This window comes from Alligator mississippiensis, chromosome 13 (genome assembly GCF_030867095.1).
Source record: "Alligator mississippiensis isolate rAllMis1 chromosome 13, rAllMis1, whole genome shotgun sequence".
NCBI classification, from domain to species: Eukaryota; Metazoa; Chordata; order Crocodylia; family Alligatoridae; genus Alligator; species Alligator mississippiensis.
Window position 1 is genome coordinate 7682652 of NC_081836.1, and position 53419 is coordinate 7736070.

General features: G+C 50.9%; 1 protein-coding gene across 1 annotated transcript; it reads right to left on the minus strand.

Moving 5' to 3' along the window:
* Nucleotides 1-20104: 20104 nt before the first annotated feature.
* TMEM88B (transmembrane protein 88B) lies at nt 20105-53124 on the minus strand. The gene is made up of 2 exons (XM_014610104.3): nt 52076-53124; nt 20105-21933 (listed from the first exon to the last, which is right to left on the minus strand). The coding sequence occupies exons 1-2, from the start codon at nt 52343-52345 to the stop codon at nt 21664-21666; spliced, it is 540 nt and encodes a 179-aa protein (XP_014465590.1). The 5' UTR covers nt 52346-53124; the 3' UTR covers nt 20105-21663.
* Between the last annotated feature and the right edge of the window lie 295 nt (nt 53125-53419).

Below are 53419 nucleotides of genomic sequence, written 5' to 3' on the forward strand. Positions count from 1 at the left end.
TTCTGCACAAAATGGCCAACAGCTGGACAGTCGGAGATGCTCAGGGAGTCTATTGCTACTGAGCCTAAACTCGAGCTCTGGCTTGGGATCAAATCTCAGACCCCCTGCTGCCCCCAGTATGGGTCTGACTGCTGCTTTGTTACTCAAGTGGCCTTTGCAAGGCATTGGCATTGCCTGTCTGTGCGTGGGATGGAAGCACGAGCTGGGGGAAATAATGGACTCAGAGAATGACGTGAGCTTTGCAAGCGGAGGGCCTGAAGCAAACCCAGGGAAGGCAGTGGAACGGTCCCCATTGACTCCAGAGCAAATTTGCAAGATGGTGGAGCCCAGGAGCCTCTCTTAGGATCACACAGGGCACCAAGCACGCTGCTGCCCTTGGCCTCCCCCTCTGCTGTTTGCTGACAGCCTCTCCCACCGCTTCTGGGCACAGTGAAAGGGGAACCAAGCAGCTTCCCACCGGCTTGGACAGCAGGTTGTGGGGTGTGCTGCTGGATTGACAGAAGGGACAATATGAGACCACTCATCGACTGGTTTTTCAGCACTGCAGAAAGGTGATAAGAAGCTGGACACACTGGGCGGTTAGCACCGGTCAGCACTGTGCCAGAAGCAGCACTGGGGATGCAGCGGGGATCCACGCATCTTTGCCTTCTGGATTCACAGGTTTCACAGGGACATTTCTCCTGTGTCCCATCAGCTCCTCCCCTCCTTTTCTTTCCCACAGCTGCTCTTTGCTGCCTGCCTTGATCCTCTCGAGGAAGTTGTACCTCTCTATTTTCCTGGGATCTTCATTTCCAGCCGTATCAACGCTGCCCAGGTAGGGAAGGGCATTAATGCAAGGCGGCCAGGCTGCCTTCTCACTGCTCTCATGCACAGAAGCCTGTGAGAGGTCTCACTGCAGGCGGTCAGTATGGAGAGAGCAGCTCACCCTGAACCTCAGCCTGGCTTTGCAGCTACAATTAGCCGTGTTTACAAAGGAGCTGTGTCTGCAGGACCTAGTGAAGTGCTTCACAGAGCACCAGCCTTGTCCACGAGGCACTTCCCTGTGCTTGCTGCGGGAGATTCCCATGCAGGGCTCTTCACAGAGGGCAGTCAGCCCAGGGCTGCATCAGTACCATCCTCTCATCTCCCAACAGAGCAAGGGCTGCCCTTCCAGCATGATCTGGCATTGGGTTTGCCCAGCTTGCTGGCTGCTGGAGCTGGTTTAACACCAAGGCACAGAGCCTGGAGCCAGCAGCTGATGAGGTCTGTGTTGTGGGCACCAGTGGGGCTCATTCCTCAGCAACAGCAGCATTAACTATGCACCAGCTGGGGTTCAGGCCTGTGATTTCTTAGAGACCAACCGAGTTGTTTCCTTCAACCTGGGTAAGGGCTGAACCCCCTGGGGTTGTTCAGGAGTGAGCAGTACCTGCTGGGCCACCTCTGGGATGCAGTCCTCTATAGACCTGGCAGCCACTGGCAGGGGGGAGAGGGACGCCGGTGGCTTCAAATACACTGGAAACTTCCAGTCATACCAATTAAGGGGATGAGCTGTGTGACAGGCTCCAGATACCATGCGGGTTCCCATTCATCTTCCAAACTGGCCTCTTCCCAGCCACCCCAGTTTAAATCCAGCCTCAACTGCATGCGGCAGGGCTTGCAGACAGCTGCTTTTCCTGCACTAACTGGCAGCACAGTCACACCGATCGCTCCCTGATTGCTCTGCTCCAGGCGATTACAAAGAGCAAAGGGGTCTGGGGCCCAGCTTGCATCCAGATGGCAATGGAAGAGATGCTGCGAGCTGGAGAAAACACTTTTGGAGCAGTGGAGCAATCACCTGTCTGATTCACACCCTCCTTTTTGTGCACTTGGGCCAGTAGACACTAAGCAGCATTGGTCTCCATCTGTTCTGGGGTGGGTGACCTCCAGGGGAAGCTCAGGGCTCTGTGGGTGTGATGACTCCCCTGAGCCAGAACCATTGGTCCAGCGCACATATCCCTGCCTACCAAAGCATGTACATGGCATTTCCCCAGAACCCACCCAGTGCTAGGGCACCCGCACCATCCTGAAGATGGGAATTAGTCTGAGGCCGTGGCAGGGCTTTTCACTTGGGACATGAACTCTGCTGTCCTGGCCATATCCAGATGTTGGTCACTAAATTTACCCCCTGTTCCACCCAAAACAGTGTCTGAACTGGGCCAAGAGCCTGGCGTATGTTGTTTGAATGCAGAGGGGACGATCTTCCCACATCTGCCCGTCTTGAGGCTCTTACACCTCCCTCTCAGCCCCTGGCCTCTGCCAGAGACAGGATCCAGGGCTAGATGGGCTTGGGGCTGGCACAGCAGGGCAGTTCCTAGGTACCTGTAGACCCCTTAGCTTAGTGGTTCTCAACCTTTTAGTACCAGGACCCATTTGTCAACATCAATGGCCAATCCTGACCCAGTAAATAGTTTAAGTAGGAAACAGCCCCCTGGCCCTGCCGGTGCCCCTCACTCCCGACCCCGATCCCTGGGAGGCGTGGGGCATGGGGGGCTCCAAGCAGCCCCTTGCAGACTGCAGCTCTGCCAGCCTGCAAGGGGCAACCCATGTTTTTCTCTTTTAAAGGAAAATCTGTTTTTAAAGGTGTTTGATCCATTTTTTAAATTTGTTTACGACCCTTTCGTATATTCTTGTGGCCCACTTTTGGGTTGCGACCCACAGGTTGAGAAACGCTGTGGCTTAACTCCTAAGCAAATTGCTTCTCCAAACAGTTCAGCAAACAGCACCAGCTACCACATGCACGGGGGGGACCCCCACGTTGCATCTTGCACGAGCGGCTGGAATGGGCTGAGTGTTCAAACCCCAGCCATGGCCCCAGAGACTCCAAAAAAAGGAGAGTGTTGCAATGGTTGTAGAGGGGAAAACACCTGCCAGTGCCCACCGGGAAAGGGTTGGACCCATCCCTGAGGCCAAACTAATTTTTCTGTGAGTTTTACAACAGCCAGTGAGCTAGAGGGATCCCAACCCTGTCCAGACCAATGGGTTCCTTCTCTCCTGTCCCTCCCATGCCTGGTGGCATCCTGGCCCAGCCACGGGAGCCTGCTCAGGCTGGTACCTTCATCGCTGCTCTCTGCCCGATGGCTCCATCTCACCAGTCAGCACCGTGCCGACTCTCCTGACAAGCTGCCCAGGGCCTGGGCTTTGCTCTATGAGGTTGGTAGCAACAGTACAACGTGGCACGCGCAGCTACATAATTTAAAGGTGGCAGCTGCTGTAGCATCTGTTATGTGAGCAGACAGGCCATTTGGCAGTGGAAAGAGCAAGCGGCTTCACAACGCCAGCCTGGGAAAGGGGTCAGCTCTGAGCAGCCTCTCGGCTCTTGCAAGGTGCTGGGAAACACGGGGCTGAGCCAAAAACCAGGGGTGGGTTAACCCTTTCTGTGCAGGTCTGCATGTGTCAGCAACATCCACTTCAGTGCCAGCCTTTCCCGGGCAGGCTGGAGCTGCACTGGGGGGAGCAGGTAGGGGAGGGCAGGATGGCACTGGAGGGGAGTGTTGCACCCCTCTAGCTAGCTCTGCAGGCATTTGTTCCTCTTATGTACATAACAGATACATCTCAAAGCCTTCAGCAGCATCCTCTAGCACTCAATGCCGGATAAGCATGGGCATTGCAAGAGGCAGCCCGTGCCCCAAAGTGTACGTGGACTGGACAGAGGCAGGGAACAACTTTCCAGCTCCTTATAGGTGTGCGTCGGGGCCAAGTGACCACCTGCTCCAGAACCCGTGCCTCTGGGTTTAAAGGCAGAAGCTGATTTCCCATCCTGTGTGGGCCTCATCTCAGGCAGAGCAGCCTTCAGACCTGGCTCTCTCCCACTACCTAATGCATATCTGAAGTAGGGTTGGAGATCTCAGTCTGTCTGGGCTGCTTGGCTCTCGGGGGAAGGCATTGCGTATTTAAAGAGGCCAAGAAGCATTGAAAATTTAGCTCTGAAGAAGGACCACTGCATGCTCAGGCTTTCCAATTGCTGACAGAAGGAGGGTCTGTCTACACGGGTGTTACAGACAGCAAGCAAGGGTGGGAATCACTAGTGCACTGGATACCTATGCTAGCTTGCTGAGGGGACACGAGTGACTTACTCAGCTTTGAAAGAGGGCAGGTAGCTGCCCATGTGTGTGCAATAGCCCCATGGCAGGCCAGCGTCAGCTTGCTCCATTGAGGAGCAAGCTGCCCTGGTTCGCCTTTCCCTAGCCATGGGGGAAGACAGCGTCACAGAGACTGCATACGGGCAGTGGATCACTGCAGATCCTCTTATCTGTGTTTTTGTCCATACCCTAAGTATCCTCTGTTGCCTGGCAGCGGGTGTAATTGCTACGCCTGTGATAAGCAGCTGCTAAGAGGTGTATTACATGGAGTTGACAATGTTTTGCACTTATTTGCTGCAGCTGGAAAGGAGAGAAGGCAGGCGGTGTTGCATCTAGCCCATAACGTCTAGCACATGGAGAGGGAACAAATCATCTCATTAACACTCAGTTGCTGAAAGTACACTCAGATGGGGTGGACCGAAAGCTTTGTTCCCATCCCCAGGTGAACTTCATGCATTAATACGGTGGTCACGCAGTGTCTTTTCATCTCACTGTTGTACCAGCACTGCACAGACTGCCGCCCAGACACTCTGCAACCCTGGGTGGGTCTTTAAATCAAGCAGACCCCCCCAGGAAGGGGAGACGGGTCCAACACAGAACCACTGTGAGCCGGGGTTGTTGGCTTACAGTAGGCCAGGCAGGGGTGCCCGACCCCAGGGGCAGTGGGTCTGGGCAGGGCAGTTGAGGGGTGCCAGCCCTGCTTTTCAGTGGCCTGCACAGGCTGAGGGAGAGACAAGGAAATGGAGAGATATGTCATGTGCCAGGGAAATGAGCACCTGCATCAGTTTGCACTGGGCATTCGATACAGGCATGAGGCTGGGAACACGAAACCCCCGGGGTGGTGGAGTGGCAGTATTACTTTGGTGGCAAGTCCCTGGGACTGGGCCGGGCAAGTCTCCCCATGCCTTGAAAAGGCAGCAGCAATGTTTGAGCAGTGCTTACCTTAGCCAGCCAGGCTCGCTCCTCCCAGACCTGGGGCAAGGGGAGAATTACACCTCACTCGCACACTAAGAAAAAAGAAAAATCCCATTCTGTGCCCCCGACAGCACGATGCTAAAACCTTGGCTTCTCCTAGGGATAGAAACAAGGGTCTCTCTCCGTAGCCTCTGACCATTGCACTCTTAGAGGGAACTTCCATATTTTTGTGCCTTATGATTATTTCTAGTTGCAGGTTTCCACCAAATGGGCCCCGACAGCCATGTCGGGAGGGCTCGTCTCTCTCAGCATGCAGAGCTGGCACTGGCGCGGGTACGTTGGTCCACAGCTGTTTATTAACGACAGCTACCATCATGATAGTCATAATGACAGCTATTATTTGTTGCTATGATTGTTTATTAATGACAGCCTGAGCCCAGATGGGGTAGAGAAATGCATTTGCTGGGACCGCTTATTTTACTGGGGGAACAGCATCAGACAGATTGGCAAAATCACTCTTTGCTAGCATAAGTCACATCTGGAGCAGAAGTGTGTCCATACAGACACCAGCATCCTATACTGGCTTTCATAGGCATTTTTTTTTTTTCATAGGCATTAGGGCTGGAAGGGACCTCGGAAGATCATCGAGCCCAGCCAGCTTTCCTACGCAGGCAACCCTTTTCCAGTCTGGAGGAGACTTGACTAGCAGTGAGGCTGTGCTACAGGCCAGGAGGTGACTTCAGGAACAGAGGAACAAGCGGGTGTGGGGTTTTGTGCTTTAAACCTGACTCCGCTTGTTCCACACACCATGCACAGACACACACATATTATAGAGCTGTATATATACACAGCAATTACAGCCAGGGTGCTAAGTCTGTGCGTGTGGCTTGTCCCAGTGGTGGGTGAGTTATAATCACAGGACAGCAGACCTATTTTTCTCTCCAGCTTGGGGCTGATTCTTCCCTGCAATTGATGTGAGCCATGGCTCCAGGAGCTGGCTCCTGTGATTAAGCTTTGTGCCCCTGTCTTATTGCTTGGACAGCTATGCCACACTGTGATGAATGCAAACAATAACCCCCAGCATTTATCACCCTGATCCTGAAGAAGCACCTTTCAGGAGGCATCCTCACTACATCTGTAGCAAGCTGCTCCTGGCAGTAATAGAGGATGTATGGCATGAGTTGTCCACTTAGGGGATGAGAGCCTGATACAAAGTCCAAGAAGAAGACAGCAGAGCTTGGCAAGGGCACGGGACTTCACCTCGGTGGGGTAGATCGCAGCACTGGCGCCTGGCACAATGGGACCCCAACCCTGGTCAGCTCCCTTGGTTCCCACTCGAGTCCACCTGCCAGGTCACACCCTGCCTGAATCATCACACGGCAGCTTACTTCCTCCACTATTCTCTGTGCATTTTATCAGATAGAAACTGTTGTCTGTGAATGGATCCTGTAAGGAGACAGATTTCATCATTATGATTCTAAAGAAGCCTCTTCTCTCCACTTGGGACCAAACACCCAATATATCATGAGAGAGAATCTTCCCTCGGAGCTGTGGCAGCCTACTGAATATGTATTTACATTTAAATATCCTGCTAGAAACCATTTACAGCCATGACACTGAGAGTTGACGTGGTCCCTGTACTAGAAGCAGAAAGCTTAGCTCAGCAGAACAGGCTGAGCTAGAAGTAGCCCAGGCTGCAGAACGCAGCCTTTCACGCGTTTCTTTTTTCCCATTTTTGCTGGCATTGACTTATTCAACCTTGTTTCCACCTCTTGTTTTGCTGCTCTTTTGATCACATCTGTGGAAGTTGTTGTACAAAAGGATCCTATTAATCACATTGTTTGCAAGGGCTGAGACAAGGAGTTTGGGTTGCAGCATGGATTTTCCCACCATGAGCACATGTGCGTGGAATCTCACCCCAGGCGGGGGCTCAGACACCGTGGCTGTGCCTATGTGCAAGGACAAACCGAAGGCGGTAAGCTAGAATGAGCTATATCCATGGTCAGGCTTGGAGAAAGGACTGCTGGTTGCTGGGACTGGCATACCACTACCTACAGGAGTGGAAAGCTGTCCCACCTTCCCTGTTGTCCTCTCTTACTTGCCAAGCTCCAGGTTGCAGTGCTATGCAGGTGCATCAGCAGCGGGGCAGATGTTCCACACAGCTGGGCATTGGCCTGGCTGGAGCTCCAGTGAAGTCAGCGGGACCATGGACTTCTCTGCCAGCCCTGCCAGGCAGTGCTGTGCCTTGCAAGCCATCCTGCACAATGGGTTCCCATGCTGTGGTGGGAGCACACTCCCCTCCCTCCGGCGTTCCTCATAGAAACATGCAGCATCTGCCTCCTGCTGCAAGGCACATTCAAACAATGCACGGCAACCCTAAGAGCTTCTAAAATGAATGGGCCAGTTGCCGGAGCCTAGTATCCTAACCAGCTGTTTTACGGTCCATACACTGGGTTAGTTCCAGGCTGTTTGCTTTCATACAGTGGTTTCATTGTGTGTGAAGTAAGGAGCAGCATCTTCCCTCGCTGGGCCCCTCAGCCAGCTCGCTCTCTGATCCTTTTTCCCTTGTCCCCTCCCTCCGTCTCCCCGGGGTACACCGGATTACCCTGCAATGCCAGAGAGCCTCTCGCAGTGACATGCACTAAGCGTGTCTGTTCTGCACAGACCAAATGCAAGGTCCCACCAGTGCTGGCTCTTCTTTCAGGCCCTAAGTTTGCACTGTCAGCAGGGGGTGCAGACAGGCTCAGCTGCCAGCACCTTCATAGGAGAGGCCAAGCCTTGAAAATAGGAGGCTGGAGCATCTGGACTAGAGCAGAGACAGCATCCTCCACTGAATGAGCGGGGCCTGTCTCGGCTGAGGGTGCAGTGGCAGCTCAAGGGCTCCAGCCTGGAATAGCGGCAGGTGCTGGGGTTAGGAGTGAGGTGTTCACAGCCCAGGGCTGAGCCCACTGGCATGTCTCTCCTTGCGCCCTGTCTGGAGTGCCACAAGCCCTGCTAAGCTGCAGCCCTGGGCATGCACTGGCCCATCTGCTCCCTTCCCCAGGGTAACAGGGGACCTGCAGGCAAGCAAAAGGCAAGGAAATGCCTGGCAACAAATGACAAAGCCTCTCTGCCCTGATCAGGACTCGTGGCTAGAGCCGACCAGCCTGGCCCGCAGTGACGCTTTGTGCCGGGTTAGCTGGACTCACAAGAAGAGCTCACTCAGTTCCTTGGTTCATTCTGCTCAGGCTGGCACCCAGAGGGGCAATGCGAATGCGTGCGCGTGCTGGAGGAGAGGAGGCGGCAGGAAGATTGTGTGTGGGTGTGATGCATCTGCCACCTGTCCCCAGGGGAGCTCTCACATGCACGCGTGCTCACACTCAGCAGCCATTAGCTGGTAAACAGCAGATGGTAGATAAAGCTCCTTTACTGCCTCTCTTTTGGGTAACCTAGGGGCAGGGATAATGGGCAGGCTGCACCTGACCCCAATGCCCTCACCTTGGCCACAGACGCATTCGTAGACATCTCAGACGAAGTTTTCCAAGCCTGGAGCCTAACACGTGGCTTTTGAAATCATCATGGGCCTGAGGGCTCTGAGGAAACTGCTGGCTGAGCATGCCACCCTTGTCCAGGAGCCAAGAGATGGAGCCAAGTCCTGACTTCAGGCTCCTGCTTTTAATGATTTGGACCCTTCCATCTACACAGGGATCAAGGCAGGCTCTGCCTGGCCTGTGGGAGCTAAAGCAATGGAGGGCTAAGGCAGCAGGGCATCCCCCAGAAGCCAGGAGTCTGGACGCACAGTGCACAATGGGTTGGACTTCACTCTGAGTTGTGACGGAGCATGCGGCTGATCAGGTAGCAGCTGCAAGAGATGCCACCGCGGGAAGGGGCAGTCTGCAATTGCCCATTTGCACTCAGCAAGTGGCTCGGTAACCTCCGCACCAATGCAGCCTGCCCCAGTATAGCTGGATGCCTCGCTGGACTCCAGTGAGGTACCCCAGGGCGAGATGATGCATAATGTGCCTGCTCTGTTTGTTGAGGAGGAAGGGCCGGTTGCCCCAGTCGAGGCCCTAAGCCATTACACTCAACTTGGACACAATAAACCTCGTCAACAGGAGAGACCATCATTCTCCCGGCCCTGGCCCTGAAGCAGCGCGCAGTGTTATTTGTGCCCCACGAGGGCTCCTTTCCAGCTGCTGCTTCCCTCCACCGGACAGCTCTGCTTTGTAAACATGTCCCTGCTATTTCTTTTTACATAACCAGCTCCCTCCTCTCCCTTGTAAACACGGACATGCTGCCAGCAAGCCAGCATCTGCCCTCTGCAGAGCCCATTACAATAAGCGTGCAGGAGCTATCTCTATGGTGAAAGGCATGCAGAAAATCTTGGCTCCTGCTGTCAAGCTCGAGGGTGGCGCCTCTGAAATATTTCTGCCCTGCCACAGCCTGCACCATCTATCGTCTCTCCATTTTTTCCCCCCTGCGCACTGTCCCCCCGATCTGCTCCGTGTGCAGGAGGCTGGGGAGATAAATGGCGTTGCACAAAATCTTCCCCTATAAATCTTGTGCAAAGGAGGTGGCTGGAGTGATTCATAGGGAGAATAGATAGCCCTGCTCTAGCTAACAAGGAGCTGGCTGCCAGGCTGCTCCCTCCAAACAGGCACAACTCCTGTCGCCTGTTGGGAAAGGGATTTGGGGGTTAATCTTCCAAATTAACGCAGCAAAATTGCTTTGTAAAGGGTCAGGTCCTTTCTCCAAACAGAAACCAGTTGCTGAACCTGATGTTTTCCAGGAGCTTGAGCCTGATCAGCCTGCTGGCCTGAGGCAGATGGGGTATGTAAGAGATAGGGGTGTGAGCACAGAAGGAAGAACTGGGGCGAGGAATAGTTGTCTTGCTGTACGCAGTCTGGCAGCGGCTGTTCCTCTTCGCTTGAAACCTCCCCTTTGATCCTCTGTGTTTATATGGACGGCAGCCAGGAGAAGAGGAGTGAAGTTAGCTTGCAAACTTGCCTTATCCCCCTCTGCCCTGATTGCCACCCCCACAGTCCTCAGCACAGGCATTCTCATAACACCTTCCAGGAGGTTGTATGTGCTTTTCTCCTCATCCAATAGATGGGGAACCGTATCACCGAGAAAGGCAGCGATTCTCACCTAGTGTGTCGCAGCACCCTGGGGTGCCTTGAAATCCTTTCAGGGGTGTCCTTTTAGGTGCACACACTTGAGTCACAAGACAAACCCAGAAAGTTCAAGCAGGGAGCCATAGAGTTAAAAGCATCCCGCTGTGGTCTTTTGGAGTCCTTTGCAACATAGGAAGTGCTCTATTACTTTGCTGTAGTCACAAATCAAGTCAAAACTCAGAGCTGGCATTTTCTGAGGGGTGCCTCGAGTCTACCAAGGGGTGCCTCGAGTCTAGAAAGGATGAGACCCACTGGATTAAGGGTTTCTCTGCAGAGCCAGGTGAAGGCACATTTGCGGCTCAGATGGGCATGGCTGAGCTGGCCTTAACCCTGCTGGCTTGGGTAATACTAATAACCAGAGGAGTGGGGACATGGCAGCACACATGCCAGCACAGACTAGCATCCCGAGTGTGTGCACAGGGTCTCTCCTCTTCCCTGCTCCAGTTACCTGCACTAGCACCCACAAAGCTGGCTCCACTCACCCTGTGCTCTGCTCCCCCCTTGCTTGCCTTATATCTCCTGAGTGACACGTCTGAGGATGTACAAGGAGGTGGGGTGTATTCTGCAGCTTCCCTCCCTGCCCGCAACAGGTACATGGCACAGAAACAACCCTGGGGACTACAGCACCAAAGAAATTCCTCTCTCTGTCTACTTTGGGAGTAGGGTGCGGGCTGGTGGCTGCAGGATGGGTACAGTTATCCTTTCCATGTCTATTTTCCATTCCCTGGAGTACTCCTCCCTTGCTAGCTCCAAGGGCCTTATGGCTAAGGGCAAGCAAAACACAGGGGCATCTGAACCACAAGCTTCCAGGCTTGGGCCTGCACATAGGATGCCTGCCAAAGGTTTTGGAAACATCTGCAGCCCCAGGTGTGGGTGGAGGATGTTTGCCAGTGGTAGGGCCTCTTATGATTCTGTTCTCTTGGATTTGGGATTAGCTTTGGCTAATTGGCCTTGGATACAAATTTAAAAAAAAAAAAAATCCTCCCCCAAACAACAAGGGGCTTCTCAGCCTCTTGTGGGCTAAGATTGAGTGAAGTATCTAAAATCCCAGACTAAAGAGTCTGGGACGGAGGATACTTGTATGTAGCATCTGGGAACGTCCGAATCCCAAGACCTCTGGGCTTGAGCCTGCACGGAGGATGCCTGCCAATGGATTTGGGAGCATCTAAAGTCCCCAGGTGAGAGGCTGGGATGGAGGATGTTCACTGGTTGTAGCACCATATGTGGTTTTGGGACCAATTGAGTTCTGCTCAAATCGATATGACTTGGAACTGATTTGGCTGATTTGACAGTGAACACAAAATATATTAATTAAAAAAAAACCCAAGGAAAATACTATAATATTTTACAACCATGACTTTCCCCCCACCCCATAAAACACACCGTAGTATTCTCTGCCTGGGCTCTCGCTCCTATAGCAGACCGCAGCGTTGCACAGAAGTAACCATCCCTTACAAACCACTGCAGCATGGCCTAGCCGTGGCTGCTGCTTACACAGCTGCTCCAGCATCCTACGGCCATGGCCCCCAAACTGCACGTTCAGACATGTCAAGACACTATTTTGACTGTAAAATACCATAGGATTTTCCTCTCGGGCCCATCTCACTCAAGGGGATGGTACCTGCCTCACCTGCCTGCTCATCTCCACCCCGCCTGCCGTCTGTCTCCCCAAAGCGGAGCTGACTGACGTTTGCCGTGAGACCCAAGTCCAAGCAGAGGAAGCTGGTAAAGAGCATCTTGCAATCAGTTTGATAAGGAAATCTGCATTGCTATGGCAACGGAGCCCCCGTGCCACCAGGCAGGGATGTGGGACGCCTTTGATTTGAGACGAGCAGTCTCATCGGGAGACACTAAACCTGGTTCTTGAGGGCTGGAGCTGACTGTACATCAAAGCTATGCGGGGGTGCAGGGAGAAGGGTAGGAACAGCGAGCCAGACATTAATGGCCGGTAACCACGAATACCTCCCTCTGGTCGAGGTAACGGTTCGGAAGCCATTGGAGAGGATACAAGAGGCCATTAAAAGCATGGTCATATATCAGAAAATAATGAGCTGGACCGACTCCGGGCTTTTCCCGCTTCCATCTGGGATATCTCCAATATGCCCATCACTACCACCTGCTTGCAAATTTTAGAAGCTTGCTTGAAACCTGCTGGCCCAAACCCAGCGCTCTGGCTCGTCTGCTCATAGACGACCTCTACGGTGAACGAAGGTCTGGGAACAAGGGGCAGCATGGTCTAATGGGGCTTGCAGGCGTTCCTGCATATTAGTACAATGTGAGCCAGGCACTATCTTTGCTGGGTGACTCCAGGCAATTTGTCTAACCTCTCCGCACCTCAGTGCCTCTGACCTGACCTACCTTAGCAGGACTCGGGGGGGTTTTTAGCTAATGCTTATTCAGACCTAGGACAATGCAAAGGACACTATTAAATGATCTATTCAGGTCCCTTCTGACCCCTAATTACTATGAAACTATGACACTGCAGTAGGCTTGCAGTGTTTGGTGTTATAGCTATATTATTATGATTATTATTGTTGTTATTATTACTATTATTTTTATTATTATTAAGCATATAGGGAACCGAGCAAATCTCATTCAGATGCAAAATGCTACTTCGTTTTTTTCCACCTCTCACCATTATCTCCATTCATCACCACCCCCCCCCACGCAAAGAAAAATCTGTTTCACAAAAGGAGCAAAGAACTCACAAGAAATAACAGAGTCGAGGCCCACTGCCAGCATAGCATCCCTGCTAACAAAACACCCTCCTCCAAGAGGTTATCAGTATTCCCTGAGATGAGGTGAAAAGGAAAAGAAGAGCGATGCCTCATTGACTCCGGGCACCTTGGGCTGCATATCAGTTTTCAGATTAGCAACTTGTTTGACATAGACTGACAGGGGCATAAAACCAGAGAGCTTCACTTTTTTTTTTTGTCTTGTTTTTGGGGGGGTTTTTTTGGTTTTCTGGAGATTACTTGTACTTCCTGCATCTCAGATGCTCTCCTGATGCTGCCACATTTGGGTTTCCAAAAAGGCGGGGGAGATTTCACACTCCAGAAGGAAGAGCTGATTTCAGGAGCATAGAAAAGCAATCCCCTCCTATTAGGTTCATCAGCTCCCCTTGTGCCCTGCAGAAAACCTAAATGCTGGGAGCTCAGATTCAATCAACAGAGGCTCTGGGAGGAACTGAAATCTTGTTCTTATGCAAGTAGGCCTTAATTTGCAGCTCACCAAGATCAACAGAAAACCTCCCAATGGCTTCAGTGGGTTTTGGCTCAGGGCCATCTTGTAATAAAAGACCAGAGGAAAAATACCAAAAATCTCAGATCTGTGCTCAAAATCATGCACGGAAAAAAGTGTCTTTCCAAGTCTCCAACAGTGCATCAGGATCTGTCAGCGGATGACATGCGGGCTGTGATGTTGGAGGGAAATTAAATCTGTGTCTGCATAGGAAAGGAGAAGCTAAAGAGGCCCCAAAATAGCTCTCACTCCCCGTTGTCTTTGCGGCTCTCCAGGCTGGGTTACGCTTTGTCACGGATCACAAGTGATAGATGCTGAAATGAGAAAGCCCTGCCACTGTGTGCACAGACGCTAGCCCGGGGCTGGGCAGAGTGTAGACGTGCAATGTCCGTCTGGGGGGCTTCTCTTCATGGGGGCACCTGGGTCTGGTCCGAAGCTGGTGGAAATCAGTGAGTCTTTCTACTGGGTTCGGGGGGTTGGGGTTGGCCTGGCTCTGCTCCCATAAGAGCTGCGGTTAAAACTCTCTTCGTCTTTATTGGGAGCAGAGTTAAAGTCAATGCTGAGCCATGCGTTGTGCTTCTGTAACTTGCTGCTGGGTGAGTTGGGGTCTGTGCCCAGCCCACACCTGGAGCACTTCTGCTCTCCCAATTTGTGCTTCTGGGGCTGGGGGTCCCTGGTCCTTTTGTTGTGTGCCACTCAAGACGGCTGCTGTCACATAGACACAGGCCTGGCTCATAGTGCATGGCTGGCACATGCATGTGGGCAATAACAGTGCTTCACAGTATGAACCTCAAGCCGGCTAGGAGTGTCTCTTCCTTGGCCGGCAGCGTCTGCCTCTAGATCTGGTACAGAAGTCCAATAGACTGATCTAACCTAAACCGATTAAGTCTGATACTACATCCATCCAGATCTATCTTAGACCAGGTTCTGCCATTTTTAAACCAGGCTGTGCACTGAACTTCTGTTCTGTTACAGGTTTAGACCAGTTTCCAATCACTTATACCAGTTTGTGTGTAATGTCTGTACCTGGCCCTAGAGATGGGAGGGGAGTTCAGGCCTCCCTCCAAGACTGCCGGCACAGAGGCCAGTTGTTGCCCATTGCAGTGGGATCAGCCCATAGAGGCTCAGAAGGTGTCTGCGTGCATTTGTGGATCTGATGCCCACTTTGTTGCCAGCTCTCTCATTCAGCCACCTGTTGCCGAATAGGGGAAGTCAGTGGAAGCTCACTGCTACAGTATTGGGACATAAAGAGAATGCCTTTCTTTATGGGCAGGTTGTATGAATACTCCCCTCGCACCAGCGACAACGCTCACTCCATGGCCCGACACACTAAACTGCTCTGAAATCCTCTCTCCCACCTCCGCTGTCTCCTGGTTGCCTTCAGGAAAAGCACCCCCTTGCGACTGACAGATGCTGTTTAACAGCCACCTATTTTATTTTCTCTCTTGTGTGCTGCATCGGCAGCCCTTGAACAAGCCAGTTCTGGAAGCAGCGATTGTTGCTTGTGATCAGTGTTGCACAAGCTCTCAGGAGCCCCAGCTATAAACCCCTACAGCTATAAGCCCCTACAGTGCAAGGTGCTGTACAAACCCCGAAGAAGAAGAAGGTCCTGCCTCTGCAGTGGTTCCAATCAAAGCCCGAGCCCTAAGGAGGGGACCAAGGCTGGGCTTTGCCCTCTGATCACTCACACCACTTCCACCCCCACTTTCCCCGCTGGCTTCATTGAACTCCTTCCTGCCTCACTCCAGAGCCAAGGGGATCCACCTCCCTCCTCTGCCTCACAAAGGGGAGCAGAGCACAGTTTATTTGACCTGACCCGGTGCCTGCTGTGCTGCAGAGATGGATCACGGCTCCTGACAGATTCATTTCCCCTTTGATATTAAAACTCTCTATAAAATAAGGCAGCAAATTAAATCACAGTCGCTTTTATTAACCAGGCCATTTGCCAAGCGGCTGCTAATTCCTCCTGCGTAGCTCAGAGTAGGAAGCCTGCCCCAGCTTACCGGCACCCTAATGAGATTAAAGAATATTGTCTTATAAATCCAATTTGATTACATGACAGGGGAGGCAAAGGAACAACAGCCCCTGGAAAAGATTCCTGATTTGATAAGTTCGCAGTAGCTGCAGTCACTGCTCGTGCACCTGGCCCAGCCACGGGGCTATCTTTTTGGGGGACTTGTGCAGCACTGTGCACAGCGGGGAAGGACTGGAGAGGGGTGGGTGAAGACAGTCTGAAGCCCCTTTGCTGCTCCATGTTTGGGGGCTCTCCCGAACGTTTCTTGGGCCATGCTGTTCATTATAAGTATGCAGTTGGGCTCAGATGCTCAGGATGAGGGACGTTGCTGGAAAATGGCCCATCAGGCTTTCTGGGGTGGTTTTGTGTGCTGGGTGAGGCGACACCGCACAGCTGAACCTCCCACTCTTCCTCTCAAGGTCATGCCAGTCGCAATCCTCTATCAAGTTGCCTCTGGGCATATATTACCAAACTTCTTCCCTGTTGCTGCAGTGGCCTCGTTTCCCATGTTTAACCTAGGACTTACTGTGGGGTGTTAACTGGTTTTGTACTTGTGTGTGGGCCAGAGGGGTGATGCGGGGGAGAGACTTGAGCACCTGGACTGATGGCCAAGGGAGCCCCCGTCCCTCCTAGGGTCCTAACTTTGTGCACCTAGACAGACTTCTTGGTATCTCCAGCTCTTCTCACTGCAGGCTCTTCCCTCCACTACCATGCAAGCTGCTTTCTCTGCACATACAAGAGATGTGGTTCTACGGCTGCCGTGAGGCTGCGGAGAGCCACGACCCAAAGATGCTGCTAAAACCCCTTCTGCGGGGAAGTGCTGCTGCACCAAACCCACTTCTCTTCTCCAAAAAGGCAGTGGGAGCAGGAAGGAAACCCCAGGTAGATGTGGGCACTTCTGCTAGCTGAGAAGAGAGAGAGGGGAATTAGGCTTCTCCAAGGCTTTCTCTTGTGTGTAAAGTAGGACCGGCCAGAGCTGGAAAACTCAGCTCCAGGTCTGGATTCAGACCCCATGGTTGCAGGAGGTTGGCTCAGGCTTTTCCTAGTGCATTAGGAACTTGCCTGCCCGGAGGCTGTTTGCAAACCCCTCGTTCCACATCCATCAGTGAGACTCATAAGGAATAGCCGGCCTCTAGGGAATATTTATATTTGGGCCTGGAATCGAATTCCTGACCTGCTATCCCACTCCCAGGGAGGGGGCTTAGGTTGCAATACCAAACAGGAAAAAATGTGAGCCCGGATCACAAATCCCACTGCAGACACTTGAAGTGCTGGGGACAATGGAAGCATCTGGGATGTTTCTGTATTGATTTTACTTAAGCTCTTGTCAGGCTAGTGATACAGGAAATCACCGCAAGCACCAAACAAATTAAATGGCAAATGGAAAGCACTCACTGGCCTAGCGGGCCCTTCCACATCCATCTTGAGATCCAGCTGTCAAGGATGGATATAGCTTTAGAGGAATAGGATAGTATTTCTTTAAATAGCTGGTGAGCCCGCAAGTGGCGTGTACTGTGCCCAGGGATATCAGAGGCCTCTAGACATCATAAAATCATAGAGGAATAGGGTTGAAAGGGATGTTGAGAGGTCCTCTAGTCCAACCCCCTGCTCAAGGCAGGCTCATCTCTCTTTGAACCCAATGTTTGATCATGTTAGCCAGAACCATGGTACATCTGTAAGTAGGCCTGGCATATTTCCCTGCTGTATTCCCTGTATCATATGCCATATCTGTTGTGCACTTAGCTCAGGGGTGGGCAAAATGCGGCCCGGGGGCCGGATACGGCCCGCCAAGCCATTCTATCTGGCCCACGGGGCCCCTAAAACATTTAGAAAATTAATATTTATCTGCTCTGGGCTGCCTGTCACGTGGCCCTTGATGGCTTGCCAAAACTCAGTAAGTGGCCCTCTGCCCAAAATAATTGCCCGCCCCTGACTTAGCTGCTCCATCACCAGGGCCACGATAATGCATACAAATGACAGGGCTACCTGGAGCCCAGCTGTGCCCGGGATTGTACAAGATCAATTGGGATGAGAATGGGTTAATGCAGTGCTTGCCGTGCCCCATAATGCACGTAAATAAAAATCAGCATCTCTCCAGCCCTGGTGCTCCACGCTTACTGTGCTGGCTGGGGAACCCACCAGTAGCCAAGGGGTTAAAGGAAAGAAACTTTCTCCTGCTGTAGTTGCAAAGCGGCTAAGAATGTAATAATAGCGAATCCTGGGTGCTTTGGAACAAACTTCTGATTATGAAAGGACAGGCTGTTTCTAGCTCCGAGAAACAAGCCTAAAGCAATTTTCCAGCCCTCCTCCCCCCCAGACACTCTTGCTGTGCTCTCCTCTTTCTAAACAAGGAGCTCTCCCCTTTCCTGAACAAACTGTGGTGCAGCCTCGGTGCAGCTGAATGTCACGAGAAGGATTTAGTCAGCACCCACGCTCCCATAGGCTTGAAAAGCATTTGGAAAACGTGTCCTGAACATTTGGTCCTGTTCTGCATACCTTATGCACCTGGGATCAGATCCTTTGATCCATCTCTGAAAGGTGACCACTTCTGGGGTAGAGCAAAACTAGTTTTCCAGGGGGTCGGACTCGATGATCAGGGGGTCGGACTCAATGACAGGGGGTCGGACTCGATGATCTATTGAGGTCCCTTCCGACCCTAACATCTATGGATCTATGAATCTAGTTGGCATCAGTCCACAGGGACACTAAACAAGAGATGGGCTAGGACAGTAGTTTTCAACCTGTGGTCTGCAAACCCCTGGGACTATGTCTAAGTGTTCATAAAAGATGACTATGATCAATTCAAAGGGGCCCACACCTCCATTTGAAATTTCCAAAGGGGTCTGCACCTCCATTTGAAATTTTTTAGGGGTCTGCAAATGAAAAAAGGCTGAAAACCACTGGGCTAGGAGATGAAAGATGCTTGATCCGTGCACAAGTGATGGAGGAGTTTCAGGCACCAGATGTCCAGTGATAGGAGATAGACCAACCTGGGCAGCAGGGAGACATCTGCTGAGGAACAGAGGTGATACCAACCCTTCAGGGTGCAGCCATGCAGTCTGCGGAGGATGCTGGTCTGGGACCAGAGTGTGATGGACCAAACCCTGGCTCAGGGCAGAGGCCTGGGTATTCAGCATCTGGGGTATTTCCATGGCAACACGAAGAGAAGGCTTTGTGCAGCTCTTTAGCTGAGTGCCTACCATGGGGAGGCCAGAGACTCCAGTGTCACTCTTACGTCTGCTTGCCCAGAAGAGTTTTCCATCTATTGACTCCTCTGTGAAATCCTATGAAATATGAACTTTCATTTCTACCCAGGAGAACTTTTACAATCTTTTCTCCAATGCCTGATGAAGGGTGTTTGTGCCTGAAAGCTTGCCATTAAAGAATTTTTTTTGCAAACATCTTGCTGGTCTAATAAAAGACCAGCTCTCTACTAAGAGTGCTGATTGCCTTTTCCTCTAGACCAATACGGCTACAACCTGGATACCTGACACTCCTACGTTGTCATTTGAAGCCCCAGGTAGAGAACTGCCCTGAATCACAGAGCAGGGGGTGACTCCTTCCCTGCAGCCCCAGGGCAGCAGCAGGGGGTTGAGTCTCCCTAGGAATCAGGTGGCGCAGACAGGTAAATTTAACCTCACCCCCTAGATGTCCTATGTTGCCCCTGAGTGCGTGGGAAGCAGAGGGGGTGGGGATTAGCCACCTAAATGGCAGGCCCACTCTGCCTGCCTCCATAAAAGCAGCAGAAGAACAATAGGAGGCTGCGGCTGGGGCCCAAAGTGGCAGAGTGCTCTGACGTGAACCACCCACCCGACGTTGGAGCTTAAAATTACAGCTTTCAGCCCCAGCCACCCACCCTAGTGTCTGCCTGTGAGGATGTGCAGGCCCCTCCTTCCCCGGTGCACACGGTCGGGCATGTCCTTGCTGCCTTCCTGGCACCACCTGGGTAGGTTGCAGAGTGACTCCAATGTGTTGAGATGGGACAAATGCCCAGCCTGGCCCATCTCTGCTGATGGCACTGGCCGAGGGTGGGGGATAACAGCTTAGCCCTCGCAGTGGGGTACGACTGCTAGGGCAAGCACAGGCCCCAGGGAGCTCTGCTGTGCGAGTTCCTTGGGACCCCAGCAAGGAAACTGGGAGCTGGGTCAGCAGGGATGATAGGGGACTCTGTGCCAGGCAGGGTGGGGGGGATTATGGCAGCGGTCTGCCTAGGCTTTGGTTTTACAGCATGGATGGGGTGGTTCAGATCATTTCAAAGGCTCCGGGAACGATTCAGCAGGGGAAACACAGGCAGCCAAGTGTGCCTGCAAGAAGCCCTGCAGTCGGCAGATACAGGGTGACATGATCTCTAGCCCCCATCGGCCCGGGGCTGGAAACAGTTCCTTCACATGTTCATTGCAAATGGTTCCTATTCTCTCTGCAGATATCCCAGCTAGTCACATCAGTGCCCTTCCTCCTTTGCAACCCTTTTTGCAGGTTCCCTTCCATGCCCCCAACCCTGTCCTAGGCCATGTGCGGCTGCTGATGCCTGTCTGTTGACCGTGCATGTCCTGGGAGTGAGTTCGAGTTTCCCACTGAGTTTCCCATGAGACTGGACAGTCCCACCCCCACAATCCCCCCCACATGGTGTCCGGAGATGGGAGCAGGGCTTTGGGCCCCTCAAAGAATGAAAGCCAGGCCCGAAAGAAAACACACAAATTCTTGTTTAATATACAACAAGGGGCCTCGACGGCCCAGTCACGTTACAATGGGCACCGCACAGAAACTATCTGTATAGTTGCTGCTCAGACAGCATGAAGAGAGGCCTGCGGGCAGGACCCCAATGTGAGCTTTATTTATACATCAGCACTTGACAGGGTCACGTTTGACAGACAGAAGAACAACAGCGACTGGGAATACATGGCTTCCAGTGAGCAACGTCACGCAGCATAGAAGGACCCTCCCAGCCCAGTGACTTGAGCGCCCTGGTGCCCGGGGTGGGTCAGAGAATAGAGAATTATGCACCAAGCTGACATGCTTCCCCCCCACACACACGCATGTGTGCACACAAACATGTGCTCACTACATCTGGGGACTGAGTGACACTGCTGAAGTCTACAAAGGCTCCAAGAGTCTCATTGGCTTTACCTGGGCATTGGGCCCTTTGCATGTCCTACCATGTCAGGTGCGGGAAGGAGAGTCAGGTTGTATCGCTCAATGCAAATGCATGGCCCCTTTCAGAAGAAGCTTCCTCAGGTGCAAGGTGCAAGCCGGAGAGCTCTGGAGATGAAGCACACCCACGTGCCTGCAGGTGTCATGGATCTCAGCAAGGCAACTGTCCATGCCGGCGTGCTCTGCACGGGGCAGTGCCGTCTCTGCGGCCAGTTGGCACAGACTGAGAATATTGCAGATCGGAGAGGGCCAGTGCCACAGCAGCATGCAGGGGCAAACCTCATCCTCCAACAGACCATCAAGCAGCTGTCAACTTGCAATAGTCACCACCAACACATCAGGCTTGGTAGCACGCCCGTGGCGGGGAAGACCCCCCAGCCTGGGATTAACACCTCAAGCCACTTGGCCCCTGTTAAGACTAAAAGGGATGTATTCACCATGACAGACAGCGAAGGAAGCGGCTTGGCAAAGCAGGGCAGACATTGAGTGTGCAGCAATGTAGTAGCTCCTGGGTGTCATATAGGCGCAGATTCACAGGTACCTTGGGAGGGGACCAGAGGCTTGGCAGCCACAGGGGGGTCTAGGGTGGGGAAGCCTCGATGGACTCCTCCTGACTGGCTGGGTCTTACCTGGGGGCCCCGTTTGCTTTCTCCAAGGCCTGCAGTGCAGTCAGCAGCCCTTCCCACCACAGCTCAGTCCAGATCAAGGCTCAGAGGGACCCAGCGCTAGGCAAAACAGGCCACCCCAGCAGAAGCCACAGGGTCTGGCCATGCCCATCTGCCTCACTGGATGGAGAATCCCCATTTCTGCTTGCTGTCAAGCAAGCCCTGGCTCTTCAGGATCACTTCAGATGCGACTGGCCCCGTGTAAGGAGAGCCTCTCCTTTGTGCTTTTCCACCACCACAGGAAGAGCCCTGCTAATGCTTCCAGGTGTAGACGCAGCTACAGGGAAGGGGTTACTATGGAGCTGCCTATGTTCTGGCCTTTCGGCAAGCCGAGAGCCTCCGCCTATGAGGGCTCCAGGTGGTGACTTTGGGTGCGTGGCAGGGGTGGTTGGTGCGTCGGGCAGGACGGGGGCACCGGTGCGGTGGGCTCAGACCCAGGCCTTCACTTGGGTGTTCCACTCCCTGGCGCAGCCGCAGAGCCCGCCCTCCTCGTACCACCGCCACTTCACCCCCTTGTACACGGCCCTGGAGTAGGGCTGGAAGCACATAAAGAGGCGGAGGTGCCGAGCCAGGCTGCAGTAAATGGCCATGGCCACCACAATGAGTGGGGACATGATGACGAAGCCGAGGATGATGAGGGCGGAGGAACTGTTGTCGTCCAGGATGGTTTTGCAGTAGTAGGCGTCGGAGTGCAGCACCTGCCGGAGAAGGGAGAAAGGGCAAAGCATGTCAGAAACTGGCAGGGGAAAGCAGCCAGGCTGGAGTCTGAGTGAAAGCCCAGGGCAGAGCGAGAGCCACACAAGCATCCAGGAACAAGCCCAGTGCCCCCGTGATGAACAAGACAGAAGTTGACAAAAGGATGCTCAAATGCACGAGTTGGCAGAAGGATGCTCAGATGCATGGGAATCAGGAAACAGCAGCTCTGTGCTTGCTGAGTAACAGAGACAAGGAAGATCCCTCCTCCCATGAGGGCAGCAGGGATCCAACAGATCCGTATCACAGCAACACCTACTGCCCCTTGCTGCAACCAGGGCCCACGGAGCTACGTGCTGTCCAGACCCACCCAAAGAGGTTATAACCTCAATGCCGAGCCCTGGGACCAGCCCTCCACTTTTCCAAGGCAAGGCTGGGCTGCCACGTGAGGCTCCCAGTCCTTGTTTGATCAGGCTTTTCATTAATCTGCCATCGCTGCAAGGCAGGGGCCCTGCCGACAGACAGCAGAGTGGGAACTGATAATTATATTGAGTCACCCGTAATAATATAGTGTAATATTTGCTGCAGTGATGTGGGTGGTACGAGCACACTGACAATTAGAGCAAACTAAATAATGTGCAGCCAGATCTTCTCCTCATTGGAAAAGGTAGCTCTGAAGTGATGGCTGTAGCCTGGTGCTCAGGAACTCTTAATCTTTCAGTCCCCCCTTTGACACAGGCTTTCTGGGTAAGTCTGAGTCACCGCAGATCTCAGCCTGCTGCTCATGCATTGCACCCTTGCTTTCCACTCAATCTCTTCCCACCCATCTGTAAGATCCTCCAGGCCAGGAGTGTCTTCCATGGGGTAATTCAAGAAATGTTTTTTGCAAAAACTCTTGTCGGTCTAATAAAAGATATCATCTCTACTACAAATCTGATGGCGTAGACACGCAAAGTCCAGCACAATACAAACCCCATTATTGTTACAGTCTCCAAGCCCTAATGTAATACCCATCCGCATCACAACTGAAGTTCCAAGTCCAGATGTTTCTGCTCAAGCAGCTGATACAGGTTTCTCCTGCTTTCTCTGCTCAGACACTTCTCTTGCTTTGATGGTGTCCAGCAAAAGCAATCAGCAGGTAAAAGAAAGAGACTGTATTTGCACCATGCAGTGTTAGGAGCAATATATGAAATATAGGGAAGGAAATGAAATGTGTTAGCTCAATGCCCAGCTGCTGCTGCCTTGTCTGTGCACCGTCCTCTCAACTATCCATGCAAAGGAAGAAGAGCCCAGCTGGCAGACTCCTTGCACCTATGGGAAGAGCTGGCTTGTACCCCCAATCTGCGCTCACAATCCCTTCTTGAGGCCTGACATCTTAGAGCCGGAAGCCCTTGACTTTAAGTACAAAGAGGAACTCCTGTTTGTACTTGTATACAAACAGGAACATCTATCTAATGGCCCCGTTGGAGCTGAAAGCAATGGGCTAGCTCAGTATCCCATCGTCGTCATTCCTTATCTCTCGTGTCCTTAAACGAACACTGTCAAGTCACAGGAGATGCGCAGTTTAAGTGACGGATGGACAAGTTTTTACCAACTTAGCCCACGTGGCCTCGAAAGGGGACAATCGTGTAAGGGGCCACTTTGTTCTCGAAGCTGTTGCAGGCGGGTACAGAGGGGTCTATGCTCTGTGTGCTCTCTCCCTCTCTATGGGAGACTTTGGTTACTTCTTGCTGTTGCTTTTCCTTCCCCTAAAAGCAAAAAGCCTGAACCTACGCTCTTGTCTTTTGTATGTGAAAAAGGTCACTGCTTGGGCACAGTAATTTCACAGCGGGGGAAGAAAAGCAGCATTCCCGGAGAGGTCCCAAAGCAGGCTGGCTACTAGCCAGCCCACAACAGCTACTGCAAATCCTCTCCGGCACTAGGCTGCCACGTCTCAGTCAAGCTCAGACCCATCGTCAGGCGTGGGGTCAGGCTGGTAAAGACCACTGGGGTCTCTCTCCCCATGTACTAGGGTGGACTGTGGATCCTCTCAGCCTAACTTACCGACCACATTCCCTGCCATTGCAAAAGCCAAGGCACCAGCAGTGCCCTTGTCTCATCTGCTATCCTCATTGGCCGCTTTTTTGCTTGTATTAGGTGCTTTGTGGCTGTGCTGTGCGACAGAGCACGTGTTCAACTGAGGCTTTAGGAAAGACCTAACTTGGGACTGCAGAGGACTGGGCTCTGTGACCACAGGGCTCCTCCGGTCCTCTGCCTGCATAAGGCACACATGTGCGAGAAGAGGTGGTTGGATCCACGCTGAGTGCAGCATTAGTGCAGAGCTGTTGGCTAGCTGGGGGTGAGAGACGCTTTTCTCTAGGACTGCTCAGGGAGCACTATTGCTAACCCAAGATTGGAGCAATTCATCCCTGTTAAAACACCACTGACCTCAGGGCTCGCTCAATTTACATAACTCCCAGGGGGCCTTGGAGCTAACGTGCTTCGATTGCTTTGAGAAACGCGACGTGCAATGCAAGCGCTAATTAGAATTGGAATTAAAAGCTATGCTGCGGGCTGATAAATCCTTCCCTTCCTCTTCAGTGCTGTGGCAGCTCATCCCAGTAACTGAGCCAGGCGACAGCTTTGCAAGCAAAAAACCCCCAACAAGCTTAAACTAAAATAAAAAGAAAGCTCAAGCAATCCAAAGGGAGCCAGAGCCTTCCCTATTCCTCTCTGAAGAAGACTTTCAGATGAGCCCACCTCCGGACTGGCTCTTTCCTCACGGTGCCAACGCGCAGGTCTCGCTGGAAAGTTGTGCTTCGTACAGAGCCCTTTCTTCACCCTCTGCTTTACTGACCTCTCTAAATCTCTCTGACAATTCATTTTCCACGGCACACGATTCCACAGCATCCCTGCCTCTTGTCCATGCCTCCTGCCTCGACACGCCGAGCTGAACGGCTCATTTTACGGCTTTCATCTCGGCCCCGGTAGCTGACGACCTTCTCGTATAATTAACGCAGAATTAATAGAGTGGAGGCTGGGGACGGAGGAGAGAAAGGGCGTTTTCAGAGGATGGCTGCCGGGAATGATGGCAAGGGTCATTAATTGCTGTTGACAGGGCTCACAGACACAGCCCCGCTCTCTGTCCCCCTCCCCACCCCAGCTCCAAAGCAGCAGCCACTGGAAAGCAGGTTTTGGACCCAGCCAAGCAAGAAATTAGAAATCAGCCGGTGCCCCAGCCACCGGCTCTCCGAAAGGTCGCAAGTTCTGAACTGTTTCACAAGCCGCTTGGTTTTCTGCCTGGTGCCTTCGATGTAGCGTCCATGCCTCCTTGCTGGGGCTGCGTTCCCCCTGAAAGGCCACTGCATTCCAGCTCCAGGGGCCGTGCTTAATGCTGATGTGACCACCTGTTTCAGCATCTCTTGTGCTAGAGAAGAGACGGCGGCTTTCACAGCCAATAGAGATGGTGTCTTTCACCAGCAGAGCCTGTAAGTCTCTCTGACTCCCTAATTCCCAGATGGAGCAACACAGTTGCTTCCAAACACAAGTGCTCTCCTTAAGGTCTGGCTTCGGGGAGATAGAGCAAGGGGTCCAGGACACAGCACAGCTGGACACACAGGGTCAATAGAAAGCCTTGTTCTCAAAGGAGTTGCAACCAGTCGCCCCATAAACAGGTGTGAAGCAGGGAATTTTAAGCTCAGGGCATGTCCCTCAAGACCAAGTTGCAAAGTTTATAGTAAGACATGAGCCAAAAGGTATTAACCAAATGCTCCGAGCTTTCGCTGCTTGGAAAAACAGGCCTATATCCTAACATCCCCTGGTTTTGGTTTTGCTCGTGCCAAACTGTCACGTTAAAACAGGTTAAAAAAAAATCTATGCCTCTCACTGCTTCTTATTACTCAGACCTGGCCTGAATGCATCGTAAGGTGAAAATTGGCCATCTTTCAAGACAGGAGGATTGGGGAACTGATAGGCTTCGGACCAACTGCACTCATGTGTTTATTAAGGGGAGGGAAAGCCTTTGTTTCAAGAACTAAAACATTCACCTGTTCTTTTTGCGCAGGCCATAAACCGGACATCAAATAAAACTGCCTGGATTCAAGCTGTAACATTGCGAGAAGAAACAAAATGCAAACAGCAACTTCTGGACCCTCCTTACCGATGAGGGAAGAACTGAGGAGAAGGATGCAGCTTTTCCTTCCACCCTTTGAATGACTGTTTATAGAAAACCTCATCAACTTCCTTCCCGGATATCACCACCATCAAGTGTTTTCCCTGCTAGTTTATCCCTGCTAGACCCAAGCAACCTCCCTAAACTCGGTAGCCTCCTTGTTTTGAAGCCAGAATCAAGTCTCTTCTGGATTCTCCTGCCAAGCCGGCTTGTCATTCAGCATCTTGTCTTCATTGCTGCTTGATCCTTGGCACAGAGAAAAAAGAGGTCTCAGTATGTGCAGCCTGCCCTCTCTTCCCCTCCCTTTCAAGACGGAGGACTGCGAAAGGGCACCAGTGCTTTTGTACCGCGGCCTGCCAGAAAGACAGCCTCCCTCTCCATATGCATATGTGTGGCTGGGATCCAGCTCACTACTGGGACGTTTTAAACAGGAACAGACTATTGTGCAATAATATTTACACAAAGCAATGCCAAATAAAGGAGCAGGGAAATAGTCATTGTCGCAATCCTGCACCGCAAAGTGCCCACCAATCTTTCTGCACTCAGGGCTGGGGGGAAAGCAGTTTCCAGTTTGCAGGAAAATTCATTTAAAGAAAAAAATCTGATTTTTCTCCAAATTGCATCAAAATGATAATTGTGCAACATTTCCCAAGAACCAGAAGGGCCCTGGGCTTCGTCTCTGTACTACTGCACCCCATCCACGGGTGACTTCCCAATCGCATGCCTGTTCTACCACGCACTGGCGTAGATGCTCAACAGCATATTACTGAAATACCATGCAGGACAAGTCTCTGCCTCGTCCAGAGCAGTGCAGGTACCATGGGGTATGGCCCCAGGCAGTCTAGAGTCTCACATGATTGACTATAGTGTCCATATGGACATAGCTGAGTGACCACAGTCAATATGGCTTTGCTCTCATCTTGGCTAGGCCAACTCACATGCTCTGCTCACACTTAAGTGGTGATCTCCTGAGTGAACTCTGTGGGTCAACACAGCCTGTGATATCTCTGGGTTGGCCCAATTCAGGCAGAATACCACTTGGCAATGTCATTACTCTCAATATGCCCATCCTCTGCCCAACTGCCTCTTCTGTATGTCCTATGCAAAGGTAGGGGGTGGCTTCATTATATTTGGTTCATTGCAAAAAAATGATGATAAAAGATCCAGAGATGATCTCTCATTTCATTGCAAACCAGAGCTTAGGCTGGCTTTACAGAGATTGCACTGGGAACAAAGCATGGCTCAACATCACCTTCATTAGCAGAAGTGTAACAGGTATAATGACTGGGTATACTTGGGTATAATGTTTATACTGGGGGTGTGATGAGATCCCGAAGGCCTATCACCCAAGCGCTGACAGTCTTTCAATGCCTCATCTATGTGGCAGTAGGAGAGGGCACTGGTGAAGGAAAGGGGTGACTATTTTTTGGTTAAGGCCAAGAATTTCCGTCTTTGCCCGTCTTTGCCTCCAACATGAATTTAGATCCACCAGTTGGTGCTGGATTGAGAGCCCAAGACTGTGACGTCTTCTGCAGAGTCACAGACCGTGGACAGCAATGTTGTTAGCCTCACAGTAGCACTGAGCAGCCCCGGCTGAGATGAAGGCCCTGTTGGGCTGGGGGCTATCCACACGAATAAGGAGTGAGCATCCCTGAATCAAAGTTTATAATCTAAATAGTGTTGGAGTGATGCTGTAGCTGTGATGGCCCAGGAAATAGGTTTAGGAAATCTAAATAGGCAAAGCAAGCAGGGGATGGGAGAAAGGTTGGATTGCCGAGTGGGAACCAAGGCACAGAAATTAAGTGACTTGCCCAAGGTGAACATCTTGCCTTCAGCAGACTTTAGGTCAAGTCTTAAGTGACACTGCAGACTTCCCTCTACTTGTGGGTTAATTGTGCTGGCAGTGGCTGGTAGGGGAGCTTTGTAGCCTAGAAACTTTTCCTAAAAGAGCTGGATTGTGATCTAATTCCCCCACATGGCCCCCTGTCCCAGGGGCCATGTACAATGAGCCGAGCTGTCAGCAGGCCAAAAAACTATCACTTTGCTTTACCAGTAGTCAGGCCAGAAGAATTGCAAGCAGGGGACATGCACATAATGGTCTAATTAAACTGCTAATCTAACAAGTGTCACAGCCTTTGGGCAATAACTCAGGCTTGGCCAGCAGCCTGGAGATTAAATAAATACAAAGACAGGAAGCCTCCTATGAACCAGGAACCTGGAGATACATTTGTGTTAGCACTCCTTTTTCTTTACTTGGTTTGGGCATTGCATGCACCATCTGCCTTCCTCGTTTCTCTCTGCAGCTACAGCACCAGGAATTGGGACAGTCTCTGCCCTGGAGAATTTGGGTTTAAAACAGGTGCCTTCAGTGATGTGGTGGAATGAGACTGCAGTAGCAAGAGGTGCTCCTCAATTCAATTACAATGGTGGTGCAATTCAAATGTGTTTTTCCTCCCCAAGGGTTCAAACATGCTTTGCAAGCAGAAATAAGAGCTACAGGAGGGCATCCGCTCACCCGCCTCTAGAAGGTAGCCACCTGCGAAGCAGAACAGTTGTCCATCAGTGATGGGACAAGGGACCAGAGCTATGTAGGCAGCAGGACTGTGTTGGCACAAGAACAAATGGATGCAAAGTGGCTACAAATAATGTTAGGCTGGAAATCAGATGAAGGTTTCTAACCATCAGAGCCACGAGGTGCTGGAACAGCCTCCCACAGGAGCAGTGGGAGCCAAATGCTGTAACCCCTTTCATGAAGAAGCTGGGATGGTTTATGAAGGGGATTATGTGAACTGGGTGTCTGTGACAGCAGGGGGCTGGGCCCACGGACTTAGATGCTTCCCTTCCAGTCCCATGGAGAACAAAGGATGGGAATCAGAGGGAAGCGGTACAAGAGTCAGGGCATTTCATAATGCCATTGCCCAGGGTTTTTATCATATTGCCCATCACCAGGCATTTGGGCAATGGAGCTAACTCTCCTCTTCCTATAGAAGTGCCCTTGGGTCTTCCAAGACCACACCACATGTAGACACGTGGCCCTTTGATGGGTCGCCTTTGATACTTCCAGCAGGACCCAGAGCTTCCTGTACAGTCTTTTATCCAAACTATTGACCGCCCTCCCTCCTGCCAGAGCTGGACTCAACTCAAGGAGCTACAGTGACACAAATCCTGGCCTTATTAGCCCTTCACACGCATACGTGTTCCCGGGCGGCACTAACCTATCCTTGCAGTAGGTTCCCATCTACAAATGCCTCCAAATGAAAGGATCTTGGCTACACAATTTATGGTGATGGGGGTTTGCTTTCAGGCTTTCCCTCTAGCTTGCTTCTTTGGCCTTTTGGCTAGGGGCAAGTGAGACTAGGGGGGCATCTGAACTCCAAGCCCTCCAGGGTTGTCTGATATAGGATGCCTGCCATGGAAGTGGGAGTATCTGAAGCCCCAGGCTCAAGAGTCTGGGAGGGAAGAGACTTGCTGATGGTAGCACCACACAGACCTGAATGATTGAGCTCTGCTCCATCAATAGAGTTTGGGACTGATTCACTAGATTTGGCCTGAGATACACGACTCTGCTAGGAACAGATCCCAAACCGGGTCCACAGCACAACAGCAGTATAACCACTCCCAACATTTCTGCAGCATCACAAGGTCACATGAAGCATCTAGGACGTACAGCAAGGTTGTAGCCAGTGTGGATGGGAAACAGCTCTGACCCACTGGCCAATCCTTCTGAACCGAAGGACATAATAACATCTCCATTGCACCACGATTTTTTTCCCCTCTCGATATTTTCATTCCTGTCCCCAGAAAACACCCTCATTAGAAGACATAATGTACTAGTTCCGGGTTGTCTTCACAGCTCAAGTCAAGTCTGATTAGCTCATTTGAATGTACATGATGAATATGTCAATTATTATTAGCTCACTCCTGCTAGGAAATGGCTTCAGCTGATTCTGCCTGGGGTCTGGAGGCCTAATAGAAATTGCCTTTTAATGTTTCTCTATTAATTCCAAGCTGTTCCGAATTCTCTGTATAGGAAAGGGGCAGGGGAGATACAAACAGGGCTTCCTGTTGTATGTAAGAGATCCCCTGTAGCTGAGAGCACCGAAGAGCAAAGCAGCTCAGCACCATGGCCCACTGCTGCAAGCGAGCTGCTTTCAGACTCTTCCTTGTGGGTCACAGCACAGGCTGGGAAGCTGCCATGTTCAGCCCAGTCCTGGTGAGAATCTCTTAGAGATGTGTAACACTGAACTGTGTGGCTGCACGTTACAATGACAGCTTTGAGCCCCTGCTCACACAACCCATCACAGGACCCTGAGAGAGGTCCCAGGTCAGAAGCAAGGGCTCTGGTAGGGCTGTGCTATATAGTTTCGAGATTAGAGAAAACAAAGAAGGCTAATGCAAGGCATGAGAGGCACTGGCTTGGTTCCCTGGGGACACGGGCATAGCAGGACTGCTTTGCTGTGTGGGAGACCCCGTACCCAAATAGCAGAGGATGCTACAGAACAGGATGGCTACACATGGGCAGGGCTGGTAGGGGCAACCCGGGCTGGAACCACAGTGTACGGGGTGTCAGGTGAGGGGCATCTGCAGAGCTCTGCATGGGAAACCAGAACTGGATGAGGAGAGGGTGCTGGGGGCACTGGCCGTGTGAGCTGCAGAGCTCTGGCCGAGGCCAGGAGACCATGAAGAGGAGCAAATTCAGCAAGACAGTAAAAAGAAACTGAATGCAGGACATATGTCCCCAAACTGATCCTCTGTGGGCCTCCGGTCCCCACCTTCTCAGGTCCCCTCTCCCCCACCTCCCGGGCAGGTCTTGTCTTACCAACCTCATCTCCTTTTACGATCATGTAACTCGCCACCTGGATAAGAGAGAGGAGGTCAGCATTGTATATTTAGACTTCCAAAAGGCCTTTGATCTAGTATCCCATGCATGGGAAAATTGGAAGATTGTGGGTTTAACTGCTCAACAGTCAGGCAGGTAGGAAGCTGGTTAGGACCCAGAGAGTCTTAATGAACTGCATCGTCCTGGCGAGAAGTGGCCAGTGGTGTCCCTGTGCATGGTCCAGTGCTTTTCAACATCTTTATCAATGATTTGGATGTGGCGGTGAAGAGCTCACTGGCCAAGTTTGTGGATGACAACAAGTTATGGGGAAGTGTGGTCACGCTTGAAGATAGGCTGCAGATACAGGTGGACCTAGACAGGCTGGCAGGTTGGGCAGATCGGAACCAGATGAAGTTCAATGTTGAGAAATGTAAAGTGCTTCCCCTGGGGATGATCATCTCCCAGCACACTTACAGGCTTGGGGGCACCAAACTGACCAGCACCACAGATGAAAAGGACCCGGGGGTAATAATAAACCACAGTATGAATATGAGCTGGCCGTGCGATGCTGCAGCCAGCAGGGCAAACAATACCCTGGCATGCATCGATCGATGCATCTCCAGCAAAACCAAGAAAGTGATTCTCCTGCTTTACTCGGCATTGGTGAGACCACAGCTGGAGTACTGCGTCCAGTTCTGGGTGCTGCACTTCAACAAGGACGTGATAAAGCTGGAAAGAGTCCAGAGGAGAGCCACCCGTGTGATCAGAGTCTTATACGGCAAGCCGTAAAAGGAAAGGCTGAGGGACCTGGACTCTTCAGCCTGAAAAAGAAAAGGCTGAGAGGGGACTTGGTGGCAGCTTACTTCAACATCAGGAGAATACATCAAGGGCTCGGCAAACAACTATTTACCAGGGCACCCTTGGGGAAAACCAGAAGTCATGGTCACAAACTCCTGGAAGACTGTTTAGGCTCAACATTAGGAAAAACTTCTTCACCGTCAGGGTGTCCAGACTGTGGAATAAGCTCCCTCCAGAGGTGATACAATCACCTACCCTGGAAATCTTCAAGAGGAGACTGGACAGTCACCTTGGTGGGGTCCCCTGACTCCAGCTGTCTTTCCTGCCTGGTGCAGGGCTCTGGACCCCATGATCTTCCAAGATCCCTTCCATCCCCTTACAATCTCTGAATCTATGAATCCCCTTAAGCTGCATCCTCTCAACCAGTGAGGCCAGTCATGCCGTCTCTGGGAATGTTTTGCCACCTAGGTATTTGTGTGCAGAGCTAACCCTGCCCAGAGCTGTGCAAGTGCCAGGTGAGACCTGGCAACAATTGCCCGGGGACCCTGGCTCACCGCCCCCAGGGCAGCAGGAAAAGAACTGGGATTCTCTGGGTGACAGCCGGACTCTGCTGTGCTCCTGGGGTCCTGCTGGTATAGGCTGTCCCTTCCTAAGGGCGGGTGATAGAGGTACAGTCCAGCTGGTGAGAAAGCATAGGAGCTCCATGATGTTCTTGCATTCGCTGGCGCCAGCCATCACAGAGGAGAGGAGAGAGGAGGACTAGTCAGACCAGAGTTAAGGTTAAACAAGCCCATCACTAAAGAAGCCCTTCTCAGAGGTCCCAGCCAAGGCTGGTGCTCGGATGGCAGCCTCTGACTGACCCGGAAGGTCATTTTTGCCCATGCAAAGGCCAAGGTTTCTGCATGCAATATTTCCCCCACATCCCCTGTTGCTATGATAACCCGCTCCACCCCAGCTCCTCTCTATCTGCAGGCAGCAGCAGCCGCAATAAAGCCAAGTGCCAGCTTTGCCTGTGGGGACTGCAGAACTGGTGTGTGAAAGAGTAAAACTTGAAGCCTAATGGTAAATGCAATAATAATAATTGATACCGAGGATGATATTAGTGCCCCTGTCTGAACTGAGCTTTGGCCTCTGTAGCGACAAGACAACAACATTAGCCTCCGGGCAGACAGAGGAGGATGTTGCTTTGCAAATCACATTATCTCTCCGAGGCAACTAGATGGTAAGAAGGCAGAGGAACTGGGCTATATTTCTGGACTCCCAAGCTAAGTCATGCTTGCGATCAGGATGAAGCTATCCGAATGCTTGCTATGTTTCTGTGGAATATAGAAGCACAGATCCTGAACTCGCTACTCAGACCAAGTAGCCCCTTCCTGAACTGATCTCAGCAGGGTTATTTCAAGTACAGGAGGGAATCCGACAGATGTTGCGAAGCAGTGGCTGAACACCAAAATCAGGGCGGAAAAATTCAGATTGAACCAAAACAGAAAACGTGCCAAGTTTTCATCCAAATTAAAAGCTCCAGATGCTGCATTTCAGAGCGGCCAGAACGGTTTCATTCAACCCCAAGAGAAACATTTCCATTTGTTTTCAGGGTATTTCACCCTCTTTAAAACCCTCTCAGGGTATCCTTTCAGGGTATTTCACCCTCGTTTTTCCTTTAACTGCAGGTCAATACTGGAAGGACAAAGCTCCCAAAGGAAAAGTCCCCAAGTTATGTTTGGAGAAGAATGAAAGAAGTGGAGATATCCAAAAGCCCCCCCGCCCCACTTCTTTTTCCATCCAAAATGTTTCACCAAATAATGGACAACCTAATCCATTTAGGAGCTTTAATGAATAGCACTCAACAGGACTCTTGGCTTCACGGCTATCTGGGTGAGATATCTCCATAAAGAAAGACTTGTTCAAAGGGTCTGGAGGTAATTTTCATGCACTCTCCTCCTGTACTGGCGTCTCTAAGCAATGGATCTAACTGGGACTTGCTCTCCACTCCTTTTTTGCTCTTGCACACACCGATGACCTCCGTCTTCACCTGGGCTGCACCCTATCTTTTATCTCCTAGTCTTGAAGCCATGGAAACTTTCACAAACAGCTTGAAGCCACTAAAACCCACCGCTGTTTTGAAGGCAGCTAGTGGGATGCCTGCTCTCACCTTGCAGGCTTCCCAGCTCTGATCACACAAGGGTGTAGTCAGAAGCTGACAGGGAGCAGGAAGGATGGGCAATAAGAAAGACGAAGCAGAAGATGGCCCCTCCAACCAAAACCTGGCAGGCTTGCCCACTGCAGCAGGAGAGGCTGGACCACTGATGATTTGATACCTGGTGACCAACATGGCAGATCCCGTAGTGCAGATCCATGCTCAGTCGCACAGGCAGCCTGCTTTCCTGCGTGCCCAATTACCGCTTGCTCTGCCTTGCCTTCTGAGGCAGTTTATTTTCGCAGCTCCTGCCAAGCGGATGCCTCTCAGAGATGCTGTCAGAAGAATAAAGCTAATGAGAAGAGCAGAGGAAGAGCATCCCGGACACTGGCCTCAGCAAAGCCTCAGTAAAACAAGAGAAAACAGGGCAGAGTGCACCCTGCATTGAATTAAAAACTGAAAGAGAAAGGGTAATTTCCCAAGCCCTGAGTGCAAGAGAAAAGCTAGTGATCTAAATTAGGACGTGTGACATTGGCAGCCCTGCTTCCAAGTCAGAAACATCATCTCTGGGTTATTACTGGATGGCTCTGGCCCCATAAACAGAACTAATTGACAAGCAAACTGCAGGAGTTGCAACAAGCAGAGAGGGGGGCATGAACCCTACCAGGATCAGGGTGTGGGTGCAGAGAAAGGCTGGGTTTGGACACCGTTAGGAGCTCGCTGGCCTTGTAGAAGTGGACGGAGGGCACCCTTAAGTCTGCAGCGCTGCTTGGAGCACCGAAAGGAGCTAGGAAATGCCGAGGGAAACACTTCTCGTATGAACACTTTGAGCTCTGTTTCCACCTCGACTCAAGACATCCAGCAGCAGCCAGGAAAATAGGAGACCAGGAGCAACAACGCATTCAGGTACTGTAGTGATGTGTGTGGGACAGGAACTAATGGAAGGGGGTAAAACATAAAAAAAGAAGTTAATTCAAGATATCAGAATGAGCCAAAGGTTTTCAGGCCTGGGAATGTGACTGGCCAGGGTTTCTGATTGCTTCCTGGAACAATTTGCTGGAGAGTCCGAACTGGAGGGTCCAAAAACAAACACCCAAAGAAGGACACAATAAGTGCCTGTGTGGGAACGAGCCTAGCTGGGATCCACCAGCGTGGGTTTAACAAGGCAATCCCCCAGCACACAGAGCCTTTGGCTAATTATGTTCCTACTTTAATCATTGACAACCCAACCCTTTCAGGAGCTCTGCTGAGTAACTCAGCAGGCCTGCTGGGCTGCTTAGCTGGCTGCGTAAGCTCGACCATCCGTTCCATACCAGGTCCTTAATAAAGGCTTCTCTCAGTGGGACTAGAAACACCGTGTTCACACGTGTCGAAGGGCTGATGTTTCGTCTGATCTAAGCCATGAATCTAACTGGCATGTTGTTCATAAGCTGTCAGACCTGTGTTCCTCTCCTAAGGTCTGTGATCTCCATCTCTGGGTTGCACCCTTTCACCTCCTGGAGTTGTTCTTAGAAAGTGGCTTGCAATCCATTAAGGCTTCCAACCAAATGGTTTAAGCCATCAAAACCCCAAACTATTTTGAAAGGAACCAGAAGACTGTTTGCTTTCACTTCCCGGGGTTCCCAGCTGCCGGATCTGATTCTCTCTTTCCTCCCATGACACCTTTTGTAGCAGGTCACCTCCATAGTTCATTGGCTTGAATACAGAAAGACAATGTCTAGCTGGTTGCTGCTTGTATGTCCTGCAAGCTGCTTTTGTGCCCTGTCCATCCCTACTAATTTAAGGACCACAAGTGTGCTGGTACTGGTCGCCAGTACACAAAGTCACTGGGGCTGTTGGTTTTATTGGCAAAATATCAGCAAGAGTGAAGGCTCTTCAGGAGAGAAATCACTGGGGAATCTAGGCCCAAGCCTGGATCCTAGACAAAAGCAGGTCGCCTTTCACAGGAGTTTTAATTCCAGCAGCTTCCAGCTGGGCTTCTTCATCGCCATTTCTCATCCCCTGGTCAAGGATGCTGGGCTTGGATATGCAGTTTTTGTACGTGGCTGTGCAGATGAAGAACAAACTCGCAAAATGCTTTTGGGAAGGTTTTTCCACCCACAAGCCTTGTAGAAGCAGAAGCGGCAGCAATGGGAGCGTTCAGTGCTCACCTCGCTGATAAATAAGGGGCTATCAGTAAGCTATAGCCCCTTGGACAAGCTTTGGACTCCTTTTCTTAGGTGTCGATAAAGCAAAGTATCGAATACTTCCAAGACTCAGTTCCTCCAGGGACCCCTATCTTTCCACTGTGCTTCACAGGAAATAGAAGACTGAAGGAAATAGAGCTTGTTATCATGCAAGAATGCCACTACACAAGAAATTTCCCATTTGCAAAGGTTGTTTTCATTCCACATCGGCATAAAGCTGAGCCCTGATTTATTTTTATTTGTTTTTGTGGAAAACCACAAGAGGGAGAGACCCTGGCATAGCCAGGGCTTCAGTACTGAAGTAGACAGTCTCCTTAGGCTTTCCGGTACTTGGTTCTGGCTCGTGGCCATCTCTATGTAGGATGCTTTCTTCATATCTTCCTCCAAGAGCGCACGATGCATCCTGCACATATTCTGCTTTTGTTTCTGAGCGCTGGCCGCATAGAGCTTGGTGTCTCATTTTAAGCAGTGCTGAAGGAACAGATGTCGACTTTTATTGCTTCAGCAAGACTTCAGAGTCAACAGTTTATGACTCAGTCTGGGATTAATAACATAGAAGTTGAAATGCTAATATACTGGAGAGAGCCACGCGTCCCCATCTGTTGCTAGCTTGGGAGAAAATTCAGTTCGTGCAATATCTTGTTGAGAGTGATGCAGTGAGGCCGGGCCCATGTACTGAATATTTTTTCTCTTTCTGAGATTCAGAAGCACCCTAACTCCTCACCAACCCACCCTATGGTGCTTTTAGGCAGACGGTGTTGCAAGCCAGTGTCTGAGTACTATGAGTTACGGTCTATGGAGATGGGCAGCCATTTTGTGCTCGGTGCAGAGTGCTACAAAGGGGAGACGCCGCTGTGCTCTCTCCCAGCGTCTTTGCTTTGGTTCATTCTGGTTTGATTCTTAGCAAAGTTGGTGTCACTCATGTCCCCGCAGGTGGTGGCTTGTTTCCCTCTAGTGGTGGCTGGGCCATGTAGCAGTGGATGAGCCTTGCTTTAGCCTTGTTTAACACAGGTCTTTTAACTCTCGTTGTGGAGGCCCAATAAAAGAGAGGCTTCGGGTTTGCCCCTAGCTGCGGCTGATGCGGCCTGGGTGGGCACTACATTAATGTCACTGAAAGTGAAAGCACCTGCTTGCCATTCGCGAAAGGGAGAAACATGACATGCCCAAAGATGCCACCTCCCTGGCATTGCCATACTCCTTCCTTTTGCAAATGCCCTCTCCATTGCTGGAAGGCACCGACGACCGAGGCCAGGTCATCGCAACTTCTCGGTTTCCTGTGAGATGCTCCTGAGGATTTCATTTGCTCTGAAATGCACCCAGCCCACCTTTCTCACTGGGACGTTGGACTTCATTTGTTTTTTGTAATAACTACTCCGGCTGCCCAAGATTTCCCAAGCAGCGTGCAAGCTCATGCCAGCTTTTAGTTTCGATTCCTTTCAATTCTGCCCTTTAAAGCAGAGGGGACGAGAACGAAGGGGTCGTGTCCGTGGCTCCCACCCCCTTCAACCTCTAAGAATGGAGGAACCTTTGAGTGCAAAGCCATCTCATTAAAGCTCTCTCCTAATCCATCTCTGCACGGTGCCATCAGTCCCGTCGCTCTCACTCCAGACAGTGGGAGAGCCTTTCATAATGGCAAGTGCCTTGTTGTTTGCTCCCTGCATGGCTTCAGAAAGGGAAAGGACTGAGAGCATCTGAAGCCACTTCATGATTCTTTCAAGGCTTTCAGATCAACATTATGTGTGCTAATTGCTCCCCAGCTGGATCAAAAGCTGAAGCCACAATGTGAAAGCCCAGCAAGAGCAGCAATTCCTGGGGGCACTTCAGCTCCAGGGACTGGGAGGGTGGTTCAAAACAAACACATCAATCAGTAATGGCACTCAGCCTTTTCCAAAGGGTTCGGGGCCAATCTCCCATGGATGTAAGCTCCCATCGCTTCAGAGAAACCAAGGGAGTGATGCTGCTTTACATCAGCTGGGGACCTAGATTCATGGCTTAGATCAGTCTCTCCCTTTCCTGCCGTCCCAGGCTCTATTAAGGAGCCCCCCAGCTCTCTCCATTACCTCTTCTCTTCCTCCGTTGGACAACACCCCCCTCCTGCCCGTCACTCAGGACTGCAACCTGAGCATCATTTGGTCTTGACCCCCTTGCTAGGTCCTCACATCCAGGCTGTGTCTAAGCCTCACAGACTCATTCTGCATCTCAAAGTCATGGCCTGCCCTATCCATTGACACAGCTAAGCTCTCCTTTGGGCTCTCATCACCAGTTGGGGTCGGACTTGATGATCCATTTAGGTCCCTTCTGACCCTAGAAACTATGAAACCTCTCAGTGCATCACCCTGCTCTCTGCCCTGGCAAATGCAACCTTGCCGTGCTGGTCCCCATCCATCCAAAATGTGGCTGCAACTATCATGTCCCTGGTACATTGCTCTGTCCACATCACCCTGTTCTTGCACTCCTCCACCAGCTCTCCCTTTCCCCTTCGCATTACACAGAAGATGCTTCTCTTTACATCCTTGGTCTTTCCTGGTTGACCAGCTCCTGCCCACAGTGAAGAAGTCGAGTCCCATCTCTGATCAGCCCATCATGTCAGCCACCACCTCTTGCACGACTTCTTCCAGGCGGCTGAGAAGAAGCTTCCCATAAACTAATCCATTATCCTTCAGATGCCTCCTTGAACCTCTGCTTTGCCATGGTGTTAGTGCTGAGATCGCTGTCTACTCTCGCTGACCGATGCTGTCCCATGTGCCCCCCATCTGTTTCTGCCTGTTGTCTCTTGCCTTTTATTTAGCCTGCCAGCTCTTTGGGCAGGGGTCATCTCCTGGCTTCATGGAGCCTATTTAGCCAGGATGACTTGAGGTGGGGTGCAGTGCTGGAGACAGCATCTCAGCTTTCATACGCTCTTAGGCTCAGCCTGTGGCTGCGGCAGTGACACCCGGCTCTGAGTCGGCCGCTCTCACCTTGATTCTAGGTTTGCATTGTTTTCCTCCCCGGCTGTCTGGTCCTTGCTTCTTTCTAGTCTTCTTTTGGCAAGCTGGCTCCTAAAATAGTCTTGTTACTGGCATCAGGAGCAGTACATCCCCTTCTGGGAAGGCATGGTAGATGGAAATGGTATGTTGTGAAACTTTCAGCCCAAAGAGCCAAACATCTCTTTAGGTTCCAACCTGGACCTCAGATAGTTTCTGTTCAAAGGAGCCTTCCCCAGTGGCCCTCACCCCAGAGAAACAGCTGGGGAACTAAAATGCTCTTACTGGCACTACAGGCACATCCAGCCAGGGATTTTACTGTAAGTGCAATACTGCAGCCAGGGGTGTGATACTGTCCAGGGCTGCAATTTGCTCACGGAGTAGTTGAATGCTTCACAACAAGGCAAGCTACCCACGGCAGGGGATGTTCCTCAGTCTTGTTTTGCCGCTGATCTGCCAGAAACCGATCCATGCCTCTGACCCCAGGTCTTTTTAGAGAAGCCTCCAAGCTTGAAGCTGTAAATTCAGAGCCATCTTCAATACGGACAACACCAAGTCTCAACTCTGCACTTCGACTCTGAAATCAGAATCTGAACCTTCCCAGGGCTCTAGATATGGACTTTAGACACAGCCCATCTATGGCTGGACCAACGGAGTGGCCCAAACACCCAGCAGACAGATGGCTTTACCTTCCTGTCTGAGCTCTCAGACACTGCTTGTTGTAAATGAGTATAACTAGCTCACTGTGCATCCATTTACCCATCATACGTATAAGTCTGATCTTGACAGGATGCCTGTCCTAATGCTCTTCTGCGCAAAATTGTCCAATTGAACACCTGGTACAAAGTGCTGATTTAAGTGTGGCTTTTTACTCTACCTTTCCTAGACAGCCGTCTGCGCTAAGCAAGTGCCATTTCATTACTTCTACTTTTGGTCCTGAATTACCATTCAGTCCATTAAAAAAAGATCCCTTGTTTACATTCCCGTGGACAGAATAAGAGACTCTAGAGGACTCTTCCTGACACAGGTCCACAAGTTATACAGCTCTATCTTCTCCGGTGAGGAAATAAATGTGAGCACATAGATTAGCACTGAATAAAAAGGCATCAAACACTTCTTTCAAAGGCTCTGCTCTCTCCCTATAAAGACTTTACAGCTGTGGGTAAAGCGTGAATAGAAATTTCAGGAAGGCCACTGACAACTTGCTTGATTTTAACTGCTTTTAAGATTTACAAGTCCTTACATTAGGAAGCAAAGCTAGGAACAAAACAGATGGCAGGAACAAATTTCCACAAGAAGCCACCGAGATGGAGAAACTGTTTTATGCAGATAATTTGGAAAAGGAGAAGCAGAAGTCTTGTAATGAATTCATCGTGTTCTGCTTTTATTACATCCAGCTGAGGCAGCAATAGAGGAAGGTGCTTGTATCTCATTATTTCAAACCCTTGTGGCCTTGCCTCAGATGCTGGAGTGGCTCCTATTCCAATCAGCACTAACTGGCAGCTATTAATGTGCAGCTCACCAGCAAATTCTTCACTCCATGACTTTCTCTTTTCATTGTGTGCCCTCCTTTACCCCTAAGGGCAAAGATCCTGAACTCCTCGTCTCTCTCAATCCATGTGACTTCCACGGAAAGCACCACCGCAGTGATCTTGCCTCCCCTAAGGAAGATCAGATCCAGCCACGTGCCAGTGGCCCCTGCACTGATGGAACCATGTCATGGACACGTAGATGCTCCAAGGAGCATGAGTCTCCGAAGCAGGTGCTTACCCAATTTGTCCCTACCGCTGGTCCTGTCCTGATACATCACCCGCCACATGCAGACATCCACGCTGCATCTGGATGCTCACATTTGGCCTCTGATTTTCACTTCATGAGGCCATGACATAGCAAGGTAGGTCCTGTTTTCTTGGGTTCTTTTATCTGGTTCACATGCAAATAACTTAAGAGACTGCAGCATTCAGTAAATACCCTTAATTCATATTATTCATTTAAATACCCTTTCCTTACTGGTGAAGATGAGATGAATTAAGCCAGTGAACTTCTCTGTGTGGTCTATCCTGGAAGAGAGTGTTCTCCATCCCTAAAAAAAAAATTGGGACACTCAGCCTATCAACCTCTCTCAACTTGGAGCAGATTCACAAGGAAAGTCTTTAAACCTCCCAAGAAGCCTTAGAAACAATCCCCTAATCTCTGCAAGTTGCTGCTAAGAGCTGCTTTAAAGTCACTGCCATCTGTCCTGGCTCTCATCCCTGGCCTACAACTACTGGAGATCGGTTAGAAATGCTTTAAAGGAGCGCTGTCACGGTGCATTATGGAAGAAGGACCTCATTTGCAGGTTGATGCTGACAACACCTCACACAAACTGGGCCTGATGCTCCATTACTCTGTACCTACTGCAGTCACTTCCATCAGCACTAAGCGGTGGGGGGCAAAACCCCCTTATTCTGACTTGGAAGCACTTTGCAGCCATGATACATCACTTTACACAGGTGCTGATGTGTGCATAAGGTGCCAGGCATTAGAGAACAAGGCCACAGTATTAATGCTTGGAATACAACTGGATCAATTAAAAAGAGCCACGAATGGCATGAAAAACGGTACCACTGCAAAACCGCAGTGCTACAAAAAAAAAGACCTGGGATTACATCAGACCAGAAGCTGAAGATGAGTGAGAAGTGTACTATTGTTGCAAAAAAGAAACACCCTGTTGGTATCCTGAGCTGTATTAACAGGAACTGTGTATATCAGTTATGAAAGGTGATTTATCCACTGTATTCAGCATTCATGAGGGCTCAACTGTAGGTTGGGCACCACCGCTCAAGGAAGACGTGGGAAAACATGAGATTCCAGAAGAAAGCAACGAAAATGCACAGAGGTCTAGAAAATGTGACATGGGAGGAAAGGTTGGAAGAACTGCTCCTGCTTTGAGCAGGTGGTTGGACTAGAAGGCTTCCTGAGGTCCCCTCTGGCCCCACATTTCAGCGATTCTCTACTTCAGCATAAGAAATCACATATTATTCATTTATCTACCCTTCCAGAGAGAAAAGGCAGGCCTCCTGGGCTCTACTCTTGCTTCTACCATTGACTCACCATGTGGCCTTGAGCATTTCACATCACCCCCTATTCTCCACTCCACCCTTCTGCAAGCAACAGAGATGATGAGACCTGTGCACAGAGGATGCCAACTGCATTGACCCAGCACTGATCTCATGCCAGTGAGTAACTCTCCGGAAGGAAGTGAAGTGACACCAGTATAAAACATGTGCTGGATGAGACTCAAGCCCAGGGTTTGTCAAACTCTTTGAGACCGCTGTGGGAAAGGCGCCCAGAACCTGCAAGTATCATTCCACGCAGCCGACACCGCAGATCTATCCCCACCTCACCCATAACCACTGTGGTCCTAGAAGAAAAATGAAGCCCTGATTTCTCACTGTGCTGGGGGCCATTCTGATCAAATGGCTCATTTCCCTCAGCCACCTTGAGCTCAAAACCCAAGGCCGTAATGGACCTTAGCACAAAACAGCAGGAGATGCATTGTGCTGTGAAAAGGCGCAGTATTATTCAGGTTCGTGGGGGGCCAATGTTTGTAATCTGGGTGACATGTTCTTGGTTGGGTGCTTCAACCTTTCTCCAAAAAGAATAACCCAGGAGTGGGACAGGTCTTCCAAGCCAGTGGCTCCAAGCTGAGCTAGCTGGGTGAAAATCCATCCCAAGGCACCTCTGGCTGAGCAGCCGATATTAGTGACCTGGATTAAGAATTTCAGCCTGATACTCTTGCCTGGTGATAACAACAATGTCAGACTCTTACTGAGCTCAGGGGAAATCAGTACCAGGGCTGCAGGCGGTGGATGGATGGATAGTCATTTGAGCACTGTGACACAGGGAGCTCTTTGCCTTCAGGAGCTGGGCTGACACTTCATCTTCAAGCATCAGTGGGACTAAAAAAAAAAAAAAAGTCTAAATTGCCTCCTTGGGATTGGAGTCATTCAAAGAAAAAGGAAGATGGGCACAATTCAATCTATTGGGTCTTGTCAATGGCCGTTCCTCTGCCTCTCCCTTCTGGGGCAGGGTTCAAGAAGGGCCCAGCTGGGACTTCTCATGTGGATGGCGTCCAGAGTGGCCAGCACTTGAACCATGTCTTGAGGCCTGATGAAGTGACCCAAGCAGGATCAGAAGCGCTTTGTTGAAATGCAGATTGCTACCCCACAACTCCTCAAGAGGATAAGAACAACTGTAAAGAAAAGGAGGGAGGTGTAGGCTGGAGCCGGCTGTCAGGAAAGCTTTCCTCACCAGTAATCCCCAGCTACAGCTCTGCCAGATATAGCCCAAAGTATTCTCCCGGCCAAACAAATAGGTGCTAAAAGCCCATCCATTTATAAATCGAGGAAGAGCCAGATGCTTTCAGCCTGTGCTCATAGATGGCTGGGAGATGAAGCCTTCACGCATGCAGTAGCTGAACGAGAAAAGAGCCTTTTCCACATGATTTCCGTGGACAAACTATAAAAGGGGTTTGATGCTGGAGAGCAGCAAGGCAAGGCCCACGGGGTGACTGGGCAGCACGGCATCAGGTAGGAGGCAGGGCAAGTCTAGTGAGAGCCATCAGTCAGCATGCAGGTCAGCAGTGGGACCTGCCATGGAGTGAGAGGTATGCAATGGGCCTTGCAGGCAGGGTCCTGAGCACAGGAGCACTGCCCTGGGATCCCAAATGAAGCACCGAGGAACTCATCTGAGGAGATAACCATGCTCCTGACAGGGCCAGTCTTGTCCCCATGCCACCTGTCCCCACAGAGAACCAGGGTCTGGAAGGGGAATTTGCTCCATCAGTGCTGCTGAGTGCAGGGCTCCTGCTGCCCACCACCCGGGGCATGTGATGGGCCATTCCTTTGAAGAGGAAGCTCTTTCTGAACCACATCCTGAGGTCCCAGGGCAGGGTGGGATCTGAAGCATCCTACTTCAGTGACCAGGAGCTCTTCAAGCTCTTGCAGAGCTGAAGAAAAAAGGCTGGCCAAGGTGCCTGAGAATTGCACTTCAAGCCCTCGCTGGAATTCCCAGGGTATTCAGTGACTTCCCGACTCAGCTGGGCTCCACAGGCACCAGGTCAGGCAGAAGTGAACAAGGGGAAGATAAAAAGGTGCAGATTTGATGCTAGAAAAAGATGAATGTTCAGGGAGGGAGGGAGTTTTTAATCCAAGGGGAACCCATCAACCCATCTCTGGCTGTGCGACTAAGGCTAGGAACCGATGTTGCATTTGCCCCTGGATAAGTTGTGCCTGCGTTTGTCCCGACACAAATATATCCTGGGATTGGCAAATACACACATCACCCTTCTAACTGGGGTTTAGTGAGTGACTGAATGCAGTGCTGCTTTTCTGCCATTGATTCAGCGATGCAATCCCAGGATAACTATACAGACATACGTTGCAATATCCCAGGATAAACTGGTACTACCTCCTATCTGGGAAACTGTTATGATTTATCCTGGGCCAACAGACATGGACGTCTGTATGGTTGCACTTCATCCCAGGATAACATGGCTTATCCCAGGATAAATGCAATGTCTGTCTGCAGCCTGAGACTCTATCACTTTTCACAAGTCCCCCACGGACATTTTTGAGAAGTGGAGAAGAATAACTTCCACAGCTCTGCAGGGAACTCAGTGCTTGGAGTAACTCAGCCCTGTGTTTACAAGACAAACATGCATTGCACCAAGGAAAACATAAAGCATACGGTCCCAATGACTGCTCTGCAGAGCCTGGCTGACAAAGCCGGCATGATTTGTTCTTCTTGTTATTAGCCAGTGATACCCTTGGATGCCCAATTTAGCAATTTACCTAGTCTGAACAGCAGAAGGAAAACAACCACAGCAATCCCAGGCAGGGAGTTGTGAGAAATCAATTCATAATTAATGTCTCTGGTGGCTGCTGTGTTTCCAGAAGCTGAAAAGCTGGCGGGGACTAAGCAGCCACGCTAAAGCTGGACTGGGGCACCCCTGATAGACGGCAAGGCTTCATTCAGAAGCTCCTGCTGTGGTTCATGGGGAGAATCACAGCATCAGGTCCTACCGAGGTGGGGTGAGAGGATGCAGCCCGGCCCCTGGTAAGGGAGTGAGGCAGTTTTTGCACAAGAGCAAGCAAAACTGAGATGGGTCCCTGCAAGCAGCAAGAGACCTGAGGCATGATTGTCAGCCTGCTCAGGAGACAAGAGTCTCACTGGAGTCCATGGGCATGACTTCTGCCTGCGGGATGGAGTGATCTTTCAGGAGAGCAGAGGAGCCCACGGAGAGGATGAAAGCGGGGCAGCACAATGGCACTAGCAGGTGGCTGGTACCCAGAGTGGATCATTAGTTGGGTGCACATTAGCAGCACCATTTATCCGCCTCCTCCCAAACAGCCATTCCCATGACAAAAGCCTCCTTGTCTGTCAGCTGGTGGAATCAGTGGAAGCTTCCCATAATAATGGAAGCTGGGGGTGACGTCAAAAACATTCAGGGCTATAAACTCAGCAGAACGAACCTGCCCAGCGTAGCGCATCAGCTACGGAAAGGACAATATCATCTCCAAATCATCCCTGGCTCCAGGGAGGTGCCAGGCAGGGGGCCAGCTGTGTTCAGTCCACGCCAACAACATGTTCACTGCATAATACATCATATTGGTTTTATTGGAAAGGACCAGCTTGTTCCTGGAGCGAGAAATAACTGCTTGCCATCAGCAATGCATCTCAGCATGCTGGTGTGGCTCTGGGTTCAGAGAGCCCCAAATGTACGAGTTAAGACTCAGCGAGAAGAATTCACAGCTGTAAGTATGCGTGGATCCATGCCATCGATCCCTGTGCTGCACTCCCAGAGTGCTGCCAATGTGTACGCCGGGGCCCGGGTAAAACCTGAGCTGGATGCTCAAAGGCTGGACTTCAGCTGTCTCAACACCCAGGTCCAGAGGGGATCTTCTCTAGCCACTAAGGGCAGCATGTGGTCAGGGTTATTTACTGTGTTACTGATCCAAGAGCACGTGGGGCCTCCAGCAGAAATCAGGGCCCTCCCTGTGGGCTTGGTGTTGTACACACATAGAAACAGACAGTCCTTGCCCCTCACCCCCTCCCAAAAAGCTCCCCAAGTAGGCCAAGATGGGAGAAAGAGAGTAAACAGGAGATCTTTGCTGCACAGGTAGCCAGCTGTGGCATGGGCAGATTAAGTAACTTGACCAGGGTCACACAGGAACTCTGTGGCAGAGCAGGGATGTGACAGCATCACTTGAGCCTCATCCCAGAGCCGTCATCACAGTCAGACCCATGCCAGTGAGGTCCTCAGCACTTCCACACACCCCCTCATCATCCAGGATAGCTAAACGCATGATATGATCCTTAGCTGACCTCACAGCAGGCCTGCTAGGCGAGGCAGTAGGAAAAATAAAGCAGAGAGAAAATAAGTGACTTGGTCAATGCCATACCTTATCAGAGCTGAGCAAAGAACCCAGGAGTCTCAACTCTCAGCTCACTGGGCTCCCATCACAGGGAGGCATTTCATACCATAATATACTACAACCTGTCCCTAAGATTTTGTCTAGTCTCAGAAAGAAGCCGTTGATTGGTTAAACATAACTTTGCACCAAGTATGGACACAGGCTGACCCCTTTTACACCCTGGGAGCTGGGCAGGGTCACTCAGTTCAAGATAGATGCTTGAGCTCAGTGGTGGGGGGCGATCCCTGCCCAACAATAATGCTGATTTTTAATGCCAGGAAGAGTTTATCCTTTCAGTAATAGATTCTCAACCGACCTGTGGCTGTGCATTTACCAAAATGAGGCCTGTTGTGCCAGTGCTCTCATTAATAGCAGGGTCTGTCTGTCACACACAGCCAGTCAGGGGGCTATGGCCTTTGTTTTTTGGGACACAGGGTTGAGCTTACTTTAGGGGAGCTCTGCAGGGGGGAGAGGAAATCGGAAAGAACAAAGCTAGTGCCTCGGGTTGGGGGAACACATCTCCTAGCACCCCTCTACATTGCGTGTCTTAGAGCAGGGGGAACAGGGAGAATATTCATTGCAGAAGCACACGAGATGCAGGCAGGTGAGTTTTCTCTTATTAGCACTGCTGTATCGAAATTGAAAAAATGGAAATGACACGAGAGAACTGGAAAAGATACGGAGAACTGACATGGAACTCACTGCTGACTTATCTCCACAAGCAGCGCTTAAAATTGAGCATCAGTAAATCAGTATCGTCACTCTTCTACCTGGACAATCATCGAGCCAAGAGCACACTGAATATCAGAGCAGGCAACCACATCCTTTCCCGTGAGCATGCCCCAAGCTACCTTGAAGTCATATTAAACCGTTCCCTCACTTATTAACATCACATTCAGCAGTAAAGTCTCAGTACTGGTAGCTGCCTTAAGAGGCTTAGCCAGTATGACATGGGGTGCCAACTTCAAAGTGCTCAGAACCGCTGCACTCGCAAGGGTATATGCCCCAGCAGAATACTGTGTTCCTGTACGGTCCAGAAGTTGCCATACTAAAAAGCTCGACACTACTTAACAGTTCACTGAGACTCATAACAGGCTGCACAACTTACATACACAGATGCACTCCTTGTACGCTCAGGCATTAGACCAAGTGATGTAAGCAGACAGACCCCCAAGGTCTGGAACGGGCTCCCAAAGGAGGTGGTGCTCTCCCCTACCCTGGGGGTCTTCAAGAGGAGGTTAGATAGGTATCTAGCTGGGGTCATCTGAACCCAGCACTCTTTCCTGCCTATGCAGGGGGTCGGACTCGATGATCTATTGAGGTCCCTTCCGACCCTAGCATCTATGAATCATTACTGGCAATAGAAGCAAGAGACGACGAACATCACCTGCTCGATCAACTGTTATCTGAAGACTAAGAGGTTTAAAAGTTGTAAACCATTTGTACATGAAGGCCACAAGCTCTTGGAAGAGACTGGGGAGGCTGAACCGAACCTATGGGCAGTAACAGAGTGGGCCAGCCACCAGGAAAGGTCAGATCTATTCCTACAGCATTTTATACCAACACCAAACAAGTGCCCCATTGGGCATGGCCTTGACAGAAAAGTATGGGTCAAGCTGAACAGACTTAAGATCTGGATATGGATGCATCAAAACGACACTTACAAGATGAACATTTCGGACAGCCCCTCTTGTGAATGCAAACAGCACAGCGCTTAATTGAAAGCTGCAATCTCTACAAATGCCCAGACCGGGCAGATGGAAGCCGCTCATCGAGCGATAACACCGGACAGTAGCTTCTAGATTTGGAAGTTGATCTGTGACGCCATATGAAAGAGAGAGCATCGGTGTAAGTCAAGAGCATCTCTGTTGTTTCCAAAGGCACTGCGCTAGAGGACATGGGAGGAGAATCAGGCACGAGCTCATTAGTCCTGGAGCACCAGGCCCTCAACTCACTGCCAGATTTTCATTCTGCTCTGGAAGGCACAAGTTTAATTTGTTCCAGGTGACTTCATTGCATGTTGTGACTGCCTGGATCTGACCAGCTCAGGCTCCCTCCAGCTCTTATCTACAGCTAGCAGACGTCCAGAATCATGCCAGGCACTTTCTGCTGGTGGCAGAGGATCAGTGACCAGGAAAACACCAAACCTTGTGATCCTAAAGGGAAATGTGCCAGATCCTTGGTCAGTAAAAATCTGCAGAGCCCAGATGAAGTCAAGAGAGCTGAAATGCTTCATACCAGCTGAAGATCTCAGTCCTTCTCATCCAGGCATGTTCTGTTGGAAACTAGACCAAGGGATGTAGTGGGTCAGTGCAGATAAGCAGTTTAATTTATTAAAAAAGGGAGAATTTTCTGTGTGATGAACTGAACACAAACCAGGCTAAGAGCCAAAGAGCTCCTATCACTGTCCTGATCTGCTGGGCAGGGAGATAAACCATAACCATCCCTGAAACTGCCAGTGCTTAAAAACCCAGTCCTGGGGGAAAACTTAGAGTGGAGTCAGTGGACATTTTGCCTGAGTAAGAAATGCAGGATTAAGGATCAGCTGCAACATTAAGAGACAGGAGGACAGCAATGACCAATCACGCCCCTACATCTTCGCATCACCCCAAGGCAAACTCAGGAAGTGTCTTGAGAGAAGTGAACCCATAAGTTTTCCTTGAAATGCTATAAAATCAGAGTGAGTGAAACTAGCCCTCATGAAAATACAATCCAAGAAGGTGACCAAGGCACACCTGGCCAGCAGTGCCTCTGGAAAGCCAGTCCTGAGCGTATCCAGGTCTGCGGATGGGGAGGGGATGATAGGGCTTTTATTGCATTTGATTATTATTAATTATCATTAAGCAAAGTGAGAGAAAATGATGCTCTCAAGAAGAGGGACTTAATGGAAAGGAAAGGAACAAAACACATTAAGGCGGGTGCAGGACAGCATCAAATCATGGAGGAGGGTGAGGCAGCTGCTGCAGCTGTCTCCATAATGGAGAGGCTGCCCAGGAGCTCCAGAGAAATATTGTGACATTAAAATGCAAACTGCAGTAAGTGTAGCTGCACTGAATTTTCCGTCAACCCAGGCAGTGTATTTACGTGATCTGTGTCAAAGCTGCCATTAATTAAAACAGCAATAAGAAACTACGCCTGGCAGAGCTTCAGTTTCCCCGGCATAGCTGAAAGACTTAAAACCAATCCAAATCCTTTCTGCCAGTACTCACAGGGTTAAGCCCATCCTTTGGGTCTCAAAAGTACAAGTCTAAGATGGATGAGGATAACAAAGGGCCCAACCATGGAGATCTTCCTTTCTCCACAAGCAGGCAAAATCCCTATGGACTTAAACAGAAATTTTGCCTGAGCACAGGGTGAGTCGAACCCCATTGAAAAGCTTCCTGTTTGGACCCTTAGAGAAATCAGCAGTGACAAAATATGTATTTCATCCATACCTGCCTAGATACTGCTGACCCATATAAAACACAAGGCGGGTGGAAAGCTGACCCAGATTCTCTACCCACCGGATAAGACACAACTTAAAGGTAGATTCAGTAGCTAGGGCCAGACTCCTGATCTGAAGCCAGACTTCCTCTCCTCCAAGTTTGAAATCCAGGGTCCAAACATATTTAACAAAGAGCGCATCAGGGAAGCATGTTTCACTCTTTGTTTCCTCGGGGGATTTAGCACCATATTCTAATTTTAGGTGACCACTGATGTACTGTACTGATATAAGTGGGGTGGGGAAAGGATTCAAGTAGAAAATACCCCGGGGAGAGCACCAAACTGATGGAGGCACACATGGGTCTCCCTCACCATTAGATCTCCAAAGACTGAGACCCATGGGAGCTGTGCAGGGTCCAGCTCACAGCTGCATGTGCTGAGCCCTGGTGTTGGGTACACAGGGGCTAGAGTCTCCCAGGTTTACTTGGGGGATTGAATGGGAAGCCCAGAGAACCTCCCCACTGAGGCTCGGAGATCCCCGCCGTGCCCTGCGTGCTCCCAGGGTGGAAGGCTTGGGGTGCTCAGGAGAAGGGGAAGCTCGGGCTGAGCAGGATGGAGAAGGCATGTGGGGAGTGAGTTGCCTGCCAGTGTCTCTGTGGGGTGAAGAAAGCCTAGCCCAGCCTCATTATTGCTACCCAAGAACAGTTGACGTGTGCGAGCATCTCAACCCCCAACCCCACAGCACCGAGACGGTTTGCTCAGCCCCAGGGAAAGTTAGTTTGCTCAGCCCCCGGGAGCTCTCCCCAGGCTCTGGGGCTACCCCATGTCTTCCCTCTGAATACATCAGAAGAGGATCTTTAATTTCCTCCTTCTCAAGGTGCATCCTTTTCTGGATGCACCTCCTCCAGAAAACAACCCTCATCTCCTCTTGCACCTGCTGCTTTAACCCTTGCACTGAGGCTACTCTGGCCTGCCAGATAAATGAACAGACAAGAAACCTATAAGGACACGACTGTAGCAGCCAAAATTTAAAAGAGCAGCCATGACCTCTGTGAAAGGTGCATAGCAGCAAGAGGAAATCAGCACCGAAGGAAGCCAAGACTGTCCGTGGTGGATAAATAGCATCCACCATGCAGGCCGCAGGGCCTGAAACTTCAACCCCAGTACAATCATGGGTACAATGCTGCTGCTTGGACCTGAGATTGCTTCACACCAGCATGAACAGCTGCACGAGGCATCTACACAGTGCTTGGAAATCCTTAAATGAAAGGAAGCCTAGCCCCTCTTTCAGAGTGGACACATTGGCCCAGCAAATGGTAGTCACACCGCATTCAACCCGCGGAGAGAATTTCCCCACGTCCTCTATGGAGCGCAAGGCAAGCTGGATGCCTGGATCCAGATCCTGTATCACTTACCCATTACCTAGTCCATCTGTACAGGGAGTGCTGTACAATCCCTAGGAAGGGAGAGGGTTAAAGGCAAGCTTGCTTTATCACCACTCACATATTGAGGCAATGAAATCGCAAGCCAGGGAAGCTAGATCTAACCTTGCTGCAGAAAGAAGGGGAGCCAGCCCCCACTGCTACCACAGCACCGCAGATTGTTTCCCCCATCTCCCCTCCAGCACCAGGCCCAGACTGGCTCTGCTAAACACTGCAAAAGTTTCAGGGTTCTTTCTTTTTCAGGGATACACGTGCCATCTCTTTGCCTTGAATGACCTCCAAGGCAGAGCACTCCGTGATGCTCTGTGGCTGAGGACTGGCGAGCCGACAAAGTTGGGATCAAGTTGTTTTTCCCTTCACGGGTTCCTCCCAACAAGTCTTGCTCCCAACAGCAAATCATCAGCTCCAAAGCAAAAGCAAATATTTCCAGTCCTTTGCAGTCCCATTCGCTTCCGTGGGTTTTGGATTGGGCCATCTTGGAGAACGGGTCAGTAAGGTCAGTTTGTATGTGTGTGTGTGTGTGCGTGTGTGTGTGTGTGTATTATTTCTCTGCCCATTTCCCCTCGCCCACAAACCCGCCCTACTTCAGACACACTCAAGGGCACACACACACCTATTGAAAGTCAAGCCAAAGCTGAGAGACATCAGCTTTGTTTGTAATGCTGCTGTCCTCCCCTGCCCTCCTCTCTTCAGGAATGAGATCCAGGCCCCCTGGAAGAGACCCCTGCCCTGGGTGCAGGCTCCGGGACTGTGCAGAGCAGGGCTCACTTACCCGGGTGTGGCACTGGAAGCCAAAGTACACCACCACGATGGTCGGCAGCAGCACGACGGTGAAGATGGTGACCATCAGGAGCAAGTTCAGGAGAAAGACCAGAGAGTTCATGGTGACGACCATCAGGGTCCAAGCCCAGCAGCAGCAGGCGCTACGGGGCTCCATGGGAAGCAGCTGGTCATCCATGTCGTAAGGCGGGAGACCCGGGATCATCCGGGACGTGTCAGACAGATTGTCCACTTCAAAGTCCTCGATCTCCTGGTCAGACATTCTCCAAGGGGGTTGCTGTCTCCGTCCTGCTCTCTCTGCTGTGGCCACAGACCCGGGATGGGGGTCCCTGGGGCGTCTTCCTCAGCCAGGCGCCAGCAGAGAACACTTAACCAGCCAGCATCAGGGGTGCTATGTGGGCCACCTGGCTAGCATATTAGGAGAGATGCACCTGCTGGAAGTTTGGTCCTGCCCTGACCCTGGGCTATTGCTTGGCTTTCAAATTGATGGAGTTTCTCTGTTTTCTCTTCCTTACAGGAATAGGATCCCAAAGAGCTCCCTGCAGCTTCTGTCCTAGCCTTGCCGTGCTGCACAGCTCCCGAGAACTCCCCGTTTTAGCATCCTCCCACAGCTCTCAGCACTGGTGTCTGCAAAGACTCTCAGGTTCAGGCACTTTCAGAGCTTGTTCCTGGACTTGGCATCATCTGCTTGTGCTGGCAGCCTCCCGGCCCCCAGTCCTTCTTCCTGCCCAACTTTCTTCAAACCAAAGGCACCAGCTAAAACAAGCCCGAGCTTTCCCCCTTGCTTGTCCGGCTGAACACTTGCCCCCACTGTTCAGCGTAAGCAAAGAGACAAAAGCTGCCGGGAGCAGCGTGTGTGGTTTCAGTGCAGGCGAGCGCCTGCATTCACAGGCGCTCAGACAGGAGTGGTGTCTTCCTCTCCGAGCTGCCTCTCTGCTTTTTGCAACACTGCACTGTTTACAGTGTTGACTCTCCAACAGCTTCATCAAATTCTCGTCCTCTGCTAACCAATCCTTTGCCTCCACTCCTCCACTCAAGCCACATCGCTTGCAGTACCTGGGTACCACATGCTGACCATATTCCCAGGTCAAGAGGGGTTTGCTTTTAATGTACATTGTTCTGTCTTCAACTCACCTACCCCAGAAACAGCCCTCTAGGTGAAAGGCAAGGATAATGGATGCTAATCAACCTTTTATTCAAGGATCCTTTGCAAACAAGAACTCTTTTCTAAGAAATACTAGTCATGGGGGAGGAAGGGGGGTTTGTTCCACTACCTTGATCAAATCCGTGAAACAAAGAGCAGGTTACAGATCACTTAACTCTCATGGTGATATTT

Bases quoted from the DNA above. Each gene is read 5' to 3' on its own strand.
- TMEM88B (XM_014610104.3), bottom strand. From the start codon at position 52,345: ATGTCTGACCAGGAGATCGAGGACTTTGAAGTGGACAATCTGTCTGAC. The intron at 21,934-52,075 runs GTAAGTGAGCCC...CTTCTCCGGCAG, and splicing joins GCTTCCAGTGCCACACCCGG to GTGCTGCACTCCGACGCCTA.